Genomic DNA, 72,089 nt, shown 5'->3' with positions numbered 1-72,089 from the left:
TAATTAAAGCCTTTTACAATAGGAGCACACTTTTAGACTTTCAGACGACTAACTACATTCCCATATTCTTCATAATCAAGACTAAGCATAGGTAAGTGATAAGTGGCTATGACGTTAACTAACTTTCTCCAGTAAAAAGGGACAGAGGAAAACTCTGCACTTAAACAGCTGATTCGATACAATGAGGTCTATTCCGCAAAGTCTCTCACAGGGGGCCCTCTGCTTTCCACTCAGAGGAAACAGAACTTAGAGAGCAAAAAGATCACCACTCCCCTCCTTTTTAATTAGAAAGCACTAAGAAGATGAAAATGCATAATAAGGCTCTCCAGTAGTTAAGTGTAATTCACGCAATGTGTGCCTGGGGACTCTCTCCGTCATTACTCCAAGAGGCCGAGCACTACAGTGAGGAGCTGGCTATGTCAGAGACTGGCATCATCAAGAGTTCAAATCTCAGCTGCATCATTTACTAGCTGTGAGACATTTACAGGGCAATTAACCTTTACTGAGCCTCAGTTTCCTCATGGGTAAATGTGACGATAATGACACCTATATCTCAGTGTAGTTGTGAGAGTGAAAGTTGGTAATGTGGTAAATGATGCTACTGACTACCATATGTTGAAAATATGACACATCTGAGGACATGGGAGGCACCCCATGGACATTAGCCCTTGGTATTATTTTGGGAAAACTCAAACATCCGGCATAGATTCTTTCATGTGTGAGATCGTGGGTCACAAGAGATTTGAAGGGGTCATTAAGTAGATGGCAGCACTTTTATTGTTTTCTGAGTTGAAGACTGAACCTTCAAAATCAAATAGGCTGTGTGAAATCAGGAATAAAAACAGGTATGGAGAGGGGAAAAGAGAGTAGAGGCAGGGAGAGTCTCAAGCTTTTTTTATTGAAGCTTTCAGACTCTAGAAAATTCTTGGCAGTCAGGGTTAAGTGGCATAGACTAAAGGAGTCAGTGTTGCACAATGGTTAAGTGAAGAGGCTGTAAACCCAGACTGGATGGGTTCAATTCCCATCTCTGCCGTTACTAACTGTGACCTTAAGCAAGTTAAATTAGGTGCCTTCATATACTCATCTGTAAAATGGGTGTAAAATAGTGACTGCTTCTCTGGGTAACTGGCACTTAGTCCAGTGCTAAGCATGTGGCAAATATTTAAAAATGTTAACTGTTAACAGACCTGAACTGACTTGCTAATTTATCTGCAAATTAGCAAGACAAATTTGACATTTTACTTGACTATCAGGAACTAATTTGTTTCTGGAATTAATTCAAGGTTATAACTTGACATCTTATTATTCAAGTATTAAGTCTGGCCAACATTTTTCCATTTTGTGATTTTGTTACTGAAAAGCGGTCCCAATCTAGACCCCAGGAGAAGGTTCTTGGATCTTATGCAAGAAAGAATTCAGATCAAGTCCACAGAATATAGTGAAAGCAAGTTTATTAGAGAAGAGGCAAAAGAATGGCTACTCCATAGGCAGAGGAGTGGCAAGGACTGCTTGAATGAGTACACTTATGACTATTTCTTGATTATATGCTAAACAAGGAGTAGATTATTCATAAGTTTTCAGAGAAAGGGGTGAGGAGTTTCCAGAACTGAAGCTTCCTCCCTTTTTTAGACCATATAGGGTCACTTCCAGACATTGCCATGGCATTTGTAAGCTGTAATGGCCCTGGTGGGAGTGTCTTTTAGCATGCTGATGCATTGTAGTTAGCATATAATGAACAGTGAGGACCAACAGAGGTCACTTTCATCATCATCTTGGTTTTTGTGGGTTTTGACTGGCTTCTTTACTGCATCCTGTTTTATCAGCGGGGTGTTTGTGACCTGTATCTTGTGCTGACCTCCTATCCCATCCTGTGACTAAGAATGTCTAACCTCCTAAGAATGCAGCCCAGCAGGTCTCAGCCTCATTTTACCCAGCCCCCGTTTAAGATGGAGTCACTCTGGTTCAAACGCCTCTGATGATTTTAATCAAGCCACTTTGATTTTGACCTTAGAGATCCCTGAGATAGAACAAGTATATGTAAATATTTCAGGTAAGACATTTGATGCAGTGGGGAGCCCAATGCAAAGGCTTTCATTATAAGTGCACCAATAATTTCAACAAGATTTCACACTACAATCATAAGAGTTAATATTTATAATATTTGAGATTTATAGAAACCATCACAAATATTAACTGGCTTTGTTCTTTGAGTTTCCCTCCTTTGCTCTTCAACAGGTAAGGCCTGTCTATTGATTCCGGGAAGGCAGGCAGAAAGTTTGCTTTGCTTTCATTTCCAAAATTCCCAGCCTTAAGAGAAATGCAGGTGCCTCTGAACTATTAAGTGGAAAGGATTGGAACGAGGAATGGTAAGTGAGGGCGATAGAGATATTAGTGGGTCCTGAAGAGAGAAATGCACTTGAACCTGAACTCTGATTCCTGGTTTTGAGTCCCTGAGAGGGTCAAGACCTCAGGGGAGTTTGGGAGACCACACTTTGCTGAAAAGATAAGTTGATCTTTGCAAGATTTGTGGGAAATGTACAGCTCTGGAGTAAAAAAATTGGTAGGTCTTCTTCAAGGTTGACCAACATCTAGGACCCATCATGGAGTTTCTACCCTTGATGTCATCTAAACCTACTTACCTCCCAAAGGCCCAATTTCCAAGTTCCATTGCACTGAGGGGTTCAAATTCCACATGAATTTTGGGCAGATGTGCACAGTTCAGCCCATAGCACCCAGTCACCCCTCCAGCCCCCATTCTGCCTGTGGAAGTTCCATGCTCAAGTCCCCAGGACCCACCCTTATGCTACAGTTCCCAGCCTGGGCTTCTGCTCTGCCAAGAGTAGAAAATTCCACCACTTCAAATCGTCCCCTGCTCCTACCTCTCTTTAATTTGTCTTCTTCTCTATTTTCTTGCTCAAGTCAGCTGATGACTTTTCACAAAAGGGAAACGCAGGTACTTCTGGGCAAAGCAAGAAGGGATGCCCTGTATCACCTTCTGATAGCAAAAGGCTGGTATTCCTGGAGTTCGGGAGCATCTGCAATTGGATACCTTACAGCTGCTCCCTGAGATCACTGACTGACTTCTGAGATGTGTGGCTGTGGTGACGGGATGAAGTAGAATAATAATCTGGATTCACTGGACCCCAGGGATGTGTTTTTCACATTGTGTTTGCTCTGTGTAGACCCAGAGTTCCATAGATACACAAGGGAATGGGGACTCTTTGTGGGTGCAGCTCTGACCAGTGGTCTAGGTGAACTTGCTTTTATTGGCTGGTAAGAGCCAGTTGTTATTTTTTATAAATTCTGTGATCTGGTTGTTAAACAAAACCATTAAAACTCAAAGTAAATAAACATGCAATTAAATAAATTAGTGAAAACAGAGAAAAATACTCAAAACTCACCATTTTTAGTTATTGTACTATATTTTTCCATTATCTGTGCTCTTGAGATTCCGTATGTCTATTTTAACTATAAGGCAAAACTAACATATATTATATATAACTAATATATAATATATATAACTAATACATAATGTATGTAACTAATATATCTTACAATATATAAATATATTATATTGCTACTGCGCATCTCTACCCAATTCTGTCTTCAGTGAAATTGACCAAGGTAGGGGTATTAACACACCACAGAAATTTGGAAAAGCTTCAAAACAGAACTTTTCCCCCTACGAGAATCAGTTGTTAATATAGTTAACATAGGCTTAGGGGTTTGGAAAATCTTGAGGCAGACCAGAGCAGAAGCCTAGGCTGTGAACTAAGATACAAGGGCAGGTGTTGGGTACTTGAGCATGGAACTTCCAGAGGCAGAATCGGGGCTGAGTGGTGACTGAGTGCTATGGGCTGAATTATGCACCACCCCCTATGTTGAAGCCCCAACTCTCAGGGCGATGCTGTTTGGAAATGGGGCCTTTGGGAGATAATTAGGTTTGGATGGGGTCATAAGGGTGGAAACTCCACGATGGAATCAGTGTTCTTATAAGAAGAGATAAAAGAGAGTTTGCTGGCTCTTTTTCTCTCTACCATGTGAGGATACAGTAAGGAAGTCTTGAGGAAGTGAGCTCTCACCTCTCAAGAAACCAAATCTTGTAGTACCAGCCTCCAGAAGTGTGAGAAATACATTTCTGTTGTTTAAATCATCCAGGCTATGATATATTTTTGTAGCAGTTTGAGCTAAGACACTGGGTGAGGAGTATGAAAACACTGCAAGAGGAGTGATGCAGGGCTCTGCAGGAAAGCCCAGGGGTCCTGCCAATCAGAGCATCCTAACAAGGACATTTGTACCATATGAAGCCCTATAGTGGAGATAACAGGCAGCTGAAATATTTTCAGACTTCAACCTGTGTCAGTCAGGGTATAATAAGGAGACAAAAAGCACACCAGTTATTTTAACGGAGAGAATTTAACATCAAGAATTATATCTAATTCTGTGAAAAAAGTCAATGGTAGCTTGAAGGGGGTAACATTGAATCTGTAAATTACTTTGGGCAGTATGGCCATTTTCATGATATTGATTCTTCCTATCCATGAGCATGCAATGTTTTTCCATTTGTTTGTGTCCTCCCTTATTTCCTGGGTAGTGGTTTGTAGTTCCCCTTGAAGAGGTCCTTCAGATCCCTTGTAAATTGTATTCCTAGGTATTTTATTCTCTTTGTAGCAATTGTGAATGGGAGTTCACTCACGATTTGGAACATACACCATGGAATACTATGCAGCCCTAAAAAAGGATGAGTTCATGTCCTTTGCAGGGACATGGATAAAGCTGGAAACCATCATTCTCAGCAAACTAACACAGGAACAGAAAACCAAACACTGCACGTTCTCACTTATAAGTGGGAGTTGAACAATTATAACACATGGACACAGGGAGGGGAATATCATACACCGGGGCCTGTCAAGGGGTGGGGAGCTAGGGGAGGGATAGCGTTAGGAGAAATACCTAATGTAGGTGACGGGTTGATGGGTGCAGCAAAACACCATGGCATGTGTATACCTATGTAGCAAACCTGCACGTTCTGCACATGTACGCCAGAACTTAAAGAATAAAAATAAAAGAATTATTATCTGGGTATGAAATTGTTATCTAGTTAAGTGAGGGTAAAAAAAAAGACAAAGGTTTCAAGGTGTCAGAACAGCAGAAGTGGCAGCCTCCTTCAGGGTTGGAGGAACAAAGGGAAGATCTTAAGTTTTTTTTAAACTTAGAAACTCCGAGGAGGAATCCTGTGAATTGAAACTCAGATCCTTCAGGGGCCTTGTTGCTTGGTTGCAGCTGGGCTCTATGGGGCTGGAAGAGAGCAATCAGCTGCTTTTTGCAAATAGTGAAAAAACTAGTTTCAGCTGTTGCCACAGGAAGAAACCGCTGCTGCAGAGGGGAAGATAGCAAGGTGAAGGAGACTGTCGCAAGCTGGAACGAAACAAAGGAGCAAGTTACTCATCTCTCTTGCAGCCGCACAGTCTCCGTCTGGCGCCCTCTATTGGTAGTGCCTATTCGAACACCAAATGGATATGTGACTTTCAGAGAGCTCAGAGAATTGACACTTCTGGGTATGGTGTAAGGCTGCCCCTTGAAGTGGCAGATGATTAAGCCTAGATAAGGGCAAGAGCCTGAAGCTCAAGGAGAGACAGCACTTCCTTCTGCCAAATCCGAAACTGAAAGAAGAGATGGCCCCAATGCTTTCTTGCCAAAACGTTGCTTTGACTACACTAATGTCAATTTAGGAAGGAAAAAAACATTGCTTCAGCTTTTTTAAGGGTTGAAAGCTTAAGGAGCAGTGTTTGGGAAATGAGTCAGAATTCTGGAAAAAGAATAAAATAGATATTTGAAAGAGAAGGATCTGAAACCAAGTGAAAGCCTTGATAAGCACATTTCTTGTCAGCATCTATTTAAGTGGCCCATTTAACATAGGGTTCTGTTAAGCTATTTTTTCATTAGATAGGAATTTAGTCATCTTATATGTTTGAGATTTTTAGGTATATTTTAAGTTTCAGAGTCTTCTCTTATTCTCAGCTGACCTCCTTTCTAAAAAGAAGTGAGAACTCCATATCTCTGCCTTGGCATCCAGTGATTATCAACAAAACCCTAGTAGGTCACCTTTTCTGATAACAATATCTGCCTCAGTAGAGAAAATCTTTTGTCCTCTAGAAAAGTATCTTAGCAACTGAATCTCAATAGCTATGATCTACTGCTTACCTTTCCAGGGGAGGGCCAGGCTCCTCGGTTAAATGCTACAGGATGTAGCAGTGAAGGAGGTATAGTTCCTGCCTACAAGAGGTCATAATTTAATAGAGGAGGCAGCAACACAGCCAAGACAGTACTTGGAGGAGCCATAACTCTGCCCAGGGGTGGGTTAGGGGGCTTGAAGTAGTTAAAGAGTGGGCAATCTGCAGATAAAATGGCACATCTGTGGTAGCTTTGGAAGAACAAGCAGTAGCTTGCTAGGTAGAACAGCGAGAACATTCCAGGCAAGGAGAACTCCATGGTGTGAAAGAGGATTAATAATAGGAGGGGCTACAGAGAGGTCTCTGAAGATAAGAGGAGGCCAGGTCATAAAAGAATCTTACACGTTCTTTGAGGCATTTGACATTTATCCTGGAGGTGATGGGGAGCCATCAGAAGAAGCTGCTTATGCAGCAGCTGTGCAGTCACCAGTGTCTAGAGATGGCCCACGACAGATACTTTCATTCCCCCAAGAACTGCACTTCCTACTCCACATGGCTCATCGCACAAAAACCAATTGCAAAGGCTTAGACACAGAACTGTTGTTACTGATACTTCTGCAAATGCTAAGCTTTGGCTGTTCAGAGCGAGGCCTCCAACTAGTCCCTTCCTCTGTCTGCTTTGAGTTATATTAATTATTGTTGTGTAACAAACAACTCCAAAGCACAGAGCTTAAAACAACCATGAATTGTCATTGCTCATGGATCTGCAACAGGGCTGGTGTGGCTCTGCTCCATGTGCTTCTGATACTTCTTCTAGGACCAGCAGGCTATCCTGGGCATGTTCTCCCAGAGATGGCAAAAGAGCCAGAATGTGGGTGAAACATGTGCATCCTCTTAAGGACTAGGCTCAAAACCATTCACTGTGTTATTGGCTGATGTAAATGTCATGGCCAAGCCCAAAGTCAAGGCTCACGAAAATACAACCTGCCCACAATGAGGCCATTAAAGCTGTGAAAGCAGAGAGGGATGAGAAATTGGAGCCAATAATACAATCTACTACATCCATCTTGGTGACTTCATTCTATGGATCTTTTTTTCCATTTTCTTCTTCCTCATTTGGATGGGCACTAACAGATGAAAACTTAAATTTCAAAATGAGTCTCAGGTCTCACTTCAGGTGGGCTACTGATAGTATATTTCTTGTGGTGGCTTTGTGCAGTGTCGACATGGCTAAGCTACAACTACATTTTCTGGAATTCCCTTCCCTGTTCAGTGAGCCCTGGTTAGGGTTGGCCAAGACAGAAATATGTCCCAGTTTTGGAAGTTAAGAGTCATATCATTAGGCACTGTTGTCACTCATGATCTTGGCATAGTGCCGCTGCCAAGCCTACTTCTCCTTCAGCTTGTGCAGGATTTCCTTCTTCAACTTCTCTGAATCTTGGCCAAGGTATACATACAACTCCCTGGTAAAAGGCACCAGTATGACCTGCATCATTGAGGTTGGAAACAAAAGTATGTCCAGATTCATTCTCATGGGTTCCAGTTTGTCCTTGCTTCCTCTGTTTCGTGTCCATCTTTTCTTTCTGATTTATTCCACTGTTGACTTCAGCTCTAACCTCAAATATAGAAGAAATAGCTTTACATAGACTGCTTAATAAGTTTTCGCAGTTTTTTAAGGTCTAATTCTCATAATAGTAAATCTCTCATTCTCTCATTCTGTATTACTCATTTTGATTCTGTTTTTAAAAATCAAACCCTGATACATCTATGATTAGAATAGGTGATTTAAAATAGTTGAAAGGTAGATCGTGGGTTGGTCCTATTTATTTGTTCATTCATGTTTTCATTCATCATCTGTACATTTACTGGGCATCTGCTACACGGTAATCCACTTACTCTGGATATAAAGGTCTATAATATAACTTCTATACAATAAGAGTCGCTGCCCTGGAGATAATCACAGTCTACAGAGAGCAATGCAATAAAGAAAGAATGATAATGCAATATGGTAACTGCTAATAATAAAGAAGCACAAAGTAGCATATGTATAGAAATATAGAGAAAGGTGTATCTCAAGCTGTTTGGGGTAATTAAAGATCTTCCTAAGAGGTATTGAATGAGCTGCAATTTGAAGGATGAGTAGAAATTCATCAGTGGACTAGCAGTTTCACTAGCAGTGTAACTTGGACAAGTTATTTAAATTCAATGTCTCAACTTCTCATATTAGGATACAATATTGGGATAATACTTGTGCCCACGTCACTGGGTCACTGTGAGGATGACATAAGTTAATACACATAAAGTGTTTAGAAGAGTGCCTGGCTTATCTGGTGAAGCCTGAAGAAATATAGTTACTATTGTAACTAACTGTTCCTATGATCATCACTTTTTGTCCTTGGTTTACTGTGCTCACTCACATCGCTGGCCTAGAACAATGGAATAATGCTGAGCAAAGTAGTGAATAAGTAGAATAAAGATATGAAAGAATACAAACTCCTGTGTCCTAAAATGCAATCTGTCTAGTGAGACAAAGGGCTAATTAACACTTCAGAGAATAGTCTGTGATGCCATTCAAGTTTCCTATAGAAACACCAATTGTGTATTTAAAATAGTGGCCTGTCTTATCTCTCTTGCCCTTTCCAAAATTCATTACACTTGTAGAGGTTCTTAGAGACTAAATACTCTGTGACCATAAAATATCATGGCATCAACAATGGTTCTAGCCCCCAAGAAAACAATCCATGTGAAACCCAGCATTAAATCAAAGCTGAGCCACTGAAGGTGAGGAAGGAAAGGGTCTATAAACTGTGTCAAAATAGTGGGTTTAACCAAAAGAGAAACCATATGATGAGGAAGATTATAGTGATGCGGAGGTTGAATTGCATAAAAAAAGAAAAGAGAATTTCACTGACAACGAGGCAAAGATTTACAGGAGAAAAAAAGAAGCAGGAGAAAGCAGCAAGAAGTGTTTAAGTGAGGACTAAAATTTTCAAAGTCATTTGTGGGCGTGTGAAAAAAGAAGGAGGCCACGGATTTCCTAGAACTCAAACTGGGAGGAATGAGAAGCAAAGTTTAGGCAAACAGAGAAAGACATAGACGAGATCAAATTGGAGGCAACCTTAGATCCACAAGTGAGCTTTCAAAGAAGGGCAGGGAGAAAAATTAGCATAGAAAGCCAGCCCTGAAAAGTCAGAGGCTAAGGTGTTATGGAGACAAAGGAAGATGGCTTTAAGAATTCATGAAAGAAGAAGCTTATGGTGGAAAGAAGGATTTCTTAAAAAAAAAAAAAAATCATGAAAACAACCCCTGGGAAATGATGGCTCCATTCAACAATATTTATTGAGCACCTATAATAGAGCATATGCTGAGGTCTGTGCTGGCTTTGGAGAGATTAAACAACAATGACACACACCACCATAATCACCATCATGACCCTCAAAAATTGGCCATGTCTAGTGATGCACAGCTGAAAGTGTCTACTTTTCCATTGGTTTTACGGAGGAATTTTATCCGCTCCTCACAACAGCCCTGTGGGAGTATAGAGGGCAGATATTGTTATTTTAATTTCACACATGAGGGAGTGCAAGCTCAGGGCGATCAATGAATGGCCCATTTGGCACAGAGGCCAAATGCACAGTAGGACTGGGAGACCCAGCCTCCTGACTCCTGTTCCCAGACCAGTCCATGCTGCTGCCATGTAATAAATACCATTTGTGATGATTAAACTCGGAGCATTTTCTGTGATACTTATTAATCTATATTTCTATTTTTTACTCCCAGAACAGTATTCTTCTAAGAAGCCTGAGGCATTTTAAACATTTCAAATTCTGATGCATTCAACCATCCTTAGGAGGCATAGAATGACACACAATTCCTAAGTGGTAGGTGCTTAATGGAAAAACAGAAATATACCAATTTACATTTCCTTATTTAAAAAAAAACTCTGACCTCCTAGTAGGAAAGTAAATGTAAATTAGTAATGAAATGAGGTTAGAGCCAATAATGAAGTCAGAGCATAATGAGACAGTCCCAAGGAAGATCTGGAATATTTGTATTCAAAGCCATTTGCCCAAAAGTTCCCAAGTTCAAAAACATGAAAGCGAGGCCTGACCACACAGACCAGTCAAATGCACAGGATCAGAAGGATGTCGAGGCTGGACACAATCCTGGAAAATTGGTTTTCACAATATGGCCAGTTTTTTTTTTCCTCTTCTCATAATTGCATTTTTTCCATATCATAGGGTATAAATTAATTGATTTGGTTTGTCAGAAACTCATATTTTCAGGGTTCTCTGGTTGTCTAAGTGTTGACTTCCTAAATATGCATGATTGTTTTCACAGGTTTGGTTTATACTAAGAGGAACTAGATCTTTTTCAGAAAAGGAAGTTACATGAACATTAATATTTCTTCTTTTACTCAAGATTCCTATTTATGGCTGACTTCACTTACCTATAGCATGAACAGCAATCTGGATTGCTGCCTTCCTTCCTCTCCTCCTTCATGGAACATCCCTTCCTTCAGGGGGTAGCACTGGATCCCCGGATTTCTGTCTTGCTGCCTGTGCACATAGAGAAAGTCTCCAGTTCACCTGCTCTAACCCATTCTCCACGCGACCACCAGAGAGGGCGTTTTACATGCAGCTCTGACCATGCCATGCCTTTCCTCAAAGCATCTCGATGGTGCCTTGCTGTCTCTCGGATTAACCTCAGGACCCTTAATTTGGTGTACAAGGTCCTTCCATTTCTGACCCTGCTTTTATCACCAGTCTTACTTTCTTTTAAATTGCAATTCATTTACGTTCCAGATGTGGGAGGCTCATGTCTGCTTCTGTGTCTTTGCACATGTATGACTGGAACATCTCTTTTCTCTCTTCTCTACTTTGTTAGGCCTGTGAGCTTCTATACATCCCCCATATAAGATGCTCCACCTATTTGTCCCTTACTTCTCTATCTCACACTCATCCTGATACAATTAATTTCCATTTTCCTTATCTATTTCTTCTGCTAGAGCACTAATAATATAACATGTTCCACATATGTAATATTAAATTTTCTAGTAGCCACATTTTTACAAAGTTAAAGTCCCAAGTGATTAATTTTAGTAAATATTTATGGGACCCAAAATATCCAAAGTATTATTATTTCAACATGTAATACATATGTAAATTATTAATGGGACATTTTTCATTTTCCTTTTTACATTAGGTCTTATAAATCCAGTGTGTATTTTATGCTTATAGCACATCTTGATTAGGATGCTAAATTTGCCTTGGAAATGCTTGACCTGCACTTAGATTTCATGACATTTAGACTTTATAAAAAAGACTCACATTCTTATTCTTCCAAGCATATGTAAAAGTTTTCCAGTAATGGAATTGAGTATTCACTTTTAAGCTAAAATTAAGTGAAATTGAAGAAAATGACCAATGAATTTCCTCAGTTGCATCAGTCACATTTCAAGTGCTCATCGCTGCAGGCGGCCAGGGCTGGGCTACGTACTGGGCAGTGCAGGTCTAGTCAGTGAGGTCCTTAAGGTCTCGTGGTCCTTCCAGTTGCACAGCTCCAGGGGCCACTCCTCCCACTGTGTTCTGCTCTTTGATGGGACAGCCAAGGGATATAGTGTCTCTCTCCTCTCCATGCTTCCAGCACCCAAGAGAGAGCCTGACATACAGCAGGTGCTTAATACATATCTGAACAAATGAACAGTTGAGACTGCAGGTGAGAAGTGAGGGCAAAAGAAATGAATTTCACTGGGCTCTCAAGTTTCAATTTTTAATGAAGATGTGTAAGCCCAAAGAAGCTCCCAGGTTCTCCTTCTGAGTGACAAGGGATGTCATCTAGTGAGATTAAAAAGAACAAAAATCCCTTAGCTAACTTTATTTCCAGAAAGTTTGCCCAATTTTTAAGTGTCTCTGTGATTCTGGATTCCATCCAGACCCCAATATGGCACTGTCAGGCCTTGAAAGAATGAGATTTCAGTGGCAGGCCGGTCCCCACGGGAAAGGAGTTCCAGAAATGTGACAAGAGTTTTAACAGTTTTCTAGGGAAGATGTAAGAGCTTTGAACACTTCTGTAATAAAGCTTAAAAAGGAAGAGTTTGAACATCTAATTGCTTTGGCCTTGGTAGGGGTTATGCTAGAATGGTGCAGAGGCAGATGGCAAAGACAAACCTAGCAGACCTTCTCATCCCTTGCATGCAAAGAGGCACCCCCTTCGTGACAACTCCACAGCCCCAAAAGTAGGAGAGAAAGAACAGAGAGAAGGGCAGGGAATGTGGAAGGGTCCAGAGACCTGAAAAAATACAGTGTGTGTTGAAAGGGCTGTGGCCACACTGACGGTTTATTTGGAACAAAGTGTTCACAAATCACTGCCCTTGGCCTAACATGTTTAATTAGTGGGCCAAGATGGACAGCGTGTCACTGCTAGAAGCAATGCCACAAAGATAAGTAGTTTGAACCTGACTTAGGGAGCATGTGGGTTCTTAAAAGAGATAAGGTAGCAGGCGTATGTCTCAGATATGTGGTTCCATAGCCAACCCCAGCTACAACTGCGCCTGGTTTGCGGCAAGAACTCAGTGACTACTTGAAGCTCTGGGACTCTCCCTGCCAGTCATTCTCAAACTTCAGCTGAGGACAAATAGCTCCTTCCAAAATGGAAGGGTCCAAAGAGAGCAAACACTTTGCCCCGTGGCACTGCTCAGGGCCACGAAACTGCCTTATACTCATCTTCGTTTACCTTTATCTATACTTAAAGCCAAAATAATCCATATATTCTCATCCTTAGGGAATATATTTAATTCTTTCTTGGAGGGACAGGACATTTCAGCTTGCCTTTACCCACCCATCAGCACCAGTTGGAAATGGGAATGGATTGAATTATGTGAAGCAAGCAGTGCCTAAAATCTTTTGCTTCCCCTCCCCAGATCAATGTTCTATGGTTTCAATGTTCTATGAGCTAGAGCACTGTAGAAGCTCAGCTGAACCATTGCCATCAACCAATAGGCTTATATCTAGGAAATCCTTTCAAGTAAGAAGAAAATCTGGGGATGGGCAAGGGCAGAGAAAAAAGAGGGAAAATTAGAAAACACTGTGCCTATCTCTATGTAGTGGATGCTGTGATATGTCACCCAGGTCCTGCCTTCAGGACAAAGGCACTCATTCCCCCAGCTGCTTGGAGTGATTCTTTCTGACGGTGCATAGCTGAATTTCTCCCCAGGAATTGCCGTCAGAGTAAGGGAGCTACCTCAGCCAAGGGCACACCCATTCCTGGGGCAGCCTACAGTTAATAATTGGTCAGTATAGGGATTCAATGGCCAGCCCCATTGCCTCAATTCAAGACAACTCCGGAGGGCCCTCCCAGCTCTCGAGCTCCCCGTGGGATTGGCTGAGGCCTTTGTTGAGACTGCACGGCAGCTCAGCTCCCCACTCTGCCCAATGCTGCTTCCAGCTCCTTTCCCTCTTAGCACTGGAAGAAATCATCTCTGCTTCAGTTGAGCACCAGATGAAATAGTTGGCTTGACTTCAGGGCCCATGATATAAGAAAAATACTCATTTTCAAATACTAGAGTCAGCTTCCCTAGAAAAAAGTTGTTTGTAGCAACCCAGCCTTATGAGGGGATAGAATATTTAGATCTGCCAAATCATTCTGCATCCTGCAGCATAAAACATGATATGCAGAATGTCTTTTTGGGGGTGGGACAGGAATTAGTCTGTCCTCATGCTACTATAAAGAAATACCCGAGACTGGGTAACTTAGAAAGGAAAGAGGTTTAATCGACTTCAGTTCAGCATGGCTGGGGAGTCCTCAGGAAACTTACACTCATGGTGGAAGACAAAGGGGAAGCAAGAGTCCCTTATACAACCATCAGATCTCATGAGAACTCACTCACAATCACGAGAACAGCATAGGGGAAACCACCGCCATGATTGAATTACCTCAACATGGTCCTGCCTTTGATACGTGGGGATTATGGGGATTACACTTCCAGGTGAGATTTGGGTGGAAACACAGAGCCAAACCATATCAATATGGCATTTAACTTAGAAGTATGTATGATGTGACTTACATTTACTCATATGTCACCCTCAATAGACTGTAAGGTCTGTGACAAGAATTGTGGCTTGCCTTGCATCCCCGATTCATTCCTCTGGTTCAGGGTATGGCACGTATAGCTGCTCTCTCTCTCTCTCTATATATATATATATTTATTTGAGACAGAGTCTCGCTCTGTCCCCCAGGCTGGGGTACAATTGCGCTATCTCAGCTCACTGCAACCTCTGCCTCCTGGGTTCAAGTGATTCTTGTGCCTCAGACTCCAGAGTAGCTGAGATTACAGGCACACACCACCACACCTGGCTAATTTTTTGTATTTTTAGTAGAGATAGAGTTTCGCCATGTTGCCCAGGCTGGTCTTGAACTCCTGAGCTCAGGCAATCTGCGCGCCTCAGCCTCCCAAAGTGCTAGGATTACAGGCGTAAGCCATCACGCCAGGCCTAGCTGCTCAATATTTGAGCCAAAGGTGTCCCTTGTTCCCTGTCCATTCTGGGACATTAGAGACCTTCCCAATAACCTGCCTCTAACTGCCTGGACCTTCTCATTGCCCGTGACTGTTCTTGCTCTCCATTTAGCCACAGGCTTTCATTCATCATTTTGATAGCTACTTCTTACGCATCTTATCTGTGCACAAAACATAGTCTTTGTCCTCACAGGACTTACATTCTACTAGAGACTAGAGATGAAGTATTATACACAGTGCTCTGTGGTTACAGGTGTGGTGAATTCCTCTAAATGCATACTCACTGTGCGGGAGAGCTGGCAAGAGTGAGACTCTGCAACCTGAGAGCTCAGCAAAAGCTTATTTTGGGAAATAACTTTTCAGCTCAGGCTGAAGGGTGAATAGAGTCAGCCAGAGCAAAGGGCAGGAGGAGCACTCCTTGTTTGTGTGCACACTGGGGACCCGGGTGGGTGGCTGGGGCATGGGAAATGCAGGAGAGGTGGCTCCAGGCTGCCCTGGGGAGATGGGAAATGGACCACTCATACAGTGCCATGCTGAGGATTTTGGATTTTATTCCAAGGGGCAGAAGTTAAAAAGTTGAAATGCATTGAAAGGTTTATAAACAAGACAGTGACATGACCAGGTTTCAGTTTTCGAAAGCATTGCTTTGGTTCCTGCTTTGAACAGGGCTAAGAAAAGATCTGTAAGATTAATTAACTGGCTACTACAGTCGTTTTAAGAGAAAGATGATGGTGGCTTGGGAAAGAGTGATTTTTCTGATATATTCAGAAGTGCATTAGTGGAGATTTGGAGCCTGATTGGGTCTGGAAAGGAAGGATTTGAAGATGAGCACTTAGCATGGCCATGTCTAGGAGTATTTCCCCCATTTCAGAACTTTTCCTGGTTGTGGAAATGACAGTATTCATCACCATAGTAACAAGTACACATTTTTTCACATGAAGAGTATTCTTCGCAGTTAGATAGACTTCAGCTTCAGGAGAACAGAACAGACTGTTTACAAAGTTTGAATTAACATAAGGGGTAGGGCGGGGATCAGAATAGCACACAGGATATCAGAATGTTATCTGCACTGGCTCCGTTCTTTTGAGGTATGACCGCTAGGCTACATAGCTGCGTTTTTGCTGTGTGAGAGAGAGCACAACCTCCTCTTCACAGTACTGCTGAGAGTCACAGAAATCAGTGGCAGAAGGTAAGCTCTTAGTTCTAATTTTTCATTTTTCTTCATTTAAGAAACGATTCAGCTCTTGTCTCTCTTCAGCGTCACTTACAACGATGAAAGTCAAGAGAAGAGCAAACTCTACTCGATGTCATTGAAAGTCATAACCTTTACCACCTAAAACATACGACTTGCTCAGAGAGTACAACGTCTGAGCAGGTCCTAGAAGCTGCCACCTTAACGCTCTGTCACTATGGTGAGAGGAGCCACATGGAGCAAGGTCAATATGAACAGGTTGATAGCAGCTTCTTACTCCAAACACTGTGTGTTAAACCATTCTCACATGGCTATAAAGAAATACTTGAGACTAGGTCATGTATAAAGAAGAGAGGTTTAATTGGTTCATGGTTCTGCAGGCTGTACAAGAAGTAGAATACAGGCGTCCGCTTCTGGGGAGGCCTCAGGAAGCTTCCAATCATGGCAGAAGTTGAAGGGGGACCAAGCACCTCATGTGGCGGAACAAGAGAGAGAGAAGTTGCTACCCACCTTTAAACAACCAGCTCTCACCAGAATTCGCTCGCTATTGCGAGGACAGCACCAAGGGGTCGGTGCTAAACCATTCGTGAGGGATCAGCCCCCACGATTCAATCAGCTCTCACCAGGCCCCACCCCCAACACTGGAGATTACATTTCAACATTAGATTGGGTTGGGGACATGAATCCAAGCTATATCACACTCCAATGATACCTTAAATCATGTAATATATATATTAACTCAGCAAGTATTTATTGAACAAATTAGAGGCATGTGAAAATTTATGAAACAGGGTCTAGCATATATGATTGAAGCTTCTAAAAGGAAATAATAAGAACTACACTATAGGAACTCTGCTGGAGCTGTCCAGGAAAGAGGAGAATAAAAATAAAGATAGCTGTACCTATTGGATCTTTCCCTAAAGCAGTGGCAGCATGAGGGGGAGTCCAGAGAAAAACCCATGAGTCCTAAACAGTGAGATGTTGGAAACTCCAGCCTCAGCGCCTTCATCTGAAAACTGCTCATTGGATTTCCAGAGACCCTTCAAGTTCCCTTCCATATTTTACTGGGATTTCGTATTTTACTGTGAGGTGTGTCTTTTTCTCATATGACATATTGGGGCTCACACATTGCGAGGAATCTGCTTCACTGAAAGGCAAAATTGCTTTGGACTCTGGCCTAACCCCTCCCCTTCAGGGAAGTATCCGGCAAAGATTTCAAAATAAATGAGATCACACTGTTCAAAGAGACAAAGTATTGCTTCTTTCTATAATATGTAAACAAAATATCCTCTGGATATTGCTTAGAAACAATGATTTAAATTTTAGGTCTTCCCAAACAATCTGTTTGCAAGAATGCACATGATACAAAGATGTTGATAGCGGCACGGAAAAATTCTGTCAGTCCTAAAGACATTGCTGACACAGCCAGAGTCAACCCCGGAGGCACACTATAAACTCCCATCAACCATGAAAAACAGAACTCCTCATGAACAATGCAGAACGAACGAACGGGTACTCCTCGGCTGTCAAACCTGGGGAGTGGCCCCGTGTGACCTAACCTCCTGGTAGGGCAGGGACCAGCCTAGGAAAATTGCATCTGGGACACCCAACTGCTGAGAGAATACCCTGGTGTAATGGATTCTTGGAGAAAGTTTCCAAAAATGAGTCAGAGGAAAGCATTTCTGATTTTTTCCATTCCCCAGCAGTGTTTGGCGTTAACTTTTCCTCATTTACTCCACATGCCCAAACCCCAAGACTGATTGTCATGACATCATGCTAAATTAGCCTCTCATTTGAAGCGACCGCTTTCTGTGATTTGAAGATTCGGAGGAAGCAAAGCAAAACCTAACATTTCAGTGGCTATATGTAGGCCAGGACTAGCTCCCACTGTTGGCCCATCTACCTCTAGGACTGAATCTTATCTGATCATTTCCATGGCAACAGCTGTGGGATTAGAATAGGATGAAGGTTTAGGAAGAGGTGCTGGAATTCAGTACTAGACGAGTGAGGATTATTTAACTACACACTTGTGTTGCCATGGAAACGCAAATTTACAAATCAGGCAGGATTTTTGTAGCTCAGCAGCACAGTATTATATTCTTAGGCCTGCTTCAAATCTCCCTGTTCCATTTCCTCTCTCACTGGGGGGAGATATCCCACCAGATACAATTTAATTATTCCCCAAATACTCTCTATTTTAATGTTTAAGGCAGAAATATGGATAGGCTAGGACCAAGACCAAAGTGATTATTCTAAAATGCTTTTCAGTTTTATTTTTTAAAAGCAAAGTGCTGTTTAATCTAAAGAAAGAGAATTTCAAACATGTGATAGGAAACATATTCATACAAGAGTCAATTAAGACCCATCTAAATCCAAACCAAAATTATGCTAATTTGAAAAGAATGATATCTAATTCTTGTAGGGTAAGTCCTGCCTAGACTTTGAATTCATTTTATAGCAAGTTCATGTCAGGGAATCAGAAATACTTCATCTATAACCACTGTTTTAGGATTTATAAACCACTTCGATTTCACAATAAGCTTATGGGTATGGAAGAGCAGGGGTCAAGACGAGCATTTAGAGACGAAGAATTGTGGTCCAAAGTGGTTGTGTGGCTTGCCTGAGGCCAGGCAGTCTTTACACATGTACCGTCTTTTTTTTTTTTTTTTTTTTTTTTTCCAGCTCTTTGGTCTGTTAATGGAAATACCCATTAGAACTCCAGCGAGTATTTTATTTAACTCCTTATAATGTTACTAACAGAATTCCTCAGAAATGAACTTTTAGAAATACTCACCAGTCCTTTGTTCACCAAATCCCAATGTTCTTGGAGGAGTGATACCTTGCAGCATGTTCTTTGGCCTGGGGAGACCTATGATGGCTCTTGTCTCCTATTTTTGAAGGAGTTGGGGGTGGGAATCAGTATTACAGCATGTCTTAGAACACACTTGTGGCCGGGCGCGGTGGCTCATGTCTGTAATCTCAGCATTTTGGGAGGCCGAGGAGGGCGGATCACCATGTCAGGAGTTTGAGACCAGCCTGACTAACAAGGTGAAACCCCGTCTCTACTAAAAATACAAAAATCAGCCAGGCGTGGTGGCGCATGCCTGTAAGCCCAGCTACTCAGGAGGCTGAGGCAGGAAAATCGCTTGAACCCCGGAAGCGGAGGTTGCAGTGAGCCGAGATCACGCCATTGCACTCCAGCCTAGCGACACAGCAAGACCCTGTCTCAAAAAAAAAAAAAAAAAAAAAAAAGAACACACTTGTACGGGACCACTTAAATGTGCCAGAAATCAGCATACTACAGAAAACTGAGCTCAGAACCAGTCCCACTCCAGGGGGAAGCAGGTTGGACCCACCTTCCAGGCACTGAGAGCAAGTCCAGCGCAGCAGCCGGGGTGAGTATCAAGGCAGCACCTGGAACAGGAGCTGGCGTCGGGTGTCTGACAGGGGTGGAGGAGTTCTGACAGGGACCGTTTCAATACCCAGGTTTCTGCAGGGAGAGCTGGGAGGTTGGGAGGAGCTGTGAGGATTGGGAGATGTAGTGGAGCTGCTCAGTACATCACTGGGATGCAGCTATGGCAGAGGCCGGGGACATGAGGAAAGGTACTGTGCTGAGACCCTCACTGGGTTCTAGGTCGGGGGGACCAGCCACCCAAGGGAATTTATGTTGAGTCCTCGAGCACTGGGCCGGGACTCTTAAGGACTGGGTGCTGCTCACAGAGCAGGGTTGGACATGGTCCAGCTGTGGAAAGAAAGGAATTTGTAAAGGCTGGGCTGAGAAATGGCCACACCAGTGCACCACACATCCCAGTGGTGTAGAGCCCAGAGGAAAGTCAGACTTTCCTGAGACCGATATCTGGTTCCACCTGTCGCTAGAAATGCAATGTCAGGCCAGTTACTTCATTTCTCTAAGCCTCTGTTTTCTCCTCTGTAAAACGGGGGACAATTGCAGTCTATTATAGAGTTCGTCACCCTAGTCTAATCCAAAACTTTTGTTTTACAGCTGAGGAAACGCATGTCTAGCAAAATTAAGTGCTGTCCCTCCCCCATGGACCCTCCACCCCAACCTCATCCCAGCTTGTTAGTGTCAGAACTGATCTTCAAACCTGCATGTTAAGAATGGAGGTGGGAGCTTAATTTGATACAAAGTTTAAAGACAGGGAATATTTTCGCTTCATCTGATGTCACTTCTGGGCAACTGATAATGTTAGCAATGTATCAAAACTCCATCTAGCCAGTGCTATAAGTCTGACCCTGTAAGAAGTGGCTATATGTAGTCCAGGACTTAGCTCCCACCGTTGACCCATCTACCTCTAGGTAGACGAATGAGGATAGAGTCAGGGCCACTTACAAAAGCCTGAGGATAAGACAATAGCCTGATTCTGGCAGTGTCAGTGTGGTCAGCCTTAGGCCAGCTTGGATTTTTCTATTCCATATAAGGCTTTTCCTAAGAGTAACAACCCTCTCAGAAAATTTCCAGTCTGCAATGTGAAATTATCAACTATAGTTCTAATTCTGTACCTTAAGTCTCTAAACTTATTCATCCTACATAACTGCAATTTTGAAACCTTTGGCCATCACCTCCCCAACTCCCCCACTTTTCTATCTCCCAAGCCACTGGTAACTACCTTTCTACTCTTTGCTTCTAGGAATTCCACTTTTTTTTTTTTTTGAGATGGAGTCTCACTCTGTCACCTAGGCTGGAGTACAGTGGCATGATCTCAGCTCACTGCAAGCTTTGCCTCCTGGGATCACGCCATTCTCCTGCCTCAGCCTCCTGAGTAGTTGGGACTATAGGCGCCCGCCACCAGGCCCAGCTAATTTTTTTGTATTTTTAGTAGAGATGGGGTTTCACCATGTTAGCCAGGCTGATCTTGATCTCCTGACCTTGTGATCTGCCCTTCTTGGTCTTCCAAAGCGCTGGGATTACAGGTGTGAGCTACTGTGCCCGGCCTGGAATTCCACTTTTTTAGATTCCACATATTAGTGAAGTTGTGCAGTATTTGTCTTTCTGTGTCTGGCTTATTTCACTTAACATAATGTCCTCCAGGTTCATCAATGTTATCAATGGTAGGATTCCCTTCTTTTCATGGCTGAATAATATTTTCTTATATATGGAATATATATATTGCCATATATATTACTACATATACATAAAACCACACACACACACACACACACAAGTGGGCATATGTATATATATTATACATGTATAATTTCCAGCATTTTTAAGAGAGTAGATTTCAGGTGCTCTCATCACCCACAAAAAAATATGAGGAGACAGATATGTTAATTTGCTTGACTATAGTAATATATTATGTGTATATGAATTTTTAATAGATATCAAAAAATTGTGTTGTAGACTTTAGAAGTGTTGTTGTGAATCATATGTTTATTTCATGGAGCTTAAGAAACACAAAGAATTTTAGTCGTTTTGAAATATCTTTTCATTGCGGCATTTTGTTTGTATGTTTGTTTACAGCAGAGATTCTCCAAGTGTGGTCCACAGATCCTAGAGGTCCCCAGGAGACTTTTAAGGGTTCTGTGAGGTTAAAATCATTTTTGTAATAACATGAAGATATTGTCTGAATTTTTGCCATAAGATTTCTACTGATGGGCAAGAAAGAAATGGTGGTTAAAACTGCTGGCAATTTTGCAAGAATCAGAGCGATGGCACCAAACTGTATTAGTCTAAGTTAGTGTGTTCTTAACCATCATGTACTTGCATTATAAAATAAAATAAGTTTCACTTAAAGATCAGGTTGTACTCCTTAACTATATACAGCGTTAATCAAAAACATTTTAAAAGGGTATGCAGAAAAAAAGGAACAACTTGCATCACAGCTGAAACCACACCCCCTTTAGTTATATCAGAGCATCTGCAAGAGAATCAAAAGATGCTCTACATTACAGGGGTCCCCAACCCCTGGGCCGCAGACCAGTACTCGTCCTTGGCCTGTTAGGAACCAGGCTGCACAGCAGGAGGTGAGCAGCAGGCCGGTGAACATTCCCTCCTGAGCTCTGCCTCCCATCAGATCAGCAGCAGTATCAGATTCTCATATGAGCATGAACCCTATTGTGAACTGCGCACGCGAGGGATGTAGGCTGCATGCTCCCTGATGATCTGAGATGGAACAGTTTCATTCTGAAACTGTTCACCCCTCCCACACCCCCACCCCTGGTCCATGAAAAAAAAATTGTCTTCCACGAAACTGGTCCTTGGTGCCGAAAAGGTTGGGGGTTGCTGCTCTACAATATTATTCTAGCCATCTTTTTATTGGTTTCCTATAAACTCAAAAATAGCCATTTAGTATTATCCTCACCTCTATGCTCCTCTGCACCCGCCTATACACAAATACTCAAAACCTCACACGTGGCTCACATTACCTTCTGCCACTATCATCCCCACCAGCTGCTTAAGTTGATGCAGGAGTTGTCAGAAGTTAAGTGACTTTCCTCAAGGTTAAGCAGGAATATGCAAAGGAAGAGCTGGGACCATCAGTCTCTGACGAGAGAATCATAAAGTCAGAACGTGAGCTGGCATGGCCTTTACTTGGACAGGGCCACTTGCATATCGATTGCGTCTCTGGCACAAGTCATGGAGACCTGGCTGCCAGGAAGGAAAACTGCAGAGAACAGAGCAGAACAATACTCTTCTATGGAGAGGGTGAGTTGCTGACAGCGTCCGTACAATACTTCAGCCTGGGTAATGTGTTGAGTGTGGTCAAGGCTGTAGTCAGAGAGAGGGTGGAACTTGTTCTAAGCCAAGGTAGCTTTTGGAATACATACTGGCTCTCTCATCCCCCAACAACGGGATTACATAGGAGACACTATACTTCCGGGCAATCTAGTCACATTTATCAACATTCAAAAACACATGGTTTTTAACCCATGAATGCTTCCTTGTAATTACACACCAATACACAAAGATATTCATTGTAGTATAGTTTGTAATAGTAAAACATATAAAACAAAACCTATCCACATTTGAAGACAACCTAAATATCTCTTAATAGAGAATCAATGATATAACTATGTCACAAAGAGTCAACAAATACCACGCTGCTACTAAATAGATGTGATTGGTCTATATATGCAAACATGAAAAGATTTCCAAAATACAGCACTAAAGGAGACAAATGAAATGCAGAATAGCATGTGGTCCAATTTGTGTAAAAATATAGGCACCATATGGACATGGGCTATGAATGTGTAAACAATTTCTAAAGCGGTCCATGAGAAACCGTTGACAGCAGTTACATTTAGAGAGTGGGACAGCAGTTTATAGAGCAGTGGGAAGCACTTATTTCTGATTTTACACTTTTTATTATAATTTTTACACTGTGCTCATACATTACTTATTAATAAAAATCATTGTATTAGATGAAATGGAAGGGAAGGAATTGAATTGGTGCAACAGACCAACAGAAGGTTGGGGAGGGAAGAAAAATAAAAGAAGAAAGGTAAAGAGAAATGGACTACTTTAATTAGCAGGAGTGAAATCTTTATAGAATCTTTCAAAAAATTTTTAACAGCTTTGTTGACATATAATTTACATCCCATAAAATTCCATACCATTTAAATTATAGAATTTCATGGTTTTAAAGTATATTTATAAAATTATGCAATTATCACTATAATCTAATTTTACAACAGTTTCATCACGTCAAAAGAAACCTCTTATACATGAGCAGTCACTCCTCATTCCCCACCTTCTTCACTCCTACCCCTAGGAAACCACTCTCTTGCTTTCTATTCCTGAAGATGCCTATTCTGAACATTTCATATAAATGGAATCAAACAGTGTGTGGCCTTTTGTGACTGGCCTCTTTCATATAGCACAATGTTTTCAAGATTCATCCGTGTTGTGGCATGTATCAGTATTTCATTCCTTTTTATTGCCAAATAATATTCCATCACATAGATATACCATCTTCTATTTTCCCATTCATCAGTGGATGGACATTTGGGTTGATTTCATTTTTGAACTATTATGAATAATGCTGCTATGAACATTCACGTAATATTTTTGTGTGGATGTGTGTTTTCATTTCTCTTGGATAGATAACTAGGGATAGCTAGACAGTAATAGGTAGATATGGGTGTGTGTGTGTGTGTATATATATATATTTTTTTGAGACGGAGTTTTGCTCTTATTGCCCAGGCTTGAGTGCAGTGGTGCAATCTTGGCTCACTGTAACCTCCACCTTCCGGTTTCAAGCGATTCTCCTGCCTCAGTGTCCCAAGTCTCTAGGATTACAGGTGCCTGCAACCACACCCAGCTAATTTTCTTGTATTTTTAGTAGAGATGGGGTTTCACCATGTTGGTCAGGCTGGTCTCGAACTGCTGACCTCGTGATCCACCCACCTCGACCTCCCAAAGTGCTGGGATTACAGGCATGAGCCACCACGGCCGGCCCGGTATGTGTCTATATTTTTAAGAAACAGCCACGCTATTTTCCAAAGTGAATGTGCCATGTTACATTTCTACCAGCAGTGTATATAAGACCTCCAGTTCTTTTCATGTGTTTTCTGGCCATTTGTACATCTTCTTTAGTGAAATGTTTATTCAGATCTTTTGCACATTTTTAAAATGGGTTAGTTATGTTTTTATTATGGAGTTGTAAAAGCGTGTGTGTGTGTGTTCAGCATATGATTCTTATCAGATATTTGTATCTTGTATAATCTATAAGTATTTTTTCCCATTCTATGAATTGTCTTTTCACTTTCTTAATGTCATTGTTTCAAGGAAAAAAAAAGCCTTTCAATTTCGATGAAGTTTGATGTATCTATTCTGTTCTTTATCATTTGTACTATTGGTGCAATATCTTTAAAACGTGCCAACTTAAAGTCACAAATATTTATGCCTATGCTTCCTTCTAAGAGTTTTACAATTTTTATCTTTTACATTTTGCCTTATGATCTCCTTTGAGTTAATTTGTGTGTACAGGGTGGGGTTGGAGTCTAACTTCATTCTTTTGCATGGATATCCAGTTGTGTTAGCATCATTTTCTGACAAGACTATTTTTCCTCCATTAATTTTTTTGGCATCATTGTCAAAAATCCATTGACAATAAATCTAAGGGTTTATTTCTGGACTCACAATTCTATTGCATTGATCTATATGTCTATTCTTATGCTAATATCACTACTTTGATTACTATGGCTCTGTAATAAGTTTCAAAATTGGGAAATGTGAGTCGTTCCATTTTATTATTCTTTTTAAAGATCATTTTGGATAGTCTAGGTTTCTTGAATTTTCCTATAAATGTTGCTATTATCTTGTCAATTTATTCAAAAATGCAGGCAGGGCTGGGCATGGCAGGACTGGACACAGGATGATGCCTGTAATCCTAGCACTTTAGGAGGTAGAGGCAGAAATATCACTTGAGGCCAGGAGTTCACGACCAACCTGAGCAACATAGCAAGACCCTATCTACAAAAAAAAGTTTGAAATTTAGTCAGGTGTGGTGTCATGCCTGTAGTCCCAGCTACTCAAGAGGTTGAGGTGGTAGGATTACTTGAGCCCAGTAGTTTGAGGCTGCAATAAATCATGATTGTGCCACTATACTTCAGCCCGGGCAACAGAGTGAGACCCTGTCTCAAAACAAAAATGCAGGCATGATTTTGATAGAAATTTTATTGAATCTTTACAGCAATTTGACACATGTTGACACCTTAAATCTTCTGATCCATAAACATGGAATGTTTTTCCATTTATTTAAGTTTTCTTTAATTTTTAGAGCAATATTTGTAATGTCAGAGTGTTAAGTTTTTCATTTCTCTTGTTAAATTTATATATAAATATCTTATTCTATTGATGCCTTATAGATGGAATTTTCTCAATTTCATTTTCTTTTTGTTTATTGCAAGAGTATAGACATAAAATGGATTTTTGTGTACTTTGCTTATAGAGCAAATGTGCTGATTTCATTTATTAGTTCTAATGGTTTTTAAAATACATTTCTTAGAATTTTTTATATATTAGATTATATCATCCGCAAATAAAAATGTTTTGCTTCTTTCCCAATCTGTGGGACTTTTATTTCATCTTCTTGCTTAATTGCCCTTGCTAGAACTTTAGTATAATGTTGAATATACTTTTGAATATTGAATATTGAATGTTAAATATAATGTTGAATATTTGCTGAGGGCAAATATTCTTGTCTTGTTTGTGATCTTGCACAGGGGGGCACTATCCCACATTTCAACATTAGTATGATATTGTGGGATTTTTGTAGATTCCTATGATCAGGTTGAGAAAGTTCTCTTACATTCCCAGTTTATTGAGTGTTATCATAATTAAGGAGTATTTAATTTTGTCAAATGCTTTTATTACATCTATTCAGATAATTAGGTAGCTTTTGTCCTTTATTGATCTGATGTATTACATTAATTAATTTTCAGACATTAAGCCAACTTTTCATTTTGGAGATAAATTTCACTTGGTTGTGGTATAAAATCTTTTTAATATGCTATTAGATTCTGTTTACCACTGTTTTGCTGAGGCTTTCTACATCTATATTTATAAGAGATAGTGTTCTGTAGCTTTCTTTTCTGATGATATCATTGCCTGGTTTTAGTAGCAGGGTAAGAGTGGCCTCATCATGTGACTTGGGATGTTTCTCCTCCTCTTGTACTTTTCAAAGGGTTGATGAAGAATTGGTATTAATTATTTTTAGTTTAACAGAATTCACTGGTAAAACCATTTGTGCTTGGAATTTTCTTTGTGGGGTTTTTTTGGTTGTTGTTACTAATTCAACTCTTCCTCATTACAGGTATATTCGAATTTTCTATTTCTTCTTGAGTCAGTTTCAGCAGTCTGTGTCTTTCTAGGAATTCTTCTGTTATTAAATTTGTTGGCATAAAGTTTAGAGCATTCCATTATAATCTTTTTGTTTTACTTCTATAAGGTCAGTTGTGTTGTTCCCCTCTTTCATTCCTGATTTTAGTATAGAATTGTTATAGATAATTGTTTTTATTTTGAAGGTGAAATACTAATTAAATGGGATTTAAAAAGTAAGGAGGAAAGAAGATTGGAGATACAAAATAATTCTCTTTCCTAAATCTATGTTGCACATATAGAAAAGACATCCTCTAGTTTTCTCTAATGTGAGGTCCAAACTCTACATATGTAAGAACAAGGAGGTTAATGCTCCAAACTTTAAGAAAATATCAAATTGAGGAAGTTTTGCTCACAGCCAGGTATATAAGAATTGCTAAGGAAGAAGCCACTTAAGAATGGGTATAGCATTCAGATTAGAAGGTTTTATTTACCTATTAAAAGGCAGGAGAGTTTATAAAAGTCATCTAATTGCAGGAAGGCAGAGAAGAAGGAATCTTATTACAGATGTTTGGCAGAGCAAACACTAATGGCAGGTAGAATCTCTCAAGTTCTTATAGTTTTGCAAAGTCTTGTGAAGAAGGCTGAGGAACATAGATAAATCTTTTTAATGAAACTACTACCATGAACAGAGAAATTTTGCAATTACTGAGGTAGAGACTGAGAATACTTCTTAAGTAGCACAGAAGCTCTGATTTAAAGGTTTATTATGAATAGTTGCAACACAGAATTTCATGCAATGCCGAGTGGGATGTGAAGGCAGCTTGCAACTATTTGGTAAAAGAAGCCAGCGTAACCCAGACATAATCAGGGTTGAGACATTTCCCTGGCTAGTACTCAGCAACAGCCTGCTCGTGCCCTAGTGAACACTGATCATTAAAGCCAAGTCCAGGCTGCAGTGATGTCTACAGGCAGCTTGCTATGAGCAGGTCACACCATATAACAGAATAGACTTCATCTCTTAACAGCCTATTTTTTTTCTCAACTAAACATGTTGGATATTACTATAAATCTTCAAGAATCACCCCCCCCCCCACACAACCCCATATACTCAAGTGAACATTGCAGTCAATGTGTCAGTGTCTAGACCCTTCCATCTTGATTTACAGCTGCACTTAAGTACTGACAATACATGTTCAGTGGCAGATTCCATGGCAATCAGCATTAACCAGAAGATGCCTCTACAAGACCTGGTATAGGGAAATTCTTTCTGAGTGATCTCTTCTTGGTGCTACTTGGAAAAACAAAACAAAATATGACAAATACCAAACAATATAGATTTCCTTTTCTTTATGGATTCCCTGTTCTGTTTTCTTTGATCAGCCACCATTGATCTTCCTTATAAGTAAAAACACTCTAAGTGTGCTGATGAGGAGAGCTTTGGACTTCCCTTTGTATTTGGTTTAGTTTGGTACAATATCACTGTTGATTGTTTTTAAAGATGTAGTGGGCTATCGGGGTTGGGGGGAAGAATGGGGGAGTACAAAATTTCAGTTAGACAGGAGTAATAAGTTCAAGAGATTGATTATACAACATGTTGACTATGGTTACTCACATTGCATTATATTCTTGAAAAATGCCAGAAGAGCAGAGTTTAAGTGTTCTCACCATAAAAAAATAAGTATGTGAGGCAATACATATGTTAATTAGCTCAAGTTACTACTCCACAATGTGCACATATTTCAAAACATCATGTTGTGCCTGATATCTACAATGTTTGTAGATTAAAAAATAAATTAAAACAAAAATATGTAGCTGGATAGGTTGAGTGCCCACCAATTCACTGCAGGGCCTCAGACAGATGCCACCATATTTTTCAGACAACAGTCTTCACCAGAGACTTAGTGCAGGGTTTTACCAGCAAACGTGAATGATTGCTGTTGCCTTGATTATTAGAGAGACAGAGAGGATGATCCAGAGAGCATTAGCTAGACCCCCTAGGGAGTCTTCAGGATAGTTTTCTGCTTTTTCCAATAGTGAATCCTTACTCCTTTGTCTCTGTCTCTTTGTATCTCTCTCTCTCTCTCTCTCTCTCTCTCTCTCTCTCTCTCTCCTCTCTCTCTCTGTCTTTTTCTCTCTCCCTCTCTTTGTCTCTGTTCCTCTCTCAGAAATCAAGGTAGGGAGATTGACATCTGCTATGGGTTGAGTTGTGTTCTGTATATTGGAAGTTCTCATCCCTAGTACCTGAGAAAGTGATCTCATTTGGAAATAGGGTCATTGCAGATGTGATTACTTAAGATGAGGCCATTAGGGTAGTCCCTAATCCAATATAGTGTGTCCTTATAAAAGGAGAAATTTGGTCATGGAGACAGACTTGGATAGAGGAAATTTGTTGTAAAGAAACACAAGACCGCTATCTACAAGCCAGGGAGGGAGACCTGGAATGAATTCTTTCCTTATAACCCTCAGAAAGAGTTGAGCTGCCAATATCTTGATTTTGAACTTCTAGTCTCTAGGACTGCAAGATAATACATATCTCTTTTCTAAGCTATCCAGGTGTGGTACTTTGTTATGGCAACCCTAGCAAACGAATGAAGTGTATTTATGCTTTATATTCCTTGCTGCCTTTGTATCTCACAGGTGGTGGGAAGGGAAAGAGTTAAAGGAGCTAGCTCTCCTGAAAAGGACTTTTCTTCTGGGAGAGCAGTAAGTAGTTTGAATGCCAACTACTATTTTCCATATTAAATGAATGCATATTGTCTCTTGCTCCACAGCTCAATGAAGATTGAAGTTCATTTTTGAACCATGAGATCTAATTTCTGATTATCCCAAAGTATACACTTACAGCCTACCAGCCCCATGAAAATACTCCACTGAAAAGGAAAACAGTGATTCCACGGTCAAATAATCTTAGGAAACGCTGCATATTTTATATACATCATGGAAACTGAAGACTCTGAGAAGTCCTGTCTCAAAGAAACCTGCTCAGCTTTGTTTAATTCAGCATTTCCCAGTCACATTTAGGTCCAAGTCCAGGCTAAAGAGCCCCTTTCCCTGTGCTAACAGGACAAAGAGATGACCAGGACAGGAGGTTCACAGCAGACTATAAAGATGGAAATTTGGAAAGGGGAGGTGAACCCATTTCTCACATAAAAGTTTCATTTCATTTCAATAATTTTCCCAAAGAAGCAAGACTTGAGGATCCTGTGGGTAGATGGCTGTCTTCCAATATTCCTATCCTAAATGTTCCTTGATTAATAAACACATGATCTTCTCCCTGCATGGAGCCTGCTGAGCTCTGAACACTTAAATGGTATTTCTATCATCATCTTCACAGAGATAGTTCCTAAACTAAAGATTACAAAGTTTTTGGAACCCGAGTCAAGCCTTTTGCATCCCTCGGTTGGTTGAACATGCTGTGTCTAGGGGCTCTTTGGCAATCTGTTACAGAGAAATCCATTAAAATGCCAGTCAACTTGTCTCTTGGCTGAAGCGATCCATTGTGATGTGTCTGAGTTCTAGGGGAGGAATTCTTTAGTCTACACCTAAAAGAATTAAAGCATTGAGTTTGGAGTGTTGCCTCATGAAAGGTCAAAGGAATTTCTTTCCATATATGTGGCATCACACTATCACCTGCTAGAGATTTAGACCAGGAAATAGACAGACTGCAGCCCGCTGGTACCTTCATTTTTGGTCATTTTTCCTTTGATGCAGAGTAGTTCAAGGACCATGTCTTATATTTCCCCTTTGCCCTGATAGTGCTTACTTAACACACTGTTATAGCCAGTGTGCAGGCTCAAAATTACACAATCATAAGCTGCAAAGGTGATGTTTGAGAGAATCTATTGTGTGGGGGGGTCTGCTTATGGATGCTTAACACCATATTTGATATATTATTAGTTAGGTCTCCTTGACTCCATGACGAGTCATGCTATGAGTTACTTACTCTTAACCCCTGTGATTTCAGCTTGGTTCTTTAACATTCATTCTCCAAGCATTATACCACATGCTTCCACTGAAAAGATGAATGAGGCACAGACTCTTCCCTCATGAGGCTTGTTCCTTCAAGAAAAAGAAAAATGACCATACATTGCGCACGACACAGGTAAGTACAGGACATCGGTTGTGCAGTGAAGAAACCAATAACTAAGACATGGAGGGCTTAGGAGGCTTTTCAGGGGAAGTGACGCAATACCCAAGAAGAATCCTGAAGGATATATAGGATTTTCAATGCTAAGAAGAGGGGAAAGGCACTTCATGAGGAGAGGACTGTGTCAGTGAAGGCTTAAAAGCATGAAACCACATGGGGCAATGGAGGACCTGTGTGTCATCTGGGTGCCGCAGAGCCTAAACTACAAAGAAAACAGCATTCGTTGGGGGATAAGGGGTGATAAATAGTTTTTCACTTTGGCCATTTCTGCAAAGGCAACTGGTTAAAACATGAGTTTACCCCTCTATCTGTTGATAGGGCTGTTGCAGGTGTTAAGCCCCAATATACAATAAGCACTCTTCAGCTGTTTGTCACTATAGTTTTTATTAATTTTAAGAATTTCACTCATGAATTTTCTTAGACACTTCTTTAGGAAATAGGACTCTGAAACTGTCTGCCTGGATACTATTTTTTTTAAACCCTTGCCAACCTAAGTTCATTCTGTGTAAATGCTTTTATTTTCTTCCTTTAAAAGTACGTAAGCATCCAAACGGTGAAAGCATTTAAGCAAAACTATACTTTTGCCAAGATTGACGAATAGTGATTCAGGCAGGAGAGAGGTCTGATTAAAGCATCTCTCTGATCAGTCATTTGATTCCTAGGCTTGCATAAAGATGCATGTTTTTTAGCAAGAGAGGGGGAGAAATCACGAAACCATAGATGTATCAGTAAGTGCTGTAGTTATTCTCTAATGAGGAGGTGAATAAAGCCCAAGCTTTCGAGTCAGATCATCTCAAGTTCAAGCCCCAGCTCTGCCACTGATGAACTATGGGAGTTTGGACGAGTCACCTGACATCTCTGAGCTTCCTTGTCCTCATTGGTAAAATGAGGCTAAAGCTACTAGTGTTGTTCTGAGAATTAAATAAGATAATGCATCTAAAGCACCTAGCATTTGTCTAAAGGAATAACAGTTATTATCATCGGTAGTATTACAAAACTTGTCTCTGTCAATATGGAGTAAATTAAGCAGAATCTAGAGCTTTGGGGAAACAATATACCAAAACAAACAATATCTTGGAGAAACAATGGCAAAGGCCAGGAACAGGGTATGCCATTGTTAAAACCTGTCAGCCAATTAGTTTAGAGTCATCCTTTCTTGGGCATTTATTGAGCATCTACTACATGCTAGGTACTTTCTCAAATATTGGGGATGTAGAAATGAACAACAGGCAAAAATTACTGCTGTTGTAAATCTTACACTCTAGTGGAGGAAGAACAACAATAAAAACTTGAATTCAAGTAAAGCAAGTAGCATGCCAGATGGTGATAAGTAGTATGCTGAAAAATAAAGCAAAGACTGGCGAATGTGCATGCTGGAGTTTGGAGGAGGGTTTATCATTTTCCACAGGGTGGTTACTGCCAAAAAGCTCCCTGCGGAGGTGATTTGGAATTTGTACCATTCACAGAATATCCTGCATGGGACCCAAAATGGCACCTGCAGCTCAGAGCAGAAATTAGAAGCCAGAAGGTGGATTTAGGTGACACTTCAAGCAACTTCCTTATAAGCTGCTCAGCTGCTCTTTCCCATTAGAGTCTTCTTGTGTACTGGAGTCAGTTCCTTTAGAACAGGGCACTGTCATGCACAAGCAATAAATGCCACCCACACATGTCAGACTTGGAGAGGTCCCTGCTGCCACCTGGAGCCCACTTGGAGAGGGAGTGTTTGGTAATTGAGGGTAAGGCTGCATTGCAAGGGAGCTGCCAGCTACCCCAAGTCACCATTCTCCTGTTCCACAAAGTCCTGCGGAAGCAAGAGGTAGTATTCAGTGTGTCCTCACAATAGGAATGGGAGAGTAACAAGACTCATCTCTGGTGAGAATTTTTCCCCCCAGTGGAGCTCACCCTTTCTGGATGAAGATAAGACAAATGGTAATGCCAGGGAGGTGGCACTGTGGCCCCTTGCCTTTTGGGTTCATATGCAGAAGTGACTTCATCCAGTGAAAAAATGTCTTCATTCAAAACAGCTTTTTCTACTCAAGCTATTAAGAGATAAAATGTTCCTTCAAGCTGTGATCTCAATGGGGACAAAAATCTTAGCAGAAATCTCTTCTCCTGAAATGGATTAAATTTGGGCCATCAACAGGCCACACATTTCTTTTCTGTCTTCACTATGTGGAATTATCACTTATGATCTCCTACTAGGTGCCAAGTATAAACTGACACAGACGTCAACTAGGAATTCCTTTAACTACAAGTAGCGGAATACTGAGTTGCCAGTGATTTGAACGATAAATTCATTTAGTTATGTCACTGTAACTGTACAGCCCGGTGTGGGGCAGAGAAATGTTATCAAGAACACTGACTCTTGTAGATCTCTGCCCTGCCATCTTTAACCTGTTGGGTTTCTCAGTTCTTATGCTTTTTTGCCTCTTAGTCACTACGTCAATCAGCAGTCATGGGAGGAAGAAGGAAAATGGGCAGCCCCGGCATCATCTGTCCTTTTGATCAGGAAAGCAAACGTTTTCCTACAGGTACCCCAAGCAGACTTCTCCATATGTCTCATTGGCCAGAACTGGGGCCTCGTAGTCATTGATAGCTGTGAAGGAGGCTAAACTTTGGTTTAAAGTAGTGGGCTGCAAACCTGGATGAGCGTGGGAATCAGCTGGAAGATTTGTTAGAACACAGGTTGTTGGGTCTCTCCCCAGACATTCCAATTTGGTGGGTCTGGGGCAGGGCTGAGAATCTGCATTTCTAGCAAATTCCCTGGTGATGCTTCTGCTGCTATTCCAGGGACCCACTTTGAGAACCACTGGTTTAAAGGAACTCTTTTATATTTTAATGGATACTCTCCTAAGCAGACTCTACTTTGCTTTTCCCTGAATTTTTGCAGGACACTTACTTGTATTTTCTGCCTTTCATTGCATACATCACTGCCACGTCTACTTTCCTAATTCTGTCCCTGATCATATTGTGTCTTTACTCAAAAACTGTCAGGGGGTGCTTAGTATTCTCTGGAATCTGAGGCTTTTCATGATTTAATACCAATGTGCCTATGTTTCCAAATATTCAGTGTTAATAATCTATGTGTCATTTACATGTAGCCCTGAAAATATGACCTTGTGATGACTCAGTTGTATCAGACCAACTACCTTTCTGAGAATAATTATAAAAGCTGATTAAAATATAAAAAACCACTGTGTGAAAACATCACAAAGTAGCCAACACAGTCAGAACTTCAGAGGTCAAAATCCAAGAAAAAAAGGCGAAATGCATAGATAAATTCTTCCAACTATTTAAGGAATAAAGATCCCTAATGTGACACAAACTCTTCCAGAGAGTAGAAAAAGAGGGAGGAATTCATAACATAGTTTATGAAACCTGCATAACTTTGATATCAAGCCTAATAAGGGCACTATAAGAGAGGAAAATTATTGCCAATATCTCTAATGAACGTAGGTGAAAAATAATAAGTGAAAAAAACAAATTGAACCCATTAATATATATAAAGGGTAATACTCCACAACCAAGCAGGAATCCATGAATGCAAATATCTTAATATCTACCAACTTTACTCTTTAAGCCTTCATTTCCGCATCTAATAATGATTTTATCTATTTTATAAGTAGAACTGTTGTAAGGCTTAATTGAGATAATACATGGAAAGAGCCTAGTATATTCCTCAACACATAGGAAGTGTTCAATAAGATTGGCTAATAATGTTTTATTATTTCACATAAATGAGGTTCTACTATATAACATTGTGCTGCAAGATTATGTAGACTAACATTCAAGAGCAATCACAGCATGGTCCCAGCTACATTTTCCAATAGTTTCTTCAACTTTCCTCTTTGTAGTTTACACGAATTTTTCCTTGAACATGCACTGCTTCTTTTTTTTTTAATTGTCTTTTTTTTTTTTTTTAATTGAAGGTCCCTGGCTGGTCCTGCTTACATGAGTGGCTGTGACCAGGGGAATAGGGAGAGGAATCAGCCAGCATGGGAAGGAGTCATCTCACAACATTCTATTTATATGCAGAACCAAACAGACAAGCACAGAGTCACTATTGTGCTTAGAAGTTGGCAGCATGGGAAGGGGGAAACAGGTGGGGAGTGGGGATGTTGTTAAAAAAGCACAGCCCCCTCCTCAAACTGGGATGACTGGGGGAAATTGATCTGCTTCAACCCAAGAGGAATCAAGACCAAAAGTGGTTTGAGAAGGCCAGAACTGTCAGAGATGAAGGGAGGAGGAAACTCTAGTGGGTACAGGAGCTGTTTAGCAGACTCAGGGGCCCAGAAGATAAAAACCAGGTCCCTCTTTGTGCTCTCCTTGGTCTCCAGAGCTGCATCATAGAGGACATAGTGACAGTCCTTGTCTGGTTCCATCTTGAAAAGGTGGCATGGGGTCATCGACAGTCTGGCCCACATCACCCACCAAGATCTTGCGCCCTCCAGGATGACGTTCTTCCTGTCATCACTCAAGCAGAAGAGCACCTCCTCTTGCGCTTCTTCACCTCCTCTGGCATCAAAGACTTGCACCCCTTCATGTCATTAATCACCTTGTGATTCTGTCAGAGGCAACCACCCTGGAAGCCTTGTTTTTGGAAGTGAAAAGGAGATGGTAAGAAGAGCCAGGGAAGAGGAGAGCTGCTGCAGCTGCTGCTAGGATCTGACTACTGCACTGTTTTTGCTTGTTTTTGTTTTTCACGTAAGAGCATCCCACCAAGCTGTGAACACTTTCATCAAAAAGAAGGACCGCTTTTTTATTTAAAAGAGAACGGCCCAGTGATTGGATCAAGGTAGAAATGTAATAGATACTTGTTAAATAAGTAAATAAATACTCTTTTTGGGGCCTGGAATACCACCCAATGCCATCCTTTTCCTGTTAGCCCCTTCCCAATTCCCTAAAACAAGATAAGAGCTTTCTCTTTGAACCATCCTAGGATTTCCCTTCCATTTCTGTCATGGCACTTGTCACATTTCACCTTATATTTTTATTACTTAGGTAATTTCCTGACTTATACTCAGAATGAGGAGCAGGCTATAGAACAGTGATCACAACTACCTTCAAATAATAATATTTTACTCACACACAACATAAGAAACAGTATGCTTTCATTCTTCCCTATCTTTTATCATTATTGTCATGCATTTTACTTTTATTTATGTTACAAAACCTACTGTTTATTTTGTTTTAAACATTTTATGCAGTTAAGAAATAAAATTAAATTTTAAATAAATTAAATGAAAAGTATTTTCTATTTAAATACGTAGTTATCATTTTTGTGCTCCTTATTACTTTTAGATCCAAGTTGCCTTCCAGTATCATCATCTTTCAGCCCATAAAACTTCCTCTAACATTTATTTTAGTGCCATTCTGCTGGTGATAAATACTCTCTCTCTCTCTTTTTGGTTTGCAAATGTCTGTATTTTACCTTTATTTTTAAAGGATATTTTTTGCTAAATATAGAATTCGACATTGACTGTTTTCCTCAGCACTTTAAAGATAGTGTTCCATTATTTTCTGGTTTGTATAATTTCTAATGAAAATCTATAGTTTTCCTACCCTTGTTCTCCTCTAGGTAATGTATCAGGTTTTTTCTGGCTGTGTTTAATATTCTCTATCACTAGTTTTAGCCATTTGATCATGAGGTACCTTGGTATATCTTTCATTACAGTTATCCTGTTTGGAGATTATTGAGCTTCTTGCATCCGTGGATTTATTATTACTATTATTATTTTTTTTGAGATGGAGTCTCGCTCTGTCACTCAGGCTGGAGTGCAGTGGTGCAATCTCAGCTCACTGCAAGCTCTGCCTCCCAGGTTCACACCATTCTCCTGGCTCAGCCTCCCAAGTAGCTGGGATTACAGGCGCCTGCCACCACGCCCGGCTAATTTTTTGTATTTTTAGTAGAGACGGGGTTTCACCGTGTTAACCAGGATGGTCTTGATCTGCTGACCTCATGATCTACCCACCTCAGCCTCCCAAAGTGCTGGGATTACAGGCGTGAGCCACTGTGCCCAGCTGATTTATTATTTTTTAAATCAAATGTGAAAAACTTTCAACCATTATATCTTCTTATATTTCCCCCCAATATCTATCTTTTCTCCTCCTGAGTATGTGTATGTTAAGGACTTGATATTGTCCCATAGGTTACCAAGTCTCTGCTCAGTGTTTAAGCCTTTTTTTTCCTATATGTGCTTCTGTTCAGACAGTTTCTGTTATACCTGCAAATTCACTGACTGGTCTTTTCTTCTGTAATCTCACTGTTTTCGTTGCAGGTATTGTCTTTTTCTGGTCAAAACTTTTATTTGGTCGTGTTTTATAGTTTCCTTTTCTCTACTGAGATTCTCTATTTGTTCCTTCCCTTATTACATCCATATTTTCTTTCAAATTCCTGAACATGTTTAAAATACCTATTTTAAAGTCCTTGTTTGCTAGTTCCATTGTCTGTCATTTGGGTCTGTTTCTGTTAACTGATTTTTCTCTTGATTGTAAATCACACATGCTTTCTTCTTCGCAAGTCTAGTAATTTTCTGTTTTATGCCAGACATTATGAATGCTACATTGATGAGTATCTGCATTCTGTTGTCTTAGTAATAGTCTGTGTCTTGTCTCATAGGCAGATAATTTACTTAGAGAGTAGCTTTTTCAAGGCTTGTTTTTAAGCATTGTTAAGGTGAGTTGAGCACTAGCATAGCCTTTAGCTTAGGATAAATTAGCCCTACTCCTAAAGCCTGGCTTTGCTGAGACTTCTACTGAATGCTGGAGGTTTTCAAAACATTTATTCACCCTAGCTCTTTGGAACTTAAATGTCTACCATTCCTGTGAAAGCTCCAGTAGTGGCTAGGGTCACTGTTTTCCATTAGTTATATTTTCTTCTTAGTTCCTTGCCTTGTCTCATGGAGTCTTGCACTGTATATGCACAGTTTATTATTCGGCTAAAGACTTAGGGGCATTGCCAGATAGTTTTTGGAGCTTTTTCTCTGCACAGCTCCTTTCTCTTTGATACCCTGCCCTACAAATTCTTGCTGTCTCAGTAGCCCCAAATTCTGATCTCTGTCTCCTGAGTCAATGAGATTACTGCATTGTATTTGGGGCTCCTCTTCTCAAAGTCTTAGTATGGAAAATACCTCTAGGCAAAAATTCAAGGTGATAAAGGGGATTGCTTCACATTTTTTTTTCCCTCAAAGATCAGAGTCCTGTGTTGTCTATTATTTAACATCTGGAAAGAGTTATTTTTATTATTTTATTCAATATTCTAGTTGTTTATGGTAGAGAGCTAATCCAGCACAAGTCACTAAATCACTGACAGAAATAGAGGTTATGGCATGCATTTTTAAAAGGCCATTCTGGCTGCTAGGTGAAGAATGGAAAAAAATATATATGAAAAGAGAAAATGAGTTGGCCAGGTAAGAGACTGCTGCAGCAATCCAGGTAAGAAATGATGAAGGTGTAGGCTATAGAAATTGAATTTTAATAAAGAGTTTATGAAATGGAGACTTGGCCATAAATATTCTTACTCTGATTTCTTGGTTGTTTCTTTCACTTTGTATTCACAAACTTGAGCAATTTTTTGAAATTCTAAGAAGAAAATTTGAGAGATAACACATATGTTTAGTTTTATTCACATGAATATCATCTGTCTGTACACACATCAGCTGATTTTCAAGTGGACACTCAGAGATAAAATTTTCATTTTCATGAAATCTTTGGACAAATACAGTGAATGACATTTTGAAAACTGATTTCATCAACAACAATTGTAGCTATCTTCTTTTCTCTAAAACATCTTAGTATATACTAGTGTATAAGAAACAATTATTAATAGTGTGTCAAAAAAGAATTTTAATCTTCCTTTGAACTTCATCTAGAGTACATAATCACTAAGTTTATATGTTTTGTTAAATCTACTGTGTGCATGACCCTGTAGTAGGCGTTGTAGGAAGGTATGAATCAAAAGAAAAGGGATTGCTTCTGACTTGGAATAATTATACCATAATAAAAAAGACAGGATAGGCTCAAATTAACAGGAAGAAACTATGGTGGTTCTGGTTTATATTCAAGGTTGAAAATCACTGGACTATGCAAAAGGAGAAAGTAACAGAAAGCTGATAACAAGAGTCTCGGTGTCTGTGTCTAAACCAAAAAATTTAGTCAAGCATAACATTCCCTGGGAATGGGTAAAGCAAGAATCAGTAGGCTCCCTGGGCTTCCAGAGCCTTTAATGGGGCAGACTGGTCACGTTAAGGTCAAGGCTCTGTATGGGTTGGGGTCCCATCAGGAAAGAGAAACACATTCAAATGGTGTAAGCTTAAAAGAGTTTACAGATGTGGGCAGGGGATAGGGAGATTTTAAAGGATGACGTGATATCTAGGGTGATGGTTGGGTCTTGTTACCATCCCTAGACTTGGAAAGGTAAGGGGGAGAGCAGTTACTGTGACAGAGAGGACTCCATGGAAACGGCCGCCTCTCAGAGCTGTCACCTTCACCTGAGGGAAGCAGTCAGCCAATGACAACCCTAGGAAGTGAGCAGGGGAACTGAACACCCTAGTCTCTCTCTCCTCCCTCCCTTCATCCAATCTCCTGTCAGTGTGCCCTCTTGGTCAGGCCTACTCAGGAGCCAGAGGGGAAGGGAGCCCATGCATGCAGTCCATGTGGATCGGCCTCCTAAAGCCCAGTGCAGCATGAAGAAGTGTAGACAGTAGACCTGAGAGGCAAGTACAAAATACCCAGCACAAGTCCTTTCCAACAGCCAGAACTAAGAGTCCCCCAAAGTCAGAGACAATGCGACTCCTTCACCCTCCAGGAAGGATCTTGAATACTGAAGGTGTTTGAGTGGAGAGAAAGTTGAGTCCACATAGTCTCCAAGCACTGTATGGTAGTCATAACAGAGAGAACACTTACAAAGCAGCCCGGTGTGTTCTCTCATGTCCCAGCCACCCTGCTCCAGGGAGGCTACACCATGGAAAGAGGCTGGAATTTCAAAAAGCCAGTTGAAAGCAAGAAAAATGTCATTAAGCATCTTTCAAAAGATGCCAGAGTGAGATGCCAAGCACTCTGTAGACTCCCCAGAGTCTATAATGGCCAAAGGAAGGCTATTTCTCCATTTCAGGAAAATGCAACAAGAACAGAAATAGCAAGTCAAGCATCTGCAATAACAGGAGAAATAGCAAATGCCAGGAGTGGAAGAAGTCAGTCATGGCCTGTTAGAGTACAGGGGAGACATACCTTCTCTTAGATCTGCTCTTTCGATTGCAAGTAATAGAAGCTCAATAAGAATGGATTAACTCAAAAAGGGAGACTTTTCGAATCAAAGGAATGCTGTATAGCTCATGGAAACTGAGGGTGTGAACTGCAGCAGGGCTTGTGAGCAGGGGCAGGAACACATTTGGAATCAAGAAAGTTGCTCTGTCCATTGTCCTTCTCCAGCATGACAAGCTCCAGCTCTCTGCTTCCTCTCTGCACTTGCGGAACAACCTTCTCTTTCTGCAGACAGGATCCTCCACTCCTGTGGGCATATGATGGAATTTAGGAGCCCCAGAAATTTTTGATATACCTGTTGTTATGGGTTGAATTGTGTCAACCCAAAAATATATGTTGAAGCCCTAACCCCAAATGTCTCAGATGTGACCTTTTTTAGAAATAAGTTTGTCGCAGATGTAATTATGTAAGATGAGGTCATGCTGAAATAGGGTACACCCTTCATCCATTGTAAGAGAAGAGACTCTGACCTCCAGGCCATGTGGTGATAGATGTGGAGAGGGAGTGATGCTCTTACAAGCCAGGGAACGCTAAGGATTGCCAGCAAAAGCCAGAAGCTAAAAGAGGCAAGAAACGAACTTCTCCTTCAGCTTCCAGAGAGAGCAAGACCTTGCTGACATACTGATTTTGAATTTCTAGCTTTTGCAAGTGTGATAGGATAAATCTCTGTTTTAAACCACTCAGTCTGTAGTCCTTTGTTATGATAGCCCTGGGAAATGACTGTGCCAATCTGCAGAGTTTTCATCTGAGTCGGGAATAAGACAATGTCATCAACCCAGTCTGGGTTAGGTCTATATAGGCAATGGCAATATTTCTTCAAGGGTGGTTTCCAGAACAGCAGCACCAGCAACTCCTGCGAATTGCCAGAAATGCAAATTCTCAGCCCTATTTTAGTCTTATTGAAACAGAGACTCTGGAGGTGGAACCAAGGAATCTGTTATCAGAAGCCCTCCAGATGATTCCAGTGCATCCTCAGGTTTAAGATCCTCTAAGCAATGGTAAGATGACAGGGTATGTTGGTTGTAGGAGTATGGGGAGCAGGCCATAGAGTATAGCCATGGCTTCAGTAGCCCATTTCCATGAGTGGGTAAAGTTCAGAGAGTTCTCAAAGAAGGAAGTTGGGGAGGGAGGAAATCCCAGAAGTTGCCTATTATTCTTCCCTCTTGGATCTTAAGAGAGGCAGCTGAGATTTTAACCATTCCACAATGAAGATGATATCAGATAGCTAATATTTTGTTACTGGCATTATAAAACCATTATATTTCAGGGCTGGTCTGGACTAAGACAACATAGATGACAAATAATAAGGTGAGATAATTACAGAAATAGTGCTGAAACTGTATATAAGTGCTGCTCTACTATACTTGTTCTCAAACTTGGCAGCATATTGGAATCATCTGAATCACCTGGGAGGCTTTAACAACATACTGACACCAGGGTCTCATGCAGCAATTCTCAGTCAATTGGTCCAGGATGCAACTTGGGCATTAGGATTTGTAAAAGCTCTTCGGGTGATTCCAGTGTGCAGTTCAGTTTCAGAACTACTAGGCCAAAAATGTACCATCTTGGCTGTGAGCTGTAAGTATTTTTTGACAGTGGTAAGGATATGATTTGCTCCACATGAGTTTTCTGAGCAGAAGAAATAACAGGAAGGATTTAGCTTAGAACTGCTATGCTGTTTGCTTTGATAAAGCAGAGAGTGCAGTTACAACTGTTATAGGAGGTGGAGTTCAGTTAAGTTCAATAAACATTCACTGAGCTTTCTGTGGCAAACACTCTGCCAGGTGATAAGGGTACCGTGCTGGACAAAAGGTCCTGCGTTCAGCTCCCTCTCTGGGGCAGGAATCAGATACACGGTATGATCTGGAATTTGGTGTCATCTACACATTGATGGTTCTCAGTGCTGGTGCTCGAGAACATTGGCGAGATTGATCAGTTGCCAGTTTGCCACAAGGAATATGTTACAAATCATAGCTATAGCATAAAAGTTTGCCAACAACTGACTTTAGGTAAATAAATTATGGTGTACTTAAAGCTATGCCAAAAATCGTGTCACTTGCTCTCACTTAAATTCCAGCAATTGATGAAAGTTAGAGGTAGAGTTATGGCTGGAAATTGTTCATAAGTCACCAAAGATAATCTACACAATCCTAAATTTACATATGAAAGCACCAATCACATCTGCTGTTTGACCAATGTTATCAATAAAGTCAGTTTTTTCAGCAAAATGTGGATCAGTTTGTCTTTCAGGCATAACTGTCATGTATGTGAAGGGGATAGCTGACATATATGTGAGTAGCTTTAGGGCCACTCATGTATGTGGAAGGGACCTATCAATTTTAAAAACACTTTGCTATTGCTTTTCTCAAAGAGTGCTGTGATAAAACAGGGGAAAGTTGGCTGGACAGAGTTAAAGCCAGTCATTCCATGTGGTCAAGTAGCACCCAAATGTTCTATGAAAGCAGGACCTCAACTCTGTGTTCCTAGCAGAGACCAGCACAGGAGGCCCTGCCTTGCACATAGCAGGTGATCAACAAATGGTTAGATATTTGCTGGGTAATCCAACGTCATAGGATTGCCATCATTGTAGTGTATTAGGGCCCTAGTGACTGGAAACAACAGAAACCCTCCTGAACTGGTGCAAGCACAGCTCAGAAGTGCCATTAAACTACTATCTCTGTCCTTAGGCTCTGCAGTTCTCTCTGTTGGCTTCGAATTCCACCAGCTGCTCTAGGCTTACATTCGACTCCTTTAGCACCCCAGTGGAAAAGGAAGTATTGTTGGCTACAGCAATATCTTGGGGGATCGATTCAGTTTGGCCTGGTTCGGGTCACATGCCCAGTGGATTACACTTATTTCACGAGCCAAGCCGTATAACCCACCCATGAAGTTAGAGTTGGGCTCAGGCAATTTGTCTGGGAGTAAGGGAGGAATAGTTCCTTAGCAGAAATATCAGGTTGCTATATCTAACTTTACAAGTAGGTATTATTTGAAGTAGATATTATTTGAAGAAATGAATGCTCATAGCAAGTGACAGAAACCAACTTGGACTCAGTCTGCTTGATTCTGCAGCTTGGTCTCAAGAATGGAGGACCCATGAGGCTCAGGAAACTTAAGCTTTAGGGCCACTCATAGATGTGGAAGGGCCCTATCAATTTAAAAAATACTTTGATGTTACTTTTCTCAAAGAATGCTGTGATAATTATATAAGCTCCAGGTCCTTCCAAAACCTGAATTTGATTCTTGTTTATCTTCTTTCTCCTGCCTGGATGTCCCTCTCTGCCTGCCATACAAGGCTGCTGAAGGAAATACTTTCCCCAAATTCAGATGCTTCAACTAATTCTGAATCAAAACTTTTTCTGGCTTTCCCAGTAAAACATGATTATTCCCTACTCACGGCACCATCTTTGAAGATCTGGGCCACCTGTCACAGGCTCCCTGGTGTTGCTCTAGTTCTTTGTGTGCCTATCTTATCTTTCCTACTAAAATGCAAGTCACTTTCAGGGTGGCTTAGTCATTTTCACAGCCTCCATGGCAGTAAGTATGTTGCTTACCAGAGTATATGCATCTGAATGCATGCATGTTGGATGGGTGGAAAAAAGATCAAGGCATGCCAAGAGCTTCCTTGTCAGGTCATCTTGGAATTCCTGGCTTTTTTTCTTCATTTGAGGCAACTCTTTGGTTTTCCAAAACTACGAAATTAGTTACGCAATACCAATGAATGTGGAGGATTTTCTAAGTAGAGCCTTTGAAAGATAAAGGTGTGAAATATATTACAAACCAGATATTCTCTTAGCTTTCCAGAGGTCATAAAGCATGCATTAAAGGAGTTGCTAGAAATTCTGTCTTATATAATTTCCCTGTGTTTCTTTCCTCTGGGACACTTTCACCACTTATTTGAATGCTTAAGAGGTGGTTAGGTTGCTGTCAAGCATTTACTGGTAAATATTTAATCAGTAAAAGCCTTCTTCAAGTCTCTCTAATGGTGTATGTACCAAATAATACAAGAAATAATAGACTTCTCTCAAATGTACCCTGGACTACCTATAGAAAATGCCCAACTCCTCTGCAGAAGCAAAAATGCTATTTTCTAAACATGATAACTTGACTATTCTGTTTTGTATTAGATAAATCTCTAAGCACTGTGGTCTTCTAATTACTTTTAAGTGCAATTCATTTTTTACCTATGGAAAATGTAATACACCCTCATTATGGAAAACACACAAAAATATATGCTAGGGAAAAATATTTTCTTTTGTAGATTTCTGAAATATTTCAACCAAGGTTTTTCGTGCATTGGTGGGGCATCATTAATTTTCTTCTCATGGTATATCTCTGTGTGCCCCCACGGAGACCTTAAATGCTATTTTAGAACAATCGGAGAGGAACCATCACTTCTCCAACTGGTATAAACAGCCTTACCAATCTGTTAATGAACAAGATTAAGATGAAACAAGCAGGCTAGAGAAATAGGTGTGCATATGTCAAGGAAGAGGAATCTGAGCTCGGTGGGGCAGGACTGCAGGTGACCTGATTTGTATACAGTCTAGTTACATTTCAGTTTCAATGAGCAGAGCATAGTCTGAAAACATCTTATTGTTAGGCTTTTGGAATTTTTGTGATTGTTGTTAGTTTTCTCCAGTAAAAGTTGCTTTTGGGAAACTAAATTCTTCTGATCAAACTATGAAGGAAAGGGGAGTTTTTATACTGGGTCCAGGTCCAAGGAGGAATCGGGGTGTCTTTTGAGGCCAGGTTGGTGTTTATGGAGCCTGGATCAACTCTTGGGAGGGTGGGGAGCCGAGTATGGGTCTTCAAAAGTGATTGTTTCCCACTGAGCATTCCCTCACCTGCTCTGCATCGGTCCGCAAAGACCTCTGCCATCTCACAGACTCACCCTCAGAGACCTCTGCCATCTCACAGACAGGCCCTCAGAGACCTCTGCCATCACTAGCACCACCTGGATACCACCCACCTCTCCAGCCTCAACCCCGACAAGAACCAAGCCCAGACTGAAAAGCCATCTTGATATGGCCACTTCCCCCAAACTCAGCATGACAGATCCTCTCTTACTAACACCCTTATTTCTATTAAAGGGACAACCAGTCTCCTAATGTCCTAGTCCATAATTGAAGTCATTTTTAAATTTGTTATTTAAAAATCTATTTATTTATTTATTTAAACCCCCATATTGAAATACGACTGACATACAAAAAGCTGCCCATATTTAATATATACATCTCAATGAGTTTGGGATGACTATGCTACCAACACGGCTGTAAATACATCCATCACTTCCCAAAGTTTTCTCCCACTCCCTTTATTAGTATTGTTGTTGTTCTTGTTGTTTTTTAGTAAGAACATTTAGCATAAGATCTAACCTCTTATCAATCTGAAGTATGTAGTATAGAATTGCCAGCTATAGATGCTATGCTATATATATAGTAGATCTCCAGAATTTACCTCACACAACTAAAATGTTGCACCCTTTAACCATTACCTCCCCGTTTCCCCCTCCCTCAAGCATCTAGTAACCACCATTCTACTCTCTGCTTCTATGAGTTTGACTTTTTTAGGTTCCACATATAAGTGAGATCATGCAATGTTTGTCTTTATAAATCCGGTTTATTTCAATTAGCATAATGTCCTCCAGGTTCATCCATGCAGTCATTTCTGGACCCTCCCTGTCATTTGCCTTCTACCACCGCACGTCTTCCCCAAAATAATTGCCAGGTCCTATTAGTTAGTCCTTGTCATTCCTTTTAAGTCTTTTGTTTTCCTACTGCATATATTATCATGTCTTCCTCAAGAAGAGGATCATCTTTAATTACCTGCTTACTAGTTCTATCACCAATATAAAAAGTCTCCATATGCACTCTGTTCTATCCATTTTCTCTTGCTATGTCCTTAACATTTTTATTTAAAAGCTTTCTGACTGCCATCACTACTTAGCCTCAGACCTATTAGTTAAGGTTCTTGCTGTCTTCACCATGTTCTGCATTTTCTAGCCTGAGATCTGGCAGCCCACTCTGCCTGCCTCCCACTCCCCTTGTTTCCCAAACTCTCTCAGACCCTCTGAAACTGCTGCCAGAGCCAGGACAAGGGTGAGGGAAGCATGCACAATTTAAGTAGGTGCCAAAAAAAAAAAATTCGGTAATCAAGATAAATACTATTTTAACGTACTATGTTTTAAAAAATGAAAATTAATGTAAAATACATCAAAATGAGCAAAATATCTACATTTTAAATAAAGACAGGATCCGACCTGCAGTAGCATGACTTGGTCTTGGTGGGCTCACCCTCATCCCGATCCTGTTGAATCCTGGCTGTTACTCCATTACCAATGATGTCACCTCACTTTCAATTTCTCTAGACATTTCCTTCACCTTCCAGCGAACCTATGAAGCCACTGTTTATCTGCTCTCCATTCATCTCCATGGTGGTGATTTATTCTCTAATGTGCCACATCCCTCGTGGTCATAAAGTAGCCTTAACCAGAGCTATTCCACAGCTGGGAGGTGGAGGTTAGCAGGTAGAGAGCTATGGGGTGAGGCTGGCAAGCTGGAAGTCTCCTGTTCTGATACTGCCAGGTTGAGACTGGCAGACAGGAAACCATCTATAATCACGTGCTAGAAAAACTTGTGGGGAAGCTGCCCATGGGACATGCTGTTGAACTCATTGAGAAACTGCAGCATCAGTAGGACTCACTGAAGAGCCACCAGGAAGCCACCTGGAGGCGGGGGCTGCTGCTGTACATGCTGGGAAACTGACTGAGACATCCATGGAACTTGCTAAGAAGTTACCCTTCAGGTTGCCTCTGAAACTTTCTGGACATGAGCGCCACTGATACTAGTATCTCTCATACCAGAGGAGTACTATAGGATCAAGAAACAGAAATCTCACTGCAACCAGGAACAAGCCCTTTCCTTCTTCAGTGTCCGTCCTGCAGCCTCTACTAGCAAAAGAAAATGTTTACAGGATCCATCTCCAGCATCTCAAGCCGGCCAGTGGAGGGTAGATTAGGAGTTGAGAGGCAAGAAGTTGATAACTGGCATCCCATCCGTGCTTAAAACTCTTCTGCTTCTCTTTTTTACTGCTCCCAGGTTAAAGTCTAACGTGTTATAGATGCTATTGTTGAATGAATTTATAAATGAATAAACACCTGGGCTCTGGCATTAACCTGTGGTTGTCATCAGTGTTCACTAAATATTTGTGGCTCTCTCCCTTTGAGGCAATAGCAGGATTGAACTTCTTGATCCCTTTGTATCAGGGTTGAGCTACATGCCTAGTTCTGGCCAATGAGTCCTGAGTGAAAGTGAAGTGAATCTGGAGGCGTGTTGGTAAAAGTTTAACTACTAGGTATCTTTTTTTGGTGGGGAGGAGTGAGAGGAAGAGGGAACCATGATTTGTACTGCTTGCCAGTTTCTGTCGTGTAAATATTCCCAGCCTGGCTGATTTAGAACTATCAACACGACAGACTTGGCTGTGGAGTTGGGAAGAGGCGCACACAATTGGCTTTTGTGAGCTGGCATAAGCTGGCCCCACCACACCACTGTGTGTTGCTTCATGCCAAGGCATTTAATTGCTGGTGTGATACCCCTTAGAGCTTTCTTTCCCTTTGTCATGGTAATCATCACCATTTACGGTGGTGGCACTATCCACCAGGCTGGATATCTGTGTGAACATAAAGAACAGAGCTCCTTGCTTCCTGGAAACAAACAGGTCAGATGGGTGAGAAATAAACATTTACTTGTTTATGTCATGAGGGTTTGAAGGTTGTTTGTCTTTTCAGACTAACTAACCTGACTTAAATTCTCCTAACTGGCTTGATGGAAGTACTTTACACACTTTCGAATTGTTCTTTTATACCACTACCAGGTTAGGTTCTATAAGAATGTTTTCTTCATGTTTAATCTCTAACGAAAATATTTCATGGTCCTGCTGTCCCCTGCCCCATGCTAAGAATATAAAGTCCCGACTTTCTGGCATAGCACTCAAAGCTCGCCATTTGTGTTGTCACGTGGCATTTTCTATCTTATTGCTCACTATTCTATTTCTTTATACAAACTCACCATTCTTCCACATTTCTTTTGCTTTTGCTGTGCCTCACCTTTGTCCCAGTACTTTGCATAATGACTTGAACATGAAATCTTTGTTGAATGTTCCTTCTGCTTATCTCCATTTATCTCAATCAACCAATTCTGATTTCAAATGTAGTATTAAATACATAATTACACAGACATCTAAAGAGAAAATTTTTCGATTGCCTTCAAATAAGTGCAGGTTCCTCCAGATTCTGAAGGTGCTTGCTAAGTAGAAGAAATTCTCTCCCATATGAACCATGGATACATTCTAAACACACACACACATACACACACGCACACACATGACTGGGAACGGTATGTTTCTTCACAAAAGACCAGACAGAAGCAGCATTAACAGGGAAGCAAAGTCTGGAGTTCCCTGAAACAAAACGATCTATCAACCTTCCCGCATGTCAGGCACTGCGAAAAGGTCACTTGATCTAATTCTCACACTTCTATGAGGTATAGTGTAGGTATTATTTCCATGTTTCTGATTTAGAAATTAAGATTTAAACATGTTAATGAATGCGCCCAAAGTCTCGCAGCTAGTGAGCTCTGTTTCCTTGCTTTCCAGTCCCTTCCTTCCTCTCCCTACAGTCCCTTCTTGCCCGCCCTCCTCTGTGGGGCTATGCGTCTCAGTCCCAGCGGATGAATCCTAATTGCCCTAAGGCAATCCTGATGCCCCCAGCCCCCTGCAGGTGATTGGCTCAGGGGTATGCGTGTGACCCAGTTCTAAATGAGGGGATATGAACAGATGGCTGCTCTGAAGTTTCTGGGAAAGGTTGTGTCCCTCTCCAAAAGAGACCCAAAGAAGAGACGGTCCCTCCTTTTACTGGATGTTGCTGTAGCTGGCTATGATACACGCCATTGCTATACTGTCCAACCATAGCCTGAGGACAAATTCAAAGCACTAAGGGTGGCAAAGAAACAAGAAAGAATCTGGGTCTGTGATGACTTCCTGATGTGAAAAATGGACTGACTCTGAAACCACGCTACTCCCAACCTCTTGCTGTGAAATAAAAATTTCTTTGATGTGTAAGACATTTGAGTTGGGGATTTTATATCACTTGCGCCCCAAAGCATCCTAAATAACAAAACGAGGATTTAAATCCAGGTCTGCTTGACTCCAAAGCCCAGGCCCTTTGGAACTATACATATCTTACCTGTGTGGGCCTTCCTTAACGTTCCTAACAATTACCCTCACTCAGGAGACAAGGATAAATTTTAAATTTTCTTACAAGCCACCCTATTTTCTTAGGCAGAAAATAGAAAGGTTATTTTAGAAATGAATTAAAATAAAAAAGCCCTCATGACTTAGAAGGATAATCTTCAATTTCTTAAGTTCCTCTCATTCAAAGTGGATTATTCCTTACTCTTCGGGATATCTCAGGTGTTACTATTAATTATGTCCAGAACTAATTATGTCCAGGTTCAAGTCATTCCTTGACGCCTCCATGGTCTCCATACACTGAGTGACAGTAAATTCTAGGTATTTAGTAATTACTATGAGGTACAACAACTCCTTGAAAGACAAATGTGATATGAGGTCAAAATAATATTATTCATCAAATTCAGTAAACTATGATAATGGCTTAGTGGTGATTATTGCCTTTCAGGGCTTCCCCAATTACTCTTTGTCTCTGATAATAATTCAGATGACAGGAACAAAGTGTAGTTGATATAATACATACATCAAGTTGTTGACCTGATGTGTCTCTTAGTGGCCAAGAATCATTATGGGTATTAAAGAAAGAAATATCTAATATAACAAGCAGTATGAATTCTAATTCATCACTGTGTGAGAGGACTAAACTAGACAGGTGGCTTAAAAAAAAAAAAACCAGCAGGATAAAAAAGCCTTAGAGTTCAAATCAAAAAGGAACCAATCCATTTAGACAACTTGATCTCTGATTCTAAATTTGAATACTGGATGTTCTGTTGATAAAAAATGTGGGCATACTATAGGAAAGAAGCACCAGCAATGAAAGATAGCTTTCTTCCTCAAAAGAGATACACAATTAAAAGTATGCAAGATGCACACACTAAAACACCTGCGCCATGAAAACTAATTAATGATATAGTAGCATTATAAATGAGTTTTAAAGGAAAAGTTGGTCTATTTGGGGGTCCTGCATAACTCATGATTGTTGGCATTCTCCAGGTGGCTTTCTTTTTTATTTTTTTTTTCTTGTTCTTGTTCTTTTGTTTCTTCCTTTTTTTTTTTTTTTTTTTTTTTTTTTGAGATGGAGTCTCACCCTGTCGCCCAGGCTGGAATGCAGTGGCACAATCTCAGCTCACTGCAACCTCCACCTCCCAGGTTCAAGCCATTCTCCTGCCTCAGCCTCCCAAGTAGCTGGGATTACAGGCATGCGCCACCACACCCAGCTAATTTTTGTATTTTTGTAGAGATGGGGTTTCACCTGTTAGCCAGGCTGGTCTCAAATTCCTGACCTCAAGTGATCTGCCCACCTCGGCCTCTCAAAGTGCTGGGATTACAGGCATGAGCCACCCGGCCTGGCCCCAAATGGCTGTCTTGAAGTGATAAGATTACTAAAATGATCTTGAAAGTCAGGGATTAATACAGAGTTATGAGGGAAGGGAGGACACATTTTTAGGTAGGGGACGTGTCATATGCAAACAAAAAGAAAGAACGACCAACTTACATATTGGTAGCATTTGAGTAATATTGTTACTGTTGACATTATCTGGGGGCATAGGGAGGCAATAAGTTAGTGAGGCATTGATGAGATACAGTGAGATATCCTGGGAGTCCAGGAATAGGATATTCAAATCAAAATCTTATGCCACCTTTCTTCTAAGCGGTAGCTATGTATTAGTAGAAAAAGCCCTAGAGTTCCAATCTGAAGACTTGAGGTTAACTTCCAGATGTACTGCTCATTACACCACAGTCTCCTCATTTATAAAATCAGGATGATGATAATACCTATCTTGTGTTGATGATATGCAAATTAAGTGGGATAAGGTATTGTAGAAATACCTAGTTTACTATTTGGCACAGAGAAGGCTCCACAAGTGTTTATTCTTGAACGTTATCCAAAATTAAAGCATGCACCACCCCATGGTGACTATTTCTGATTTATGTATTGTTAAGACACTATAAATAAAGGTCAGAACCCACTAGAAAGTCAGCCAGTCAGTAATAGATTAGTGTGGATTTATTGAGTAGGCACCTCAGGTCTTGAATGCTTTTCCTCTTAAATCAGTTGCCTGAATGTTGAGATGAATAAATTTCAATTCTATTGGATTGAGGAAGTACTGCAAGGCTTGCACCTTCCACAGGGATCCGCCCTAATGTCAATACAAAGCTGACCACGGGTACTCCTGTAGCACTCCCTTTGCTGCCGAGGTGGTCAGCAGGAGGTGCTGTGCTAGATGGTAGATGGTATCTGTAAATGAATTTCCTGTGGAAAGGCTCTTTATCACAAAGTTTTGACTGAGAAGTAACCAACGCTGTAATCAAGCTGACATCACAATTTATTTTCCTCACAGCTACTATAATTCCTCTCTTTGCCCAAAAGCGTTGTGGCCCAGTTGCTTTCAAAGATCTCAGGAAATGCTCTGTGGGCAAATGAAAGGGGAGTCACGAATAACTGATAATTATCTACACACCAAACAGCACATTACCAGGTTCTCCTATGGCCACAAAAACGAAGCACTGGAAATAATTAAGGGAGTCTGCCTGCACACCCACAGCCCAGCAGCTGCAGCTGCAGCTGCAGCAGTGGAAACAGGTGTTTGGTGATGGCGAGCAAGGTGTGTGTAGGCATCCGAGGATCATGAAGTGTTAGCACTTAGGCTAGGAAAAAAGTTTCTATCCTCAATTTTCTCATTCACAAAATCAGAATTATTACTCATCCTGCTTTTCTCAAAATCACAGAGAATTCTAAAAGGCAGATTTTATAGTTTAGAACCACAACATCCAGTAGGACTTTCTGCAATATTGGAAATGTTCTATACATCTGCACACCCAACATGTCCACCAACTCGATAGTCACTAGTCATAGATGGCTATTGAGCACATGACGCGTGACTAGTATGACTGAGGAGCTGAATTTTAATTTTTGCTCAGTATTAATTAAATTTAAATAGCCACACATGGATAGTGGCTACTGCACTGGACAGCACAGGGAGGTTATCTAATCGAAACTACACTTCTTCGTCTATATTCTTCCTAGAAGTACCCCAAACCTATAATCCAGTCTTTGAGTGTCAGTTAATGATGAGAAAATCGTGATTTCCCAAGATGGTTCCTTCCATTTCAGGCTTCTGCTAAAGAAAGATGAGCCTATTTTGTCTCCACGTCAGCTTTTAGCATTTTCTACATTCTGGTCTTAGTGCCTTCTTCTGGGGACACTCATAGATGTAATTCCTCAATCTAGATGAGGAGCTTTCGAGAACTTGAAACATTTAGTATGTCAGTGGTTAATCTCTACTTCAGGCAAAACATGGTTTGAATACTATCTATTAGTTAAGAGAACAACTTTTGGAATCAGACTCCTTGGTTTTAAATATCAGCTTCATCATTCACCAAATACATGAGAGAAGACAAATTGCTAATCATAATCTCCGATTATTGTTTTCCTCCTCTATAAGATCACAGGAGAGTTGAAAGAATTAAATAAGATTGAACAGGTGAAACCACTGGTAGAGTCCATGGCCCATTGTAAACAATCCTGCAGTGTATTTTTTATTGTCAATGGTCTCCTCTGGATGTTCTCCCATTTATCAATGTCCTCTTAAAATGCAATATCCAGAACTCCGAGAATGTGTGTATACGTGCTGTGTAATCTAAAAGGCCACAAAAATATGACATATTGGTTTTGTTCTTATTGTTGGGATCACCGGGGTTTCCCTCTCTCCTCTACTTCCCTTATTTTAGTCATCATGGTGTTTGGAGCTTCTTTTGTACCCTAAAGCAGTACAACAGCTTCTTGGCTAGAAGAATCTTAGGACATTTTATTGGTTCAATCCTGACAGAGAGAAATGTTCAGAAACATTTATAAGTCAAAATATTACCATATTTCTCAGTCTCTACTTATGAGCTGTTCCCTTCCATCAGGCATTACGCCAGAAAGAGCTGGAGGAGAGATGCTTGAAAGGGTACAGCCATAAGATGTTCTCTTCTTTCATATGGCAGGATTTATACCCATGCCACAGCCAAAAAGCAAATTACTTGCATTTTACATATGAGTGGTACCAGAAAAAAATAATTTGGGGCAATCGAAAATAAATTCAAAAAGCAACAACAAAAACAAGAGTATTATTCCAAGTATGTGATCATCAAAGCCATGTTTTCAGGTGGTAATTCACAGAAATGAAGACAGGCAGAGCTGGTGTTGTGCTGGAGTCTACTTCAAGTGGCATGAAAGAGCTGATTACTAAATTTTCAAAAAATTGGCAAGCTGGTTGACATCACAGTGGTAGCCTGAAATTGGCCATGGAAGGAGTATTTACACACTGAAAACTGGCAGATACTACTCCGCTACCTTCTTGAACTCTTCCGCATCTCAAGTCCCCTTTGCTTCTTGGGTATTTCGTTTCTTCCTTGAATCCAAAGATAAAGGACGTCCACCTGTTGAGTTTAGTATGGCATTTTGGAATCCATACAAAGCCACCAGATATCACCAGATCATCCTGGAATAATTGAAGTAACCAAGCACCCAAGGAAGACATTTTAAAATGTTGTGTTGGAAATATCTTTGCTCACTTATCTTGTGGACTAATACTGACATCTAATGCTACCTGCATCCCGTGACTCACTGTGGGATCTTAGGGAAATCATGAAGGCTTTGATTGCCTGCCTGGGGAGTGGAAATCTTCTCAAGCCTTTTCTGTCTTAGATCTTAGCTAGGTTAACTAAGAATAAGATATAGGTTACAGTGGAAAATATTAAATGCAATTTCAAGAAAGCATTTTTCATGAGGTTTAAATTACTTTGGGTGTAAGTAGTAACCCTATTATAAAAGAGTCTCTGTATTTAACAGAAGTTTTGTTCAGCATGGGTACTGAATTTTGTCCATTGCTTTATCTGCATCGTCTAATTGATACATCATCTTATGATAATAGATTTTTGTAGGTGCATTTTTAATCACCTAACATTTATTAAAGACCTGATATATACCAGACCCTCTGCGGGAAGCTTTATTTATCAAAAAACAAAAACAAAAACAAAACAAAAAACAAGAAAAACAAAAAAACCCATAAATGTTGCAAGTGCTGAAACTGAGAGCCAAGCAGTCCAGTAATGCCCCAGGCCACACAACGGTAACACACAGAGCCAGGATTTCATTTTTCTGACTTACAGAGCAGAACTTTGTTTATTCCACTAGCAGTGGTTGCATCCCACTTGCAAGAGTAATTGATTTGGTAAATAAGGTACTTTAAAAATTTTTGAGCCAACATTTATAAAACTTGGAGAATTCACATAGCCATCAAAAATGTTCTTTCATTTATTAGCTATTGATGAATATTCTGCAGAGTCAGCTTTGGCCGGGTAGCTATGCCCCTTTGGAGGGAGCACATGCTTGCCAGGTCCCTGAAGTCTCAGCCACCCTCTACTCAATGAAGATTAGGGTCAGTGCCACTTGCCAGCTGCTCACGGTGGCATTTTTCTTTATAGTAGAGAAATAGTTATCTGCAATTATGCCCTTATGAAAAATGGGAAAATAAAAAGGTAGACTTGAAGGGATGATGGCAGAGAGCATATTTCTTTGTGGAAGTGAACTTTACATCAGTACATCTAGTATGAAAGTCACCTGCCTGGTCCCCTGATGGGACTGGAAATGCTGCAGGGTATGAATCGCCTACTCGATCCTTGTAGGGTTCTCTCTTTCGACGCATAACCAAATTTTCTTTCCATTATAGTATTTTTTTAAAAATACTTGTGTTACCAAGACTTGAATTATAAAGGCAATTGATTCAACGGGAATAAAGATGCTTTGTGCTTCAGGGTTTCAGCCTGGCAATAACTGCATTATTTTCCCTTCAGGAATATCAACAGTAGAGATATTTTTATAGCTATAAAAGAACAGCTATAAAAATCTGACATCACTGAGTAATTCAGCTTTGATCAGACGGAACTTATATGCAGAGGTAATGACCTTTCCTTTTCTATTCCCACTGACACTATTCTTGGCACAAAGATGCCCATCCATTCTTTTCATCTTTATTACTTGATGAAAAAAGCTCAAAGCCACTACAACAGAATTGACTTATAGCTACCTAGTCCGGTGGCTTTCCATTAGCTGGGGTTGTTTGTTCCAAATACCGAGTATAACATTGCTAATATAGCTCCCAGTAATTCAAATCACTGCCCCCATGGGTATTGACAAGTAGCATAATGAAAATTTGTATGTAGAAGTAATACATGCTTTTTAAATTGTTTTCAAGTTCTCCAGTGAAATTACTAAGGAAGGAAGGAAGGAGGAAGGGAGGGATGGAGAGAGGGGAGAGGAGGGAAGGGAAGGGAGGAAGGGAAAAAGGGAAGGAGGGGGAGGGGGAGAGGGAGGGAAGGAAGGGAGGGAGGCAGGGAAGCGGGGGAGGGAGGGAGGAAGGAAAGGAAGGAAGGAAGGAAGGAAGGAAGGGAGGACCCTGTGTTCATTTGCGAAGACTGCCTTAAAAAAGTATTACACACTGGGAGGCTTAAACAACACCACCAAAATTTATATATATTTTATATAAATATATACATATATATATATTTTATGGTTCTGGAGGCTTAAAGTTCAAGATCAAAGTGTGTCAGCCAGTTTGGTTCCTTCTGAGAGCTGTGAAGGAAGTGCATCCAGAGTTTGTTCCTGCCGGTGGGTTCGTGGTCTCACTGACATCAAGAATGAAGCCACAGACCTTCATGGTGAGTGTTACAGCTCTTAAAGGTGGCACAGACCCAAAGAGTGAGCAGCAGCAAGATTTATCCTGAAAAGCGAAAAAACAAAGCTTCCCCACTGTGGTAGGGCACCCGAGCTGGTTGCTGATGCTGGCTGAGGTGGCCAGTTTTTATTCCCTTATTTGTCCATGTCCATGTCCTGCTCATTGGTCCATTTTACAGAGTGCTGATTGGTCCATTTTACAGGGTGCTCATTGGTCCATTTTACAGAGTGCTGATTGGTCATTTTTACAAACCTCTAGCTAGCCACAGAGCACTGATTGGTGCGTTTTTACAGAGTACTGATTGGCGCATTTTACAAACCTCTAGCTAGCCACAGAGCGCTGATTGGTGCGTTTTTACAAAGCACTGATTGGTGCATTTTACAAACCTCTTGTAAGACAGAAAAGTTCTTCAAGTCCCCACCCGACCCAGAAGTCCAGCTGCCTTCACCTCTCAGGAGGATCTATTCCAGGCTTTTCTCCTTGGCTAGTACGTGGCTGTCTTCTCCCTGTTTCTTCACATCTCCTTCCCACATTTTCTCAAAAGGACACCAGTCATATTGGATTAGGGCTCACACTAATGACCTCATTTTACCTTAATTTCCTGTTTAAAAACTCTGTCTCCAAAAATAGTCACACTCTGAGGTACTGGGAGTTAAAACTTCAACATATGAATTTTTGTGGGGGACACAATTAACCTTCTGAGAGCCTGCCTTCCCCCACCAATTCAGAGGCAACAGGGAAACCTTCAAAGAATAAGCAGAAATGAAATCACTCACTTAAATCCAGAGTGAACCACTCTGAATATTCTGACATTTTTTTCTTCCCAGTTTCATTGTTTGTAACATGCAGTGTTGGTTTCCTTACATGGTTGAAATCATATTATATTATAATATAATTAATATTATAAAATGAGCAGTTATTACAGGTTTAAATGTTTATAGCATCTGTTCCAACTTTAGGAATCAGTAAAATTTGCCTTATAAGAAGAGTTTTATCATCGGATCTTATTTTTGCCATCAATTTATCTATGTAACAAGTGGTTTATTTATTCATTGGATGTCTGAAATGATTTAAGAATGAGATTCTGTTTTTTCTAAACTGGTAAACTCCAATATCTTTGTCATTGTATGCATTTATTTTTGGTCATATGTCTGCTTAGGCTCTTTACTTCCTTCATGAATATTTGAATTTATGGGTCTATAATTGGACATATTATTCATTGCCGTTTTCAAATTTAATATCATTTATTAACATAGTATTCATAATCATTTTTATTAGGTTGGTGCAAAAGAAATTGCAGTGTTTAGCCATTAAAAGTAATGGCATTAAAAGCAATATATTCTTTTTTTACCCTTTCTCAGTTTATATGGCTTATTTGTTATTTTTCTCTATTTGCTTATTAGATTTATCAACAATCAGTCTACTTTGTTAGGATTTTTAGGGATGTTGTCATGATATTTATCTTTTTGTATTTATTTATTTTTGGAGATACAGTCTTGGTCTATCTCCCAGGTTGGAGTGCAGTGGTGTGATCTCGGCTCACTGCAACTTCTGCCTCCTGGGTTCAAGGGTTTCTCCTGCCTCAGCCTCCCAAGTAGCTGGGATCACAGGTGCCTGCCACTACACCCAACTATTTTTGTGTTTTTAGTAGAGATGGGGTTTTGCCACGTTGGCCATGCTGTCTCGAACTCCTGACCTCAGGTGATCTGCCCGCCTTGGCCTCCCAAAGTGCTGGGATTACAGGTATGAGTCACTGTGGCCGGCTGATATTTATCATTTTGACTGTTTTTGTGTCTTTGTCTAAATTTGTTTCTTCTTTTATCTTTATTTCTTTTAATTTTTCTTGAAATTTTTTTATTATTTGAAAATTCTAACTGAATTCACAAGTGCCTAATTTTCCCGAAGAAATGCATCTTAAGTATTATACTGTTAACTACCCCTGGTTTTGATAGTGAAATGCCCTATTTTAATTTATTGCTATTAAATATTCTGTCCTTGTATCCCTAATTAACTCCTTAAACAACAACTTAAGCAGGAGACTGGGATTTTCTCTTTTTTCCTTGAAATTCTTTGGGCTAATCTTTGAAAAAGCAACTTAACAGTAGGCTGATATTTCAAGATGGGTTGCTGGGTGGCCATGCACGGTCAGGTCGTGGCGGGTCAAGCCGAGGGTGCTGTCCACAACATACAGTTTTGGGTGAAAGGAGCTTTGTGAATAGTATCCCTTGGACTTGTGCTGTGCACAGTCTGTGAGAAGTTGTTTGATGGTCCAACAGACAAGGTTCATGCCTTATACCTCAGTAATTCCCATCCCAGAATTTTATCTTGAGAATTATGTAGAAGAAAAAAACTGCATTAACTATTATCCAAGATGGTAAACAATTACGAACAGTGACCATATTTTAGATTTTAGTATCCACAATTAGAAATAACCATAAGTTTTATAAATTTCTATATCAAGTACCTCAAATAGACAAGCTGTTACACATTCATTAATAATGATGATATTAAAAAAGCAGAGAAAATATCCTAACTATATTGTTAAGCCAAGAATTACAAATTATTATATCCATTCTGATTGTAACCTTTATATCAATATTTAGTCACATAAACAAAAATGAGGAAATATTAAAAACCAAAAATAATTATAGATTTTTTTATTTGGTCAGACATTCTTAAATTTTACAGACACGTACAATTTTTTTCTGATCTAATCAAAGGAAAAGAGCCATGGTTCCTTGAAAATTAACATTTGGTGCTTTTAGAAGTCAGAGCATTATTCTTTTCACTGAAATGTGCTTTTTTGAAAGGGCGTTTCAAGCATAATAGGTGCTCTACACAGACTTGCTGTAGAAGAAGTGGCTGTGTTCTCCTTTGTCACAGGTTGCCCCAGCCTCCTCCTGTCACTTGGCATCTTTGTATGCCTATGAATTTTCCAAGAGCCAGTACATGAAGCCTCCCTGACCAGTTAACCACAATCATCAACTGTGCAGGCAATTTTCCCCTCTTATTGGCGGTGATAATCCCTGAGAAGGCTGGTTTTCATAGAGGGAAGTAGAAATCCGCAGTGGGTGGTTTTCAGTCATTTCGACAGCACCTCACAGAGCTGGCCTCTCTTTCTGAAGCACAGCAGGCAAATTGCTCAGTTGTCAGTCCACACGTGAGGACTTGCCATTTTTCAGAATTTCCCTCAAAAGCTTACCTAATTGATGATAAAGCCATGGGCTGCCTTTGACCACATTAAGAACATTAAAACAATGTAATCGAGTTATTGGGTTTCATGTAGATGTCATTTAAATTCAATTGTGTTGTCTTTCAAGAATCCAGGTTGCATGTAATTGTAGCTTTAGGGAATTATAAAACAGATTTTCCGGAGAGGATCTGGGTAGATTCTCATTTCTCATCCCAAGACCAGTACCCTTGTTAATGTCAGTCCCCTGAAAAGAATAAAAATTGTGTAAAGAGACAAGATAAACAGAAAATGTTTAATTCCACACTACAGTGCAGATATTGGTGATAGTTCGGCCAGGACCTATCTGAAGAGTAAATATAAACATTTGATTCTAGGCTGATTTATTCCTCTGAAAAACAAACACACCACAAATGATAAATGAGAAACACAATGTCCTGACTCCTTTAAAAGCCCCAAGCCTGTTATTTAGAAATGATTGGGTGCTCTATAGACTGATTTCAAGTGAACTCAGAAAATAATCATTTGAAAGAACAGTTTTTCAATTTACAAACTTGATGGAGTTGGTTGCCTCATGTAACCCCTGAGTTCTCTCTCTTTCATGGTTTTCACTGATTTCATACTTAATGTTTGTTATTACAATGGAAACATTTGGCCAGATACAATCTAGAGACTTTGCATGGCTTTTAATGAGAAGAAGGATACCTTAAATCTATGTGAATAAGGCTTTCAGAAGTGTTTGCAAGGCCTGAACATTTCCAAAGCACTATACCCAATCCTCATGCCCTTGACCTTAAGGGCTAGAGATGCACTAGAATTGGGAGAACCAATGAGGGCAGACCTCATCAGAGAGGCTGTTTTCAGGAGCAGAATCAGGTCACAGAGTTTAGACTTGGGGTCAACAATCCAAATAGACTAGCCAATGTGCACAGCCAAATAAGATGCAAGTTAGTAATGGGGAAAATTCAAAGGACAATATTGGGCAAGGGAGACTAAAGTGTGCCATTCTTAAGGGTAAGTGGCTAGAAGGGCTGCTTTCTCTGTCCTTTGGTGGCTCGTGTGGGTATGCTGGGAGTTGTTTAAAGGAGAAGTTGGAGAGAGACCATTTAGGATTGTTGTTATTTAAAAAAAAAAAAAAAATGCTGTGGCTGGGTGTGGTGGCTCCTGCCTGTAATCTCAGCACTTTGGGAGGCAGAGGCAGGAGGATTTCTTGTGCTCAGGACTTCAAGATCAGTCTGGGCAACATAGGGGGATACATAAAATAAAATAAAAATAAAACAAAAATAAAAATAAATAAAAATAAATAAAAAATAAAATAAAATAAAATAAAAATAAATTAAAAAACTAAACTAAAATAAAATAAAATAAAATAAAATTTAAAAAAATAAAAAGTAAATAAAATAAAATAAAATAAAATAACCAGGTGTGGTGGCATGCATCTGTTGTCCCAGCTACTCGGGAGGCTGAGGTGGGGAGGTCAAGGTTGCAATGAACTGTGATCACGCCACTGCACTCCAGCCTGCATGACAGAGTGAGACCCTGTCTCAGAATAAAAAATAAGAATGCTGTGAATTCTTTGCCACTCCTTCTCGTACCTTGTGAGTCACTTGTAACTATTCCAATGTGGCAGAGATGAGTTTTAAGGCTAGGTTAGAATAGGATAGGGGGTACAGCTTCTAACTTGTTTACTAAATCATTAGCTCTAGAACCCTAAACTACCCTGTAGGAAACTTGACTTCCCAGGAACAGCCATGCTGGGAGGGAGCCCAAACCACATGGAGAAGCCACATATAAGAGCTCTGGTCAGTAGCCCCGGGTGGCATCAATCACTGAACACGTGAGTGAGTTCATCTTGAAGTAATTCTGGTGCCCAGCATTTGAGTCACCAACTGCCATTGCATCTTTTCAGCTAAGGTCCAAGATCTCATAGAACAGAAATAAACTGTCCCCATTGTGCCCTGATCATAATAAAATGGTTGTTTTATGATTGTATGTTTTGGAATTCAAACCAGAGTAGAGGTATTAATAGACCCACTGGATAGACGAATATATACAAAGTATGGAGATAGCCCAGTTTATTCATTGACCTCCAAGTTCACTTTAAGTTTTAAATCAGTATTCTGAATTTCTCAAATATGTCTCCCTATCTAGGAAAGGCAGCAAAGGTTTCAGTGGATCTTTTAAGCTATGGTATAAAATCCCTGCTAGAAATAATAGAGCAAGCTAATCTGAAGTTCCTAAGTGAAATGCCTGCTTTAAATGCCAGGGAAAGTTTGGCTAAATCCACAATCACATGGAAAAGGCAAAAAGGAAAGTAAGGCATGTAGATGTTTACCGTATAACTCTTTGTACCTCTTCGTATGTCAGAAATAATTTATAATTCACTGTTTTTTTTAAGTGGAAGAGATTTGATAAAATCTATAAGACAGTGTGTGTATATGTGTGTGTGCACACATGTGCATGGGTGTTCATAAATTCACTGTATCACATCCTGCAAATAAAAATAAAGTTTAGGTCATGGAGCCAAGACATTAAAGCTGGAAACATAAAAGGCAAATAAAATCTGAGTTCAGTTGGACTGTGCAGGGGCTTCTGATCTGTTTCCTCAAACTCTCATTGAAATAAGACTCACTTACTTTTATGGGCCACCAGAGATATGATACCTGGCTGAGCCTGCCAGGCTTAAGCTCATGTTTTGCAGCAATCTTTACCAGGGTGCTTTTGCACTTCATAGATGATAAACTTCAGCATTTCAACATTTTATGGGTTTGGGCAAAGGTGAATAGGTATACACAAAGTTACAGCAAAAGAAATATAATTGACCAGGTGTAAGTTACTGCATTTAGAGCAATTGTTGACCGCCCTTGAGAATACCTTGCAATTAATGAATCGGCTCTACCTACTACAAGGAACAACTAAGCCTCAGCGCAGCCCCACACAAAACAGATCAATTGGAGTGTGGGCTGGTGATGGATGCTGAAGCAGATCAGCAGAGAGGGAAGTAAAAGGTTATGAATGGTGGAGAAAACCAAGATCAAGTCAAGATTAAATATCATTTCAATTACCATGACCATAAATTCATTGATTCCTTAGTAAAAGAGATTGATATTCAACTACCAATGATCATGTCTGTCATTTATCCTTTGTAATTTTCTGCTCGAAAAACATTTTCATGGTGAAGGGTTCATCATTCTCAACCTACATTTTGGTTTTCTTTATCAAACTCAAGGGCTAAAGCTATGCTTTTAGCTATGTTTACAGAAAGGCACCTGAATCAAGTAGACCAAATATATCTGTGTAGGCAGTTAAAAGTAACAGGGATAGACTTAACATATAGTCTTACCAGGAAGACTGGAGAACTGGGTTTGAAAAGTGGGCAGAAAGTCATGTTGCCAGGACCACAGCCCAAACAATGGCTTAGAACTATTCCAATGAGAACATCACTGCTTACACTGAGCACTGGTCACCAGATACTACAGCTGACATTTCTGTCCCTGGTGCCGCAATAAGCCAGGTGTTTCTGCTACCAGTTTAGCCCTGTGGAAGGATTTTCCAGTGTCATTTTTATTTGCAGTACAGTCCTCCGGGTCAAGTCTGAGCAGACGCATCTGATTGGTCAAACCTAGGTTATGTGTATCTGATTGGCTAACCTTGTGTCAGGTGCCTATGCCTCACTTCAAGAGATCCTGGGAAAGTTGTTATCTGGAGTTGTCAGTTTCTATTTCACACCAAGATGAAAAAGTTAGGGAATTACTTAAATATAGGAATGGAATATGGATGCTTCATGGACAAAGAATGACAGATACGTACTAAAAGTGCCAATTATGTGATAATTTTTGTTAGACAGTTTACATACATTTTCTTATAATTTTTACAACCCCTAGTAATAGTAAATATTATTATATTAATTAAGTCTCAGTGTGTGTGTATGACCAATATTTAGATGAGAGAATTAATGTTTAGAGAGTTGAAATAACTTTTCAAGGTTATACATGAAATGAGAATGCAAACCTAGGTCTGTTAGTCTACAAAGCATCTACAGAAAAGGGCTGCCTGAAAAATGAGGATTCCTCTTTGTAGCATATCTAGGGGACCAGCAAACTCATTCTGAGCCCAGGTAAGCCTAAAGTTTGTAGGATATAATTTTATGGATAGTCCAAAGAATGTGTTCTGCAGTAACAAATTTATTTCTCCTCCAATATTTTTAATTGATGAATTATGCAAATAAAAATTATGAGGACCAAAGTGGTTCTGGAGATTGACTTAAGTGATTTATACCAGATTAATGCTCTGGAAAAATATGCTTGGCAGGGAAATTAGCCCAGGCTCCTCGTGTGATGGAGATCAAAATCACCCATTTTCTTGAGGAAGGTACTTGTTACAGGATTTCACATTTCCCTCACAAACAGTTAGTACATCACACACGCTGTTAAATAATGTAGACCCACTGACTTTAATACAAACTTACGTTCGCATGCTCAAAACAGTAAATCTAGAGCCATGACAACAGGGCACTGGGACCGACTGCCAAGCTTGAAGCAGGCAAGTCCACCTTCCATAGATGCCAACTGACAAGCCCTTCTACTTGGGACTCCAACCACCATTTCATGTTGGAAGTGTCACATTCAGAAACTAACCCTTAGTAAGCCCATGAGGCTTCCCTTCAGGGAGTTAGGATGTCATATGTAAATGAAGGGTAGTCTTATGATAAAATCCTAGAACCCCTGAGTTGGAAAGACCTTCAAGAGTACTTACTTCCCTGGTATACAGTGAATTACTCTGTACCCGGGGTTTGGGCTGTTTGTACATGGGAGAAATTTGGTCCCATTTATTTCATTCTCACCCATAGGAGGTCAGAGAGTGAAAGAAGGTGGTATATCATGTATGGTAAAGAAAATCTGAGGCACACCTGTGGGCCGTCATCCCAGGAGCCCTAGCAAAGGTCTTCCCCTTCTCCTTTCCACAAACACACTTGACCCTTCACATAATGCCTTCAGTGATACTCCATAATGTTCAAGGCCTCCTAAAGCATAAACTGTAGACTTTCCTCCTAAAAACAGGAATGTATTTTCACAGTTGTGGAGCCAAGTCCATGACCAAGGTGCTGGCAAATTCAGTTTCTGGTGAGGGTTCTTGTCTTGGCTTGCTGACAGCTGCCTTCTCACTGTGTTGTCACCTGGCCTTTCCCTGGTCCCTGTCCATGGAGAAAGAGCAAGAACTCTGTAGCTCTCTTCTTCTTTTTTAAGAGATAGAGTCTCACTCTGTTGCCCAAACTGGAGTGCACTGGTGTGATCATAGGATCATAGCTTACTGTAGACTCCAACTCCTGGCTAGACGGATTCTCCCCATCAGCCTCCCAAGTAGCTTAGACTACAGGCATGACCCACCATGCCTGGCTAATTTTTTTAATTTTTTTTGTAGAGATGGGGGTCGTGCTTTTTGGCCAGGCTGGTCTCGAACTCCTGGCTCAACTGATCCCCCAACCTCCCAAGCAATCCTCCAACCTCCCGAAGTGCTGGGATTATAGGCATGAGCCACTTCACCCAGCTCTAGCTTTCTTCTTATAAGAAGACTAATCTTTTGGATCAAGTTTTCACCCCATGACTTCATTTGACCTTAATTACTTCCTTACAGGATCTATCTCCAAATACAGCCACACTGCAGATTTGAGAGCCAGCATAGAAATTTGAGAGGGACACAAACATTCAGTCCATTAACACAGTGGCAAGGAAGTTGGGGTAGTTTTTCATCACATCTTTCCCTGGTTAAGTGAAGTTCACCCCAGACCCTAGCATAGGCTGAGCACACTTGGCAGCCAGAGAACACCCTGAAGCACAGACACAGGAAGCTGAGGAAACTTCAGCAGGCAAATTCCAGGGTGGGTCTTGGAGATACAGGCTGGTCATGATGGCATTTGCTGAGGGCTGTGAGTAAAACTGGCTGACATCTGCTTGCTGTGTGGTCCATAGGCCTCAGTAACTAGGCTTGGGTCCTAAGCCCCTGGGCACAGCCCTGGGCAAGAGTGCTCAGATCCTCCTAGAGTTTTGCATACCACTGGCCCTGCATTGCCAGGTGAGTGGCTGTTAGCCCTCCAATAATGTGTTATAGTCAGTGAAACCAGCCAAGGAGACCCTAAAGGAAATAAAGCTTTACATACAAAGAAATGAAATATGCCATGTGCTTTACATTTTTAGGACCTTATAAGAATTCATGAGTTGGAAGGACAGCCTAGAAAACACCTTGTCCAGCTGCCATTCGATGCCATTCTTTCTCCAAATACATACTACCATATGCTTGTTAGGTAACTTCCTAAAGAGCAACCAGGACACCTAATTATGCACTGTCTTCTTAAAAGACTCCCAGGAAAGAATGCATCAGATGCCCTTGTCTTAGTGAGCTTAGCAGTCTGGAAGCTCTTCCTTTTGTTCAAAGTCTTTTATACTTTTAAGTCATCTATTGCTATTTACATTATCAACAATCAAACTAGCCTCTATGTACGTGTAGCAATTTTTATTTGCATGGTACAAACATAGCCTCTTTGGAACCAGAATGGAATAGAGCTTCATTTGTATTGCAAAACTTGCAGAAGAAGGAAAAAAAAAAGAATGAATATCTATTTAGTATCTGACTGTCATCATAGCAGCTAATACTTTCATGGTGCTCATCAAGTCCAAGACATGTTCCAAGAGCTTTATGTATTTAAACCTTATGAAAACACCATGCAGTAGGTAATATTAGTTCCACATTTTGCAGATTAAAAACGGAAGCACAGAGAAGTTAAGCGCCTCTTCCACAGTCACACAGCTGTCCATGGGGGAGTAGAATGTAGTCCAAGTAAGCTGGCTCCCTGGGCCACAGTCTTAACCAGGAGGGTGCCCTCCTTTTACATACGCAATCATGTTGTCTTAGGGTGGTGGGGTGGTCAGGGAACTTTTCAAAGAGCTATAGAGAGTAAGGGATGAAACATAGCTCCCTCCCAGATTTTCTTGTCTGTAAGTCCTTTCCACCGTACAACCTAAGGTCATAACCAGGTGACCCTTTATGCTAGAAACAAGTTTGCTTCTTTCATCTTTTGTGGGATATTTTCCTGAGAGATTTTCATGGGTATCTGTTGGATGGGAAAACTCTACCTATTCAATTTTTATGTATTTTTATATTATAATTCAGTTTACAGAGGATTTGACATGGCTAATTTTCAGTATATTTTGTTTCACAACTCAGACTTTTGGATCTTCTCAACCTAGTCATACAGAGAGAAAGAGGTGGTAGATTACTAAAACTAGCTTAAAGAAGGTAAATTTAGGACAAATAAATGTAAAAATGATATGGAGCTCGTTCTCTCAAAATGGTGAAAATGTAAATAGGTTCAAAGATGGCTGAGATAAATTTGTAAATGACAGTCCTTAAAGATCTTATTAAGGAAAATTGAATGTAGGAGAAATATACTTCTATCCTATTTATGGAATTTTTTTCTAGTTTGTACATTTTCTCATTTCAACATTTTTGGAATGGCTCTTCTTTGCCTCCTACCAGTTTCTTAGTGAGAGAGGGGGATGCTCTTGGCCTCCTGGTTTTACTGTTGTAGCTAGCAGAGTTCTGAATGAGAGTCTAACACCATAAGCAAGGGTGCCCTGCATACTGGAAGAGTGGACCCCACTTGCATGGTGTATGCTGAGGCTCCCATCTGGTGAAACATTTCAATTCTATAGTAAACACTCGGGGCCAACGCAGTAGCTCAAAAATGTAGTTCTCACTGCAATTTGTATGCTAGCAGGAATAACACAGAGTCACTTTAGCAAAAATTGATGCATTACTCAGGTAAGAGAAACAAAAAGTGCATATCAAGGGATTCTTTAGGATTGTAAGGACTCTTGGAGTGCATGAAGGCCAATCCTTTTATTTTACAGATGGGGATACTGAGGCCCAGTGTTCCTGTCATCTATTACTGTAACAAACTATCATCGAATTCAAATGCTTAAGACAGCAACAATTGAAGCTTTGCGTACAAAGAAATGTTTTGTTACACTTGACCCTTGAACAACAAGACGGTGAGCGGCACCAACCTCCATTTCAGTTATAAATCCACAAATACTTTTGACTCCCTCAAAATTTAACCACTAATATCACACTGTTGACCAGAAGCCTTACCGACAACATAGTCGATGAATACATATATTCTGTATGTTATATGTATTATATACCACATTCTTACAATAAAATAAGCTAGAGAAAAGAAAATGTTATTAAGAAAATCATAAGGAAGAGAAAATATATTTACTATTAAGTGGAAGTGATCATTATAAAAGCCTTCATCCTCAATGTCTTCACATTGAGTAGGCTGAGGAGGGGGAGGAAGTAGAAGAGTTGGTCTTGCTGTTGCAGGGGTGTCAGAGGCACAAGAAAATCCATGTAAGTGTAGACCTGAGCAATTACAACCCATGTTTTAAGGCTCAGCTGTATATTATACAATTTTGTGACTCATGAATTTGGACAGGGCTCAGTTTGGTGGTTCTTTTCCTTCATATGGTGATGCCTGTAATGACTAGCTATTATTTGGCCAAAGAAGGAGCCTTTCATCTCCCTAGACTTCAAACTAGGTAACCCCTATTTAGCTACAGAGAATCTCTTCCAAGGTGGGTGGGTCATTTGGAGAATTCCAGATTGCTCTCCAAAGATGTTTGCCAATGACCTTCCTAGGCTATGTCATGGAATACGTGATGACAGGGTATCAAGGGGCATTTTTCTTGTCTTCCATATCCTCCAAGGTCTTGCATCAAGTTCTTCCTCACTTCTCAGGTCAACATCTATTAGTTATTAGCTGTTCGCTTTTATTATTATTTTCCCACCCTTCCCTGTGTGGCTTCTCTCATTCTTGGTGGATGAATGGCCCAACTCTCCCTGAAGCATTTGCCTTTCCTGGTATGTGGCCATGTCAGAAGGAAGCAAGGAGCATTAGGGCTTGGGACTGAGTGAGCTGGAGCCCTACCATTCATGCTAGCAGCTCTGAGGTGTGCAGTTCCCAACATCATAGCTTCTATCTTCTGCTAAACAGTAAAGAAAAGAAGGGGTATCAAGTGCTGAGGGAAAACAGCAGCCTGGGCTATCATTATTTTTGGACAAACCAGCTGTTCTGATGAATGATATCTAGCATGAATCCGGGCCCAGGTGCCTCTCAGTTCTTCTTGGAGTTTTTCTCTCACTACCTTCCAATGATAAAATGTGAGAGAACATAGCCCTAAAAATTATTTTCCAATGCAGATATTATACAAAGCATGTCAATAAGCAACCACTTTATTCCTTAATTCCAAGTGGCTATGAGCTTCATTTTCAATTTACTCTTCCATAACCATGTTTTTATTTTCCATCTCCTCTCCCCCAAATCTGCAGGGGAACCGAAGGAAGCATCTGTAAGGACCAGCTGTACAAATGGGTGCCTGTTCAATGGGATTGCTTGTCTAAACTGTGAAACAGAATAATTGATTGAAATCGAGAGTTACTTTTGGCTAAGGATTTGTCTAAAACACCAAAAGCAATGGCAACAAAAGCCAAAATTGACAAATGGGATCTAATTAAACTAAAGAGCTTTTGCACAGCAAAGGAAACTACCATCAGAGTGAACAGGCAACCTACAGAATGGGAGAAAATTTTTGCAATCTACTCATCTGACAAAGGGCTAATATCCAGAATCTACAAAGAACTCAAACAAATTTACAAGAAAAAAACAAACAACCCCATCAACAAGTGGGCAAAGTATATGAACAGACATTTCTCAAAAGAAGACATTTATGCAGCCAACAGACACATGACAAAATGCTCATCATCACTGGCCATCACAGAAAAGCAAATCAAAACCACAATGAGATACCATCTCACACAAGTTAGAATGGCGATCATTAAAAAGTCAGGAAACAACAGGTGCTGGAGAGGATGTGGAGAAATAGAAACACTTTTACACTGTTGGTGGGACTGTAAACTAGTCCAACCATTGTGGAAGACAGTGTGGCAATTCCTCAAGGATCTAGAACTAGAAATACCATTTGACCCAGCCATCTCATTATTGGGTATATACCCAAAAGATTATAAATCATGCTGCTACAAAGACACGTGCACACATATGTTTATTGCAGCACTATTCACAATAGCAAAGACTTGGAACCAACCCAAATGTCCATCAATGATAGACTGGATTAAGAAAATGTGGCACATATACACCATGGAATACTATGCAGCCATAAAAAATGATGAGTTCATGTCCTTTGTAGGGACATGGATGAAGCTGGAAACCATCATTCTCAGCAAACTATCACAAGGACAGGAAACCAAACACCGCATGTTCTCACTCATAGGTGGGAATTGAACAATGATAACACTTGGACACAGGAAGGGGAACATCACACACCAGGGCCTGTTGTGGGGTGGGGGCAGGGGGAGGGATAGCATTAGGAGATATACCTAGTGTAAATGACGAGTTAATGGGTGCAGCACACCAACATGGCACATGTTTACATACATAACAAACCTGCACGTTGTGCACAAGTACCCTAGAACTTAAAGTATAATTAAAAAACTATATAATATACAACCAGAAAAAAAATCAGAATCAGATAACAAAGAGCTAAAATTATTTAAATAGAAAAAAGAAAAATAATTTATTTAATTACTAAATGACACAAATAAAATATAAATCAAGAAAAAGAGAAACAAAACAAAAATGAAAAATAAAATTAAAGACATAACTTGAATTTTAATTATAATAACAATTGTAAAAGTATAATATGGAAAATTTTGTATTAAGAATAAATGTAAAAACCTGGACAAAAAAAAATAAGAAATCAAGAGTTACTTATGGGAACTCTCATGGGCTTTGGCATTAAGCTAGTCTGAGTTAAAATTCTAGCTCTGCAACTTATTTACCGTGTAAGCTTCAGCAATTTTAAAACCTTTTGTACTTCAATTTTCTCATCTGCCAAGTGAGCATATCAATACCTACAGTCATATGGTAATATTAAGGACAGAAATAGATGGCAAATTTGAACTAGATGGTAATATTAAGGACTGAACTAGATGGCATGGTGGGCATTCAGTAAATCAAAGTGCCCTTTCTTCAAGGAATAGCTCTGTGAGTAAACACGACATGTAGACATTTAAGGGGATTTTTTTTGAAGAGACGCCTAAAAAATGTGAGATCATAACAAATGTCATTTTTAGCATTCCAAATTTTAAACACTGTGCTAGACTCGGTGGAAACAATATGAAAACCCAAGTTCCAAGTCCTCAAGTAGTGGGAGTGGGGTAGGGAATGAAGTGAAGGTCTGTGAAACAACCACAACACAAGATCACAATCTTTAGAAGGGCATACAGATGTATTGAGGGAGCTTAGAACTTCAGTGCTGAGGTGCAGTGAAATCCTTTCACAACAGCACCAGGTGAGTTGCATAATGTCACAACGGGGCTCACCTTGAGCTCTGTGGGAGTTTTAATTTGACTTTGAATTTTGGTCATCCATCAGAGGAAATCAATGCTCTAGAAGAACTTCTTTTAAGGCAAGAAAAGTAAAATTCTCAAAAGCTCAGAAATCATGAGAAATTCAGATTTTTTTTTTTTTTTGCCAGTTTGGAGGCAAACAATTAGAAATTTGGGGAAATTTAAAACGTATTAAAAGTAATGGCAAAAACTGCAATTACTTTTGCACCAACCAAATATATAATGTGCTTTTAAAGGTTGACTAAGAACATACAAATATATACTTTTTGTGAAAAAGATTGTTTTCTATTTTAAAATTTTGACATAATTTCAGACTTTGAGAAAAGTTGCAAAAATAGTGCTTAGAATTTCTATATAACCCTTACCTTGGTTCCTCAAGTATTAACATCGTAACACCTTTGCTTGATTCTCACTGTGTCTATGTGTGTGTGTCTGTGTGTGTATGTCTTAGTATCTACTCAATTTTTTTTTTCTGGGAAGTTTGAGAAAAAGTAGAATTATACTCTATACCTCTAGGTACCTCAGTGTGTATTTCCTAAAAACAACAATATTCTCTAACATGATTATCAAAATCAGAAACTTAACTTTGATAGAGTCCATGCTAGCTAATCTACAAATATTAAAACTTCTGCTATTGTCCCACTAATGTCCTATATAGCAAAATAAAAGCTTTTCTGGTTGAGGATCCAGTTCAGAATCATACGCTACATTTACATATGGTATCTCTTTATGCTTCTTTAATCCAAAATGGTCTCTAGTCTTTATCTTTCATGATTGACAATTTTGAACAATATACAAGTATTTTGCGGAATTTCCCTCAATCTGGCTTTGTCTAACGCTTCCTTGTGTTTAGATTCACCATATGCCCTTCTGTCGGGACTGTCATGGAAGTGGTCTGTGTCCTTCCTAGTGCATGATATCAGGAGGCACATGATGATGATTTCTCTCATTATTGGTGCTATAGACTGAATATTTGTACCCACCCTCAAATTCACATGTTGAAATCCTAACTCCAAGGTGATGGTATTAGGAGGTAGGTCTTCTGGGAATTGATTAGGTCATGAAGATGGAGCCCTCATGAATGGGATTAGTACCCTCATAAAAGAGACTCCAGGAAGCTCCCTCACCCTTCCACCATGTGAGGACACAACAAGAAGGTGCCAACTATGAGGCAGGAAGTGGGCACTCACCAGACACCAAATCTGCTGGTGCCTTAATCTTGGACTTCCCAGCCTCCAGAACTGCAAGATATACATTTCTTTTGTTTATAAGCCATTCAGTCTATGCTGTTCTGTTAAGCATCCTGAACGAAGACAATTGGTGTTACTAAATTTGATCAATAGTTTAAGGTAACATCTTGCAGGATTCTC

The 72,089-nt window shown here is 40.2% G+C and overlaps 1 pseudogene; it reads right to left on the bottom strand.

Annotated features, from left to right (window-relative positions):
- Positions 1–34,934: 34,934 nt before the first annotated feature.
- On the bottom strand, positions 34,935–44,987 carry LOC129526901 (cofilin-1-like; annotated as a pseudogene).
- Positions 44,988–72,089: the final 27,102 nt, after the last annotated feature.

The sequence above is a fragment of the Gorilla gorilla genome, chromosome 16 (genome assembly GCF_029281585.2).
Source record: "Gorilla gorilla gorilla isolate KB3781 chromosome 16, NHGRI_mGorGor1-v2.1_pri, whole genome shotgun sequence".
Classification (NCBI taxonomy): domain Eukaryota; kingdom Metazoa; phylum Chordata; class Mammalia; order Primates; family Hominidae; genus Gorilla; species Gorilla gorilla.
The sequence above is the reverse complement of the archived record's forward strand: the minus strand, read 5'-3'. Positions and strand labels throughout refer to the sequence as shown.